The sequence below is a fragment of the Chenopodium album genome, chromosome 18 (assembly GCF_948465745.1).
Source record: "Chenopodium album chromosome 18, dcCheAlbu1.1, whole genome shotgun sequence".
NCBI lineage: Eukaryota > Viridiplantae > Streptophyta > Magnoliopsida > Caryophyllales > Amaranthaceae > Chenopodium > Chenopodium album.
The window spans coordinates 18,643,346-18,715,434 of NC_137851.1; the positions used below are offsets into that span (position 1 = coordinate 18,643,346).

The 72,089-nt window shown below is 35.1% G+C and overlaps 4 protein-coding genes and 1 pseudogene across 5 annotated transcripts; 2 read left to right on the top strand and 3 right to left on the bottom strand.

The window, feature by feature from the left end:
- The first annotated feature begins 9,985 nt into the window (after nt 1-9,985).
- LOC145591600 (ABC transporter B family member 6-like) lies at nt 9,986-26,952 on the top strand. Its single transcript, XM_081648107.1, has 11 exons — nt 9,986-10,377; nt 14,515-14,569; nt 14,669-14,844; nt 14,941-15,141; nt 21,046-21,305; nt 21,394-21,704; nt 21,818-22,038; nt 22,192-22,532; nt 22,733-23,532; nt 23,647-23,888; nt 25,169-26,952. The coding sequence occupies exons 1-11, from the start codon at nt 9,994-9,996 to the stop codon at nt 26,396-26,398; spliced, it is 4,221 nt and encodes a 1,406-aa protein (XP_081504233.1). The 5' UTR covers nt 9,986-9,993; the 3' UTR covers nt 26,399-26,952.
- Nucleotides 26,953-27,090: 138 nt separating this feature from the next.
- On the bottom strand, nt 27,091-30,965 carry LOC145591601 (photosynthetic NDH subunit of lumenal location 1, chloroplastic-like). Its single transcript, XM_081648108.1, has 8 exons — nt 30,788-30,965; nt 30,540-30,630; nt 28,398-28,481; nt 28,217-28,290; nt 27,981-28,103; nt 27,817-27,888; nt 27,643-27,739; nt 27,091-27,412 (listed from the first exon to the last, which is right to left on the bottom strand). The coding sequence occupies exons 1-8, from the start codon at nt 30,839-30,841 to the stop codon at nt 27,309-27,311; spliced, it is 699 nt and encodes a 232-aa protein (XP_081504234.1). The 5' UTR covers nt 30,842-30,965; the 3' UTR covers nt 27,091-27,308.
- Nucleotides 30,966-46,009: 15,044 nt separating this feature from the next.
- On the bottom strand, nt 46,010-48,544 carry LOC145591956 (uncharacterized). Its single transcript, XM_081648434.1, has 4 exons — nt 48,390-48,544; nt 47,768-48,137; nt 46,722-47,719; nt 46,010-46,457 (listed from the first exon to the last, which is right to left on the bottom strand). The coding sequence occupies exons 1-4, from the start codon at nt 48,542-48,544 to the stop codon at nt 46,010-46,012; spliced, it is 1,971 nt and encodes a 656-aa protein (XP_081504560.1).
- Nucleotides 48,545-49,939: 1,395 nt separating this feature from the next.
- LOC145591958 (aquaporin TIP1-3 pseudogene) lies at nt 49,940-52,123 on the top strand (annotated as a pseudogene). The gene is made up of 2 exons (XR_014102354.1): nt 49,940-50,227; nt 51,631-52,123. The product of XR_014102354.1 is annotated as an aquaporin TIP1-3 pseudogene (transcript).
- Nucleotides 52,124-53,029: 906 nt separating this feature from the next.
- On the bottom strand, nt 53,030-55,406 carry LOC145591959 (uncharacterized). The gene is made up of 3 exons (XM_081648435.1): nt 54,149-55,406; nt 53,228-53,542; nt 53,030-53,127 (listed from the first exon to the last, which is right to left on the bottom strand). The coding sequence occupies exons 1-3, from the start codon at nt 55,404-55,406 to the stop codon at nt 53,030-53,032; spliced, it is 1,671 nt and encodes a 556-aa protein (XP_081504561.1).
- Nucleotides 55,407-72,089: the final 16,683 nt, after the last annotated feature.

Genomic DNA, 72,089 nt, shown 5'->3' on the forward strand with positions numbered 1-72,089 from the left:
CAAACCGGGCCCAGTTTAGTATTTTGGCCATAACTTCCTCATTATTCATCGGAATTGGGCTTATAATATATCGTTGGAAAGCTCTTTTCGAGCCCAATCCAACTACACCATTATTGGACCCTTGCCATGGACCAAACTAAACTGGATTGGTTGTTTTCATAAAATAGGTTTTCTAAAATAGAGAGAAAGAAAAGAAATAAAAAACTAACTGCAACACTAGACTTTCCACACTTTCACTTCATTCGATTATGATTCGACGTGAAAGGTATTCATCACTGGGTTTGGTTTTGGGGAGACATTTTTGGGTGTCTACACTTAGAAATCAAGAGAGAGAAAGAATAAGCTTCTAGCTTAAAGAGAGAGAAAGAATAGATGATGGTTGATGATTGAAAACGGGGAAATAATGCCCCTATTTATAGAGAAAAACATTTGGAATGATATAAAAGTGTCAAAATTCGACTCGGAGTAAAACTGCTCCTATCGCGATGCGACAAAGCTATCACGACGTGATAGACTCCTCGCAACGCGATGACGCGACTTTGATAAAAAAAAGTTGTACAGAGTCATTTCCCTAATATAATTAGACGATTAGACTCCGTAATTATCAGTTTTTCTTATTTTAAAACACTTGTTTAAATTCATTATCTTTTCTAAATAAAATAAAAGTATAATTACTAATCCTAATTCCACTAGAACTTAAAAGAACCTTCTAGATTATTCTAGAAGATTAAATTCAATCCTAATGACTTTAGGAATGATAATTAATGGGCTCTCCACTTGATCATTGGGCCATATATAAAATCATTTTGGGCCCAGTTTAGTATTTTGGCCATAACTTCCTCATTATTCATCAAAATTGGGCTCATAATAGATCGTTGGAAAGCTCTTTTCGAGCCCCATTCAACTACACTATTATTAGACCCATATCATGGACCAAACTAAACTGGACTGGACATTTTCATAAATAGGGTATGAAAAAGAAATATTTTGGATAACAGAAAGAAGTATTTTTATTTAAAACAAGTGCATCACGAGACTCTTTCACATTTCACCTCGTTCGATAATTAATGACGCGAAAGATATTCATCACTGGGTTTGGTTTTTGGGGAGACACAATCAGGTGTCTACAAGTACAAAGAACGATTATTCATTGCTTGAAGAGTTAAGTGATGGTTAATGCATTTTGTATGAAAAACCTTGAAGAGAATGATGAGTACATTTAGGATTCAAGATCTATAGAGATAGGTCTCAAAGGATGTTTGAGCTTAGTTAAGAAGCTTATATTGATAGATTCTTATAAGGTTCAACATTATATTGAAAGGAGTTTCAATCTAATATAACATGACACATTGCTTAAAGATTCAATGCTTTGATAAAGGTCGATGAAATTAAGGTTTTGAGTGATGATCCTTATGTAGTTTGCAAAGGATGCATCTTGTATGTCATGGATTATACTCGTCTATTTGATTGACGTGTTTTTAAGAGCAAGTAATGATATATTTCTATCGAAATCCAATGTAACATTGGAATACAAATTAGAAATTCCTAAGTTCCTTGCGAAAGGACGAAGGAAAGTTCTTAGTGTATGGAGATGAATATTATTATTAAAATTTAGAAGTTGGAAAATAAATATTTATGAGAATGTCTCATGAATTATACTTACTAAACCCCTTCCATAACCAAGGTATGAGAGTCATACTAAGGGTCTGTTCTAATTTACTAAACTAAGATGAACTAAACTGAACTGAACTGAATTGATTAGAGCTGAATTGAACTGAACTAAACTAAACTGAATAGAACTGAACTTAACTGAATAGAGCTTAAATGAATTGTTTATAAGAGAAGGAAATTAAGAGTTGAACTGAACTAAACTGAACTGAACTAAATAGAGTTGAAATAAATTGTTTATGAGAGAAGGAAATTAAGAGTTGAACTGAAATGAACTGATTGGAGCGGAACTGAACTAAACTGAACTGAATTGAAATTAAGCTGAACTGATTAGGGCATGTTCTCATTTACTGAACTGAACTGAACTGAACTGATTAGAGCTGAACTGAATTAAACTGATTCGAACTGAATATTTTATGAGAGAAGGAAATTAGGAACTGAACTGAACTAAACTAAACTAAACTAATTGGAGCTGAATTGAACTAAACTGAAAATAAGTTGAAGAGAACATGCCCTAAGGTTCTTGGATTAAAGCAATTTATGTAATTTAACTTTTATATGTTTTGAGAAAACATATTACATAAGTGATACATCAACTTGTAGAATTATGTTTATCAACTGAAACAAAGTTTCAATCTTATTTAATATGGTTTTTTTATTTTAAATAAAATGTCCAAAATAATTATGAATTGATGGGTTCATCAAATTGATGACTTGGTGAATGAAACCCCACAGGTGAACTAAATTCATACATTATTAAAGTTCCTAGTTCGAAATCATTTAATTGGACACAATTGATTTCAATAAATGGACTACCATTTAAGATTGATTGGATAGCGCAGTTTCATAGGTTATAGAGGCTAGTGATGCTCGGTCAATCACATGGATATGCATGAATGATGCATGATCGAACTATTGACCTACTTTGAAATTCAAGTATAGAGCTTCTGGATATATTAGTGGATACCTTTGACATGAGTGGAACATTGATTTCACTTAATGATTGATTCAACTGTGGTATATTCAAACGGCATGCCATAATCACTTGTTTTGTAATTCTAACTAAGATTTCAAGAAATGATTTGTAAATTAATATGATCTCGACAAGTGATGCAATCATATTATCAAATCGACACACATTGACTTAAGGAATTTGAATATTGCGCACTTGTCTCACGCAAGTGGGAGATTGAAGAATTTATGTCTTCTCCAAGTGCAATTACTAGATATATAATGGATCAAATTATGGAGATATTAAGTTCGTTCTTTTGGGTTGTCGTTATCTATTACTAGACGTGATCAATGATGTTTGGGCTAGTCAAATAGTCTAAAGCACAATAGAATGGATCCTATAAGGTCACACAAAAGGGTGATGGATTGAACAAAAGAAAGAAGCCCATTATTGGGCCTCATGGAGTGGCCACCCATATGGGATTGAAGAGTGAATAGCTTAGGCTTGGTTTGGACTCTAATTATACATATGATGTATAAATAGAGGCCTTGCCTAAGGTTTGATAGACAACATAATTAGCAGTCAATTGTGAATTGACAAGCTAGCAACCAAACCCTAAAGCCTTACGCACTTGCTCTCTCCTCTTCCATCACATCCGCACACGCAGGTGGCGCGTGTGGTGCATGGTGGTGGTCGTGGTTGTTCTTGGCTCGGTTTTCTCCTCCCCTCTCCATAGAAAGTGGTTCGAAGTGTTCGTGCCCAACTACCTAGTAGTAGTGGAGGTTCAATCCTATCCTGTGGACTAAGTAGATGAACAATGCTTGGGGCTCTATTATCTTCCTAATTGACAGTCAATCGCTTATGGAAATCACGCGTCAAAGGTATGTATTATGTGATTCTTTATGTGTTATGCTTGTAGATTCTGTTTAGGTGCGAACGAATATGATTCGTAAAAGTCTGCATTATAGTACCTAAAACCCTACATTAATTACTATGGTATACTTGTAGACATGGATTTACATGTTGTAAGAAGGAAAATTCAGAAAAGGCGTAGAGAAGATAGTGAGTTGTGGGATTTGATTACTTGTGCATTGGGTTATATGTGTACTTATTATGTTAAATATATACAAAAAGTACCATGCATGACTTCACTTCAAACCGGATAAAAATGGATTAAAGAATTGTTATATGGTCATGAAAAGCGATGTTAATTATAACATGCTTAGAATGACGCCACCAACTTTCAAACAATTATGCATGGAATTGGAAAAAAAGTATGGTTTAATGCCATAGGTAGAATGTCAACTTTGGAGAAGCTGGGTATTTTTGTGTATATTTTTAATAAGGGCGCATCAAATTGAGACGCACAAGAAAGATTCCAACATTTAGGTGAAACCATAAGTAGAGTTTTTAAGGAAGTTTTAAATGTAATTGATGGCTTGATAAGAGATATTTTGCGACCAAGGGATCTAGAGTTCAAAGAGATTCTTCCAAAAATTCCTCCACAAATTGCCACACTTTAAGGTAAATGTGTAAAGTTTAACATTTATACTAATTTTAGTTATTAATTTAAGTACTTGTCATGTGAATATTAGGATTGCATAGGAGCTATTGATGGTATCACATATCACTACTAGTTCTCGAAGAGGATCAATTGAGATATAAAGGACGAAAAGGAAACACTACTACTAACGTTCTTGCAGCTTGTGATTTTCACTTTTTGTTTACATATGTCCTAATTGGTTGGGAGGGATCAACTCATGATTAATGTATTTTTCTAGACACCATTGGTAACCCAAATCTAAAATTTCCAAAACCTCCTCAAGGTAGAACTTTAGTCTTTCTATACTATGTAATTGCATATTAAAAATTATAGGCCATTGAATGTCATTTTGGTTAATGGTTATTTTTTTTATGCTTAGACAAATACTATTTGGCTGATAAAGGATTTCCCGAAAGAAAAGGATACTTAACACCTTACCCAAAGACAAAGTATCATCCATTTGAATTTCGTGGAGCAAATCCAAGAGAATGTTGGGAAATATTTAATCCCGTTCATTCATCGCTAAGAAATTGTATTGAGAGGTCATTTGGCGTTTTAAAAGGACGATGGAAGATATTAGACAAAATGCCAAAATATTTATTACAAGATCAAAATGGAATTATTTGTGCAGTATTTGCATTGCATAACTACATCAGGTTAAGCAAAATTCCCAACCCAGCATTCAAGATTGTAGATGAAGATCCTGATTTTATTTCTCATGAATTATATTATGATGTAGAAGGAAACATTAGACAAGAAGAAAGTGAGGAAGTGGGAACAGGAGAGATGACAAGTGTTCGTAATGATATCATTACTAGTTTGATGGCGGATAGACGACGCCGAAGACGACAATTTTGTTAGCTATAGGCCTTGTTGAATTGGTTTAAAAATAATTGCTTTCTTAGTTTATGTATAATTATAGTAAGCAAGTGTTTTTTTTAATTTTTTTTTAATTTCTCAATTATGGAACCATAGAAAATTGCTTTGTAAAAACGTAACTTTTATTTTTAGATAAATATATGGTATTATAGTTTGCAATGGTATTATTATTTACAAGTAAAAAAAAAACGGATTTTTCAACAAATGTCCCTGAGTTATTTTTTTATTCACCATATACCCATGAAAATTTTCAAATTCACCATATACTCATGACTTTCATAAAAATATCATCAAATACCCAAATGGCTAACAGTCGTCATCTCCGTTAGTCATTAAGGCTAATTATGCCATATGACATATTCTAATTGGTTCATTATTATTATTATTTTATTTAACAAAAAATTAAAAATTAAAAAAAAAAACCCAAACCCCCAACTACTTTCCCCACCGCACCACCACCCCCATGGTAGCCCAGCCCTTTGCCCCCACCCCCATCGACGACCAATGCCCTCTAGGAGCCGGTGGCCGCACTATCTTCCCTTATCCCATGCAGTCGCCGCCCTTCTTCTTCCTAGATTTACCTTTCCCCCATGTAACACCCCAATAATTCTCCTTTTTTCAAACCACTTAACTTAAATAAAATAGAGGAGAACCATTGGCATGTTACCGCCACGTGTTAAAACGTTAAGGCTTTATCAAAGTATCGCAGCGGAAATCCAACTTAAATCTTAATATAATATAATTTAGAAAACCAATAAGTCAAATCTTACAAATTGGAACCATAAAGGCCCTTATTAGTACCAAATCAATATTCAAAATCCCAAAACATAAGTTAAATAGTAAAACATAAATAAGTTCAACACAAAGAACGAATACTCTCAATCACACCAATCCTTTGACAATGCGTTTGTCAAATCCCCGAACTTCACATCATCAAGCTAACCTGTACAATATTGCTCCCCAATAATACAAGTGTAATAATTGGATCATCACAGGGTCATTGAAAGGCCAAGGCCATGACCAAAAGAAAACACACAAAAGCACGCAATCAGCAACACTGAGTACATACAAGCTACAACGTACCAAACCTAGCATGCTCAATTAATTAAAGTAAATAAACATACAACACGAATTCATTAATCAAGACTCCACACTTGAACAATTCAATTGACTCAACATACTTACTAACCAATTCCAAACACTTTTTAATTTAATTAATTAAATTAATTTAATTTGGAGTAAGCAATAGACGAGGTTGTCCAATCCACCAAATCATTTTGGTCCCAAATGACCATTTAAAATAAAAGTTTAACGCGATGCAAGAATGGGCACGACTCAATTCTCACAAAGTTAGTCTAGGATCCTATCTAACTTTCATTATAAAAACAAAAATGTAAATTCCAAAAGAAAAGAAGACATGTTGATCAAACAAGCCTCGGAAAGCCACGGACTACTACCGTGTACCCCAACCCATAATTGTCAATACTCTAGAAGTGCACCCTTTCTAGAGTTTTATTGCTCATCCATGTTTCACAGCCGACTCATTCAAGTAGACCATACATAATAACCATACATATAATTCACTTTTAATCTTATTTAGGACAACGATGAACACATCACAAATTGACCTTTAATTCCTTTTAAATTCCAAAGTAACCAAAATTGTTGAACATAGTCAACCCACCTAGCCATTTTGGCTTAATCCACTTTTACTCAACATACTAACAAGTCATGCTTGAGTAATAAACAAAATAATAATAACCTTGTGGAATAATTAATAAATTCATTCCACTTAAACCATTCAATTCCAATCTTTCAATAATCCAAATATGGTTATCAAACCAAACCAATAAAAATATGCCTGTATCAACATTCCATACAAACAATTAATCTAATACAACATGCTTGCATCCATAATTCCATACAAAAATAATCAATTCCACCAAAACATGTCTCATAAACATAAGCACATAAATTAATTAAATGTATAACCAAACAATTTCCATCAAAGTGTTCTCTAAGCATGAAACTAAGTTCTTTCCTTTTGGTACCTAAACATGATACTACTTACAGCGAAGTAGACATGTACATACCTCGTATAAACAATATTTTGTGTCACTTTTAATCACTTAAAAGTCTCCTAGGGAATAATCACTTCCTAGAAACACAACCAACAATCATAAATTAATACTTAACCAAATTTCCAGCAATATAAATTAGATTAAACTCCTTTAAAACTTCCTTTAAAACATGTTTTTATGCTTAATTAATCAATAAAAATACATTAGGTACAAAAGCCTCAAATTAATTGATTATTAGAACCCTAAAATCCCAATTTAATTAAATTAAAACCCTAGGTTTATAATTTATAAAATCTGAAAAATTAACAACAATTATAAATCTGAAATTATAATTTTTATAGTATCAAAATATAATTTTTCATACTAATTTAATCAATTTCAAACAATTAAAACCAAAACTCAAAATTAATTACATAACAATAAGCAAATAAAAATGAAAACAAGGGAAAGAAAAGGGGGTAGGTGGTCGTCGGTGGTCAGGGGGCGGCATAAAGGGCGGCAGCAGTGAGTAACAACTCACGTAGGAAGAAGGAAAGGAAAGGAAAGAAAGGAAAAAAAAAAGAAAAAGGAAAAAGAAAAGAAAAGAAAAAATAAAGGAAAAATAAATAAAATGTGGGGAAAAATTTTGGGGATGTATGGGGTATTTATAGGAGAGAGAGTTATAGGGTAAGTAAGAAGATTGGACTTCATAAAATAATGAGCCAATTAGGTAAATGAAATGGAATAGGCTTTGTTTGTTTGGACATAAATTGTAGAATGAAAGCTCATAAAATAATTTGTACTCAAATAATTTTCGACCCAAATTAATAATTTGAAACTTTTGAAATTAAATTACGGAAAAATATTAATAAATATTATAAATAAAATAAAATTTCATTTATAAATTATTTAAATTACGGTGGATTACACCCCACCTTCAAACCTTTCCCTCCACTCGAAAAACATCTCTCTCCCCACCCCGTCGCCGCCCAGCCGACGCCCAAACCCATCCCTTGCGTCGGCGAAGCTATTTCGTCCCTCCCCCTACTATCTCCACCCAATTCTCCTCTTAAACCACCATCCCAAAACCTTAAAACCCCAAAATTGAAAATTCTAGGGTTTGAATTTTCGATTTTGGGGTTAAGGGATGGCGGTTTAAGGGGAAGGGGGAGAGGACAATGGTCCGGGGGAGGACGTGCGACACCAACTATGGGGGAGGGAGCAAGTAGGGACAACGTACGACATCGACGCCGGAGTAGAGGAAGCGGAGGTGCTCGTGCCAAAGGAGTGAGAAAGTATGTACGGGTTTTGGCAGTGTCGATGATGGGTAGGGACGTTCATATGGGGTCGCCGGTGGGGGGAGGACTGACGCTAGTGACGATAGAGCACTCGCCGATCGTCGGTGAGGGGCTGGCTGTTGGTGGCAGTAGGAAAGGGGAAGCTGATTGGTGGTTTTTTTTTCTTTTTTTTTATTTGAAAAATCATTAATTTACTAATTTAATAAACATCAATCATATGCTGCCACGTGGAATAATTAGCCTTAATGACTAACAAAGTTAATTGCCGTTAGTCATTAAGGGCATTTGGTGACAATTTTGTGAAACTCAAGTGTATACGGTGAATTTGAAAATTTTTATGGGTATATGGTGAATAAAAAAAATAACTCAGGGGTATTTGGTGAAAAATCCGAAAAAAAATGCCACTGTCCTAAATTGTCATTTCACGTGTTCAACTAGCAAACAGTTACAACTAATAAGCTAATTTTACCAACATTTTACCAAACAAGTCTACGTAATAAGTTTTTACCAATTAGCTAGTCAAAACAGCTAATGCAACCAGTTAATGCAAATCAGCTAATGTAACCAGTTCTTATCAATCAGCTAACCGCTAATTACCAAAAAGGGCCATACGCTAATAGTTCTCCACTACTACCAATTTTTAAATATTTTAATTTTTTTTTTCCATGTATTAGCTAGAATACAATCTAATTTAAATAACTTAAAAATCCAACTCAAAAGCAAGTCAAACCACCTCCTTCATTACATTTTGTGTGCTAATTAAATAGAAAGATAATTTCTTAAGCCATTACATTTTTTAATCTAAAAACCATTTAAAATAAATAAATAAAAGAAAATAAAAACAGATGAAATTCATTGGCATCACTACAAAAAGTATCCACCACCATTTATAATCATGTCACCCCTCTCCCATTGCCCTTTTCATTTCCAAACCATAAAGTAAATTAACATTTAAAAAAAAAAAAAAACAAACAAATTTAGCCAGTCAAATAATAAATAAATCAATAAAATTTAAATATATATTTTTTAAAAATTTTTAGACCCATTAGTGATAATTCCAAAAATACCCTTGGTAAACATCCGTTGAAGAAAGCGCCTTCTTTTCCACAAATCTCCAAACAAATTTTGAAAAACGTCGTCGTCGCCGTTAACCTACCTCTTCCTTTCTCCCTTTTCTCTCTCCTCTCCTTTTTTTCTTTCCCTCTCTAAAACTAAACATTTCCTTCTTTTCTTTTCTTTTTTATTTAATTTTTTTTTAAGTTTTAGAGAGAGAAAGAAGGTTCAACGACGACGAGTCAAACCCACTCCCGCCTACTTTGACTCACTCACCTACTCAACTCACCTCAACTCGCCCGAGTTTTACTACTGTAACAGCAGGAGAGAGAAAACTTCGAACATCAAACTTCAACAACAAAGATCTGCTCAATTTCCTCACTAGTTTTCTCAGTTTCAACTTCCGAACCATTTTCGAAAAATCAAGCTGAAATCGGGAATAATTTGAAGAAAAAAAAAAGTTGAGTAGGAGTGATTTCCGATCAAAGCATATTTTCGAAAGCGCGAGAATCTAGGTGAATTTTGAAGAGGGATAATCTAATGAATATATCACGGGGGTTGTTTGGGTGGTCCCCACCACACATACAGCCGTTAACGCCGGTATCGGAAGTATCAGAACCACCGGAGTCGCCGTCTCCGTACATGGATATGAATCCGGAAGGTACGGGGACGGCGGCGGAGATGGAGGATGAAATGGAGGATGATAATGAGGATGAGATCGAGCCGCCACCGGCTGCGGTTCCGTTTTCGAGGCTTTTTGCTTGTGCTGACCGACTTGATTGGTTTCTTATGGCGGTTGGATCGCTTGCTGCTGCTGTTCATGGGACGGCGTTGGTTGTTTATTTGCATTATTTTGCTCAGATTATTCAGCTTCTTTCGTTGAAGTCTGTTACTGAGGAGGACTTGCATAGTAGGTTTATTGAGGTATGCTTGCTTCTTTTGCTCAAACCCTAGGTTTTTGTTATTTTACTTAATGTAAATTTTATTTTATGAAATTTTGTTTATGTATGTTTTTTGAGTGTACAATTGATGAATGAGATTGAGATTTAGAGTAGTTTTGTGTGAAAGAATCACATTTATGCTTCGAATTTGAAGGATTTTTTAAGATAATAGTGAAAGTAGAGAGCTTACTTTCCTTAGATATCGACTTTAATAAATAGATAATAGAGAAAGTAGAGAGCTTACTTTCCTTAGACATCGACTTAGAGGAAATTCTCAATTGCCACTTGATGAAATGACCCTTAGACATCGACTTTAAGATAGGTGACATTGTTTTTAAGAACAGCCTGTAATTATTCGTGGGGCATTTGTTAGACTGTCATTTAGGCTGGAGTTACATGAGGATAGATGATGGATTTGTCTCTTTATTCACTAAGATGAATGTGCAAGCATTACAGTTTTGGGAAGAAAAGGAGTGTGGCCGTAGCTTTGAATAATCTGTTTGTGCATTTACAGAAAACTATAATAACAAAACTAAGCCTATTGGTTCCACCATTTTGCGAAGTGCAGAAATGAAAAGCTCACTTTCTTACCTAATGCCAAGTGTTTGTTGCAATTTTTTTTTTTTTTTTTTTTTTTTTTTTTTTTTTTGTGGGTTTCCATTTCTGTGCATACTTTCCCTTCCTCAAGGAATAATTTTTATCCCTGCCTCCGCTTAATATTTCAAATTCCATGAAATGCATAACCAAGCCAATATAAGTACTACCCCCCCCCCCCCCCCTTCTTAAGGTGTCGAGTTCCATTACGTGCAGTTGATGCAAATCCAAGCCAGTGTCATCACCACCTCCCTATTAGAGGCACCTATACCACCATGGCATCAGCATGTTCACCAATTATAATCCAGCTTAACATTGCACCACTTCTCATCTTCCCCTTTAATCTTCTTTCGTTTCTCTCCACTTTCTCATGATAAATCAGGACTAGGGAGGAAGGAGAGGATAGAGATTGTAACATACCATTTTGACGGTTGTGCTTGTCAAAAATTCACAATATATGAACCCTATTGACCAAGAAAAACTTCAATTCAAAAAATCACTAGGTCAATTCTGACTATGTTAGTGTAGAAATCAAATCCATGGTTGTTGACACTACAATTATGATGGAGGAGGGAAGAGAGGGTTGGTGGCTTGTGACTTGTTAGGTGGGAGAAGATAAGCGATGATGGAGGATTGGAGGGTTTATATATCACGAAAATCTGATTTTATAGATTACTAAGTGTCTTGGATGCTTTAACAATTTGTTCCTATATATAAAAGAGTAGGTGACATGTGTTAGCATAACTTTCAATTAGGTAGAATTTTTGTTCACGGAGCAACAGAGTAGCACTCAAAAAGAAGTGCTCATCTTATCTGGGAATTTTATGAGTTAATGCTCTCTATTTTGCTTCAGATTTTAATTTAATTCCCCTTCCATGCACATTTACATTGCAACTGTCTAAAGTGTTTTGTGGGCTTGTTTTCATGCTGCCAAGTTTGTGAAGAATCCTTTTGTGGTGTTATCTATCAACAGCTTGGGAGGGCCGCTTATGTGGATAATGGTTATGATTCTTTCCTAATGCTGTCCCCTTTATTTGATCCAAAACTTACTCTTTGTTCTCTTACTCACTCCTCTTGACCTCTCCACTCTACATGATGCCATTCGTGTACTCAAAGAACCAGTTCATGGTCACATTCAATGACAATCTCTAGGAGAAACCACTGAAGGCCAATGTCATAATATTTTTTTTTTCCAGTATAGTAGACTTAGCCTCACTGGTTGTAAAGGAAGGAAGGATCCGGGGGAGGGGGTTGGTTAGGTCTTAAATTTAGGAGAGGATAGTGGCACTGATTCACTGTGATAGGTAAATGCAGCACAGTGCTGGGGGCCAGGCTATGAAGTTAAGAGAAAAGTTAGGATATCAATATGAATGTCTAAGCTTCTGGTAGGTTTTGTAGTTAAGGGTTTTGGGATTTAGTTTGTTTGATCAGGTTTCACTCACTGGATTCAAGTACTTGCATGTTTTCCCACTCTAACACAAGTCTTTGGTTTCATTTCCACTCATGAATTCGAAGAGAGTATAACAAGGCGCAAAGAAATTTTAAATGTTTCATTAATTTACAAATCTAAATGATTCATTTATGAGGGGTCTAATGTGTATGCGTAGCATGATTTTTGTCCAAAACTCACAAGCATGAACTCTAACGCTGTTAAAACACTTAATCCTAATCAATGTATAAAAAAGCTCAAGGCACAATGAGGCGATAAAGGTCCTACTGCGCCTAGGCACACCTTGGACATGCTTAGTGTGCCTCTTTGAAGTGAGGCGTGGACCTCTTTGAAGTGAGGCACACAATATAAAACAATTAAAGAAATTTTCTTATGTGCTCCTCATATTCGCCTCAAGTGTGCCTATGGTGCGCCTCATGCCCCTCAAGTGCGCCTCATTGAATGCACCTTGCCTAGAGCAAAAAAAAGGCTCTAGCGCCTTAGTGTTTTTATACACTGCGCCTAATCTCAACCAGCTTAAATTAAAATGTCCCCTTGTTGGAAGGATAACGAAATTTCAGCTCATTAAACAGATAAATAAAATGCAAAATAGTCAGCCTAAAATTAGAATACTATATCAAAAAATCCTTTATTACAGTTTTTGCTAAAGCCTTCCAAGTCATATTTTTTGTGTTTACTTGGAATATATGCCATATTAGAACTATGTCTACATGGAAATTCAGGTTTATGCTTGTTGGGCCAGTTCTATGTATATTAGAACCAGCTAACTGCCCATGTGAATGGAGTATACAATTATTGCATTATAAAGCACTTAAATCTGGCTTGCCAATAAGAATGGCATCTGTATAGAAAGTTCAATTAGACACTTAATATGAGTGTGCCACATCTCTCAAATCATGGTGCTGTTCCCCCTTCTCTCTCTTGTGTTTTTTTTTTTGGCTGATTCTTACGAAGTCATGTTTGAAATTTCCTTCAACTTTATAAACACATGCCTGACATATAAGTTTTATGAGGTGATGGATTCCATAGGTGGAGAACTGATTTCCTATAGGGTGTTATATATTCTAATGGTTAAGGATGTTTTTAAGTTTCCCTCCAAAAAAAAGGAGGATGTTTTAAAGTTTTTTAACTTGATGTTCTGGATTGAATTTTGAATATTTATTCCCAAACCATACATATGTGATTAAAATCGGTGAATCTATATGTAGGTGGCATTCAGTGAGTAGATTTCCGTTTGGTTAGATTGGCAGTTTGGAATGAGGTATATCAATTAAGGGGATAGCAGAATAAAAACAAAGAGATTGTGAATGGTTTGTGGTTGTTGGTATTTGGTATTTGGTAGAAAGGAGACGACAAATAGATTACCTCTTAATCCAGATAATAGTTACCTATTCCTCTAGGGCTAAACATGAAGGATAACAGCTCTTAATATAGCCTTTTCCTTGAATCACCAATTCACCACCACCTTCAACTTTCTATTACCTCAATCAAACTTTCCTTGTTCCTAGCATGGTCTTTAAGGTATTTGCCCTTAGATTTATTTCATAGTGTATTTTTTGGTGGAGTTTGTTCTTTCTTTTCCTTCCATTTTCTTAGTAAAACAGTATTAGTATCTAATGGACCACTTGATATCACTGCCAGAATTCAGTTTTTGGTTTTATGATTTTGAAAGTCATGATTTAGATTGAACAATGAACTTAAAATTAGTCCTATCTATAATAATCATGTTGATTTTGAAAGCTGTCAGCAAACAACCAGAAACCTACTTATTGTGGTTTCATGATTTGGTTTTTAGCTTTATAAGAACAAAATGAGCATTCCCTAATATTATGTATGATGATAGTTTACTTGTGATGCTGAACAATTAATTGGCCAGCTAGTTGGTTAGTGTTAGTTCTCCCTACCTCGCTTATGAGCTACAAGAAGGATGAACAAAGTAATAAAGTGATTGGTTTTAAGCAAGTTCTCAATATAAGCCTACTCAAAGATAAATTTGGGTTTAGATTGAATATAGAAGATAGTTTAACTTTATTGATTGGAGAACATACTAATTATTCTTTCTGTTTCATGCTGCAGCTCACTCTAAGAATTGTCTATATAGCTGCTGGCGTGTTTGCTGCTGGGTGGATTGGTAAGTTTAAGCCTGGATCATTTTTTTGTGAATCTTATACATCAGGCCAGATCATTTTAATGTGCTCAAGTCATCCAAGCTAACATATTTCATTTATAGAGGTCACCTGTTGGATTCTTACCGGCGAGCGACAAACTGCTGTAATCAGGTCCAAGTATGTACAAGTGTTATTAAATCAAGATATGAGTTTCTTTGATACATATGGAAACAATGGAGACATAGTTAGCCAAGTCTTGAGCGATGTGCTGCTTATTCAATCAGCATTAAGTGAAAAGGTACCCTCCTTTATTGCTTACGTGATCATAATGGATTTAAGTGATTTGATTTATCTTCTTCATTTATTTTCTAAATAATGTGTTTTTGTGCATCAGGTTGGTAATTATATACACAATATGGCAACATTTTTCAGCGGTCTTGTTGTTGGATTTATCAACTGTTGGCAGATTGCCCTGATAACTTTAGCAACTGGGCCATTCATTGTTGCTGCTGGAGGAATCTCAAATATATTTCTTCACAGGCTTGCGGAGAATATCCAGGATGCGTATGCAGAAGCAGCGAGCATTGCTGAACAGGTTTTACATTTTCTTCATGTTGTGGTTTGTACTTTGCTGTAGACAATATGGACATGCTATTTCTTTTCTTCCCGCAATTTGATTAATATCCTTGTATGCTTCGACATGTGTTATTTGGAAGTCTAGTCATTCATCTTTAGAAGGTAGTTTTGTAGAAGAAAAAGGAGGTGTAAACCTTGTGAATGTGGTTGAAGGTAAGAATTGCTTTTTGCATGATCATAAGTAGCTACACAAAAGAGGGTGATGAAAAGAGTTAAAATAAAGAAATTGAGTGGAAAATTTTGTGTGGCCTTACAATGCACTACCTTTATTACCAAGAGTTCTGAACATTTGTTGTTTGCAACACAAATTAGAGAGAGAGAGAGAGAGAGAGAGAGAGAGAGAGATGGTAACTGAAAAATTAAGTTTGATTTTTTTTACTATCACTTCATTTTGTTCTTTCTAATAAATTTTAAACTAAAAATTGATTAGGGTAAAGGCATCTCATATTCCCACGCGAATTGCACATAATATTTTTTTTTTTTTTTTTTTTTTTTTTCTTTTTTTTAAAATTGTAGTATGACATTATGTGCTAATTTTTCAACTCTCACCCAGATATACAAATTTTCCCCCTTTTATTTAAAGAAAAAATTGCCACCATTAATTCCAATTTTGCTCCGGCCGCTGTTATTAATCCCTTCTTTCGTTTATTTTCTATCACTCCCACCTTTATACCCTATTAATTTTATCACCCCCAACCGGTCATCCAACTTGTAACAAAAAGTGACCAGACATGTGTCAACACATGATAGATCCAAAAAAATTAAAAATAAAAAAAATTAAAATAAAAAAAAAATTAAAATCCTAACCTCTACCCTACCCAGCAGGTGGCAGCCCCTGCCACCGGCCTCCTCCAGCCCCTGCCTCCTCCAGCCCCCTTCCCTTCCCCTTCCCCTTCCCCTGTCCATTGTTGGCCACCACTCCCCACTCCTTCTGCTGTCGCTAGTGGTAACCCATCCCCTTTCCCCAGCCACGAATACCGTAACCCATCCCCAATCATGAACAGTGTAACCCAAAATGACATCATTTTCCATAAAACGGCCACAAACAGCCGAAATCGGCCGATTTAGGGTTGAAATCAACCATTCAGCCCCACATCCAGTCAATTTCGGCTGTTTGTGGCCAATTTTGGTGGTCGTTTGAGGCGGTTGTTTTTTGGTGGGAGAATGGTCGTTTAGGGTTGGGGTAGGTTTTCCAAGTAGTCGTGGGGTAGGGAGAGGGTGTTGCTGTGTGCGTCGGAGGTGGGCAAGGGTTGGCTGCACTGCCGGTGGTGGTGGTGTGGTAGCTGGGTTAGTTTTAGGATTTTTAATTATTTTTTTACATTTTTATTTTTTTTTTATCTTTTTTTATTTTTGTTACTTTTTAACCAATCAGGTTGCGACATGTGTATAAGTAGTCCCAAGTCAGCAAGGTTTACCTCTTCAACCAGTTTCAAGTCACTTGGGGGTGATAAAATTAATAGGGTATAAAGTTGGGAGTGATAGAAAATAAACGAAAGTTGGGATTAATTACAGTGGAAGGAGCAAAGTTGGGATTAATGGTGGCAATTTTTCCTTATTTAAATGCCCAAAGTTCTTGACTACTCAACTCCAATATTTGGTATTTTTAATTAAGACTTATAAATTCTTATCTGTTGTATCCTTTACCCATGAAGTCGGTGTCCCCAATCAAAATTCTTTAGAAATGATGTACTGGATACTCGAATATATAGAATACTTTTACCCGTGTTCTTGTAACGTAGAATGTTGGTAAATGAATAAAAGAAAATAAATAGAGGTGGGAGAGTTGCAAACTATTTTTCATCCTTATTGTCAAACAATGAAACATGGGGGTAGGGGCATCTAATCTCTTGTAGCAAGGGTACCAAATGTCTCTATCATTGCATGTTGATCTTTACTTGGAACCAGTGGTGTTCCTGCAAAACAAAGAGCTGTTAGTAGTATAGGAATCTCTAAAGCACCGACTTTATCCTTATCTTGGAGAAGAAATTGTTAATGGGAAGGAAGTTGCAGGCCGAACCTCCGTTGATTGAATAATGGTTGGGGTGAACTGGAGGATGGAAGGGATCACTTGAAGCCTTGAAGGAGTTGCAAAAAAATTATCGCGAGAAATCTCTTGATAAGCCATACTCATGGCTACAAACTGCACCCTGGCCATGAGTATGGTTATCCTTACCTTCACTACAATCTTTCAGTGGACCAAACAATTGCATACTAATTATGTTTGGATTCCACTCCTGATGATTTTGACTTAAAACCACAAAATGTCCATGTAGCTGTGTCTTTGATCTTGATTAAGAGGTTTGCCTACAACTTTCTCCTTAACTTTTGTTGGTATGGTGTGTTGCTCTTGTTCACGAGGCCTGGTTGCACCAAATTTATAATTTATTACTTTGGGAGCCTCTTCTTGCGATTTGCTGATCCTCTTTTTTCTTCAAACTCCTCATAACCTTCAAAAGATTTCAACGTCGGGAGCCATTTTTCCCTCCTTTCGTTGAACCTCCTATTTTCTCCTAAAATTCAGTTAATTGCAAGTAGTTCATAAGTTCCTCTTCCTTTTCTATTACCTCAATAGTGGCAACAACAAAATCCTTGGTCCATTCTAGACTTGATTTTACATTATTTGCTGGAATTCTAGCATGAGAATGAGGTATTTGATTGTAAGGGATTGAGGAGGTTGATTCAAGTAGTAGTTCACAAGTTCCTCTTCCTTTTCTATTACCTCAATAGTGGCAAAAACAAAATCCTTGGTCTGTTCTAGACTTGATTTTACTTTATTTGCTGGAATTCTAGCATGAGAATGAGGTATTTGATTGTAAGAGATTGAGGAGGTTGATTTTTGTGGATGACTATACTGAATATTCACTTTTGGTTCATGTAGCCAACCCCACTTATAGGATTAAGACTTTGATTGATTGATTGATTGCTGGAATTCTCTAACATTGGAAAAGCTTAGGCAAGGTTACCAAAGGCTAATTCCTTGTTTGAGTCTCAATGCTGCCATTGCTCGTCTAAAAAAAGCCTAAACATATCCTCATTTAAGAAGTTTCCCTTGAGGTTGCGTTTGGATACTCTTATTTCATTTCAAATAGTGAAATTCAATTCCAGAATTTCAATTGCTAGAATTCAATTCCAAGTCATTTGTTTGGGAAATTATGAATTTGGAATTTGGAATTTGGAATTTCAAATGCTAATAAGATGTTTGGTAATACAATGTATTTCAAATCCAGAATTTCAAACAAAGGCAAATTCTGCTAATAAAATCACCACAAAAATACAACATACTTACATCAAAGTTGTAATTCAAGTTCACTCACACTTAAACAAATCTACTAATCATCATCAATTCATCATTACATATAAAATTTAGACTAACTCTGCTAATTCGATACATCTTTTAATCATATTGAACTCATCGAATCTATTGTTTTACAAACCTATTCACAACACTTTGTCTTGTCCTTTGGAATTTAGACTCCTTGGAAATTACACTATTAGCTTACTAGCAGCAACATGTCTAGAACAAAATTGCTCCTTTCTTTGCAGTAAACAATTGATTTCAACAATTAATTAAGGATTTTAGGGTTTAAAGATAATCTTACACAAATTTAGAAACTATCAAGAATGAAATAAACCTACCAAATCATCATTAGATAAAAAATTTACAGATCAATCAAAGCATGCATATAACTTCGAAATCAATTTTTTTTTTTTTTTTTTTTTTTTTTTTTTTTTTTTTTTTTTGAAACAAACTTCGAAATCAATTGGAAAAAAATATATTATAGAAAGAAAATTGGGCCAATTTGGAGGAAAGTTAGGCCAATTCAAAGGAAAAAAATAAAATCTGAAGGAAAATCAGAGAATTACCAAGAAGATCCAACACAATTAAACCTAAGATTATAGAAAATAAAACCTAAATTTCTCAGAAATTAACCAATAACACAACAAATTCAAGCTAAACAAATTGAACAACCCTTGTAGAGAGATGTGGTTTCGCACAAATTCCTAGCAAACGAGCAATGAGAGCGAACGAGAAGAGAGAGAAAGCTCATGAGAAGAGAGAGAAAGCACGGGGAGAGAGAAAGATGCATTGTCGTTACTTTTTTGGATTTCAAATGACAGACTTTTTTGATGGATTTCAAATTATGAAAAATAAACTTAAGTTTAAGTGGGTTGGAATTGGGCCAATTCCAATTCTAAATTTTTTGGATTACCCAAACAAGGTGTTTGATCCAATTCCAGCATTTCAAATGAAATGCTCCATACCAAACAGGCCATGAGAGAATTTGCTGCTGAATTTGAGTTGATGGAAATAGCTAGATCCAGAATACCTTTTGTTTTCTCCTCATGACTACTAGTACTAATCTAGGCAAATAACACCTTGGTAGTAAAAAGTATGCATGTGAATAACTAAACTGAATGAATTTTGCTTGTAGAGGTTATTACTGTATTCTTTCAAACCTATAAAAACCCACTTATACCTTAATAAATTTCTGATTAAAAATAAATTTGAACAAAGAAAATCATTTACTTCAATTGTGAGATTACTTCAAATGACAGAAGCACAAGTTCCCCCCTTAAGCTCCTCATAACTACCCATGATTATGCTAGGATTTGATTGTCATTAAATTTTTATACTGTACTTTTTGGCGTCAGTTTGAAATTTTTGACCAAATATTGCCATTCATACAATTATCAAAATATTACCATGTGGGTCTTGGTTAGTATTTTTATAATTTTTACTAGGATGTAATTAGAGATAACAATGGTCAAAGTTATGAATTGTAGGTTGTGAAAAAGCGAGTGCAACCATTTCAAGAAATGAATATAGCATAGATAAAACTTGTGAAATTACAACCACCTCTGAACACAAGTAACCAACTGTAGAGAAATTTATCACTTAAAAATGGGAGACTGCTGAAGTTGGTGTAGATGCTAAATACAAATTAGCTTTTGTTGTTTGGTGTATATGCTTGACCCCATTCTTTGGCATCACTATCTTATTGTTCAATTGGAGTAGCCACTAGAGATCCAATGTTGTCAAAGGCATTACAACACCCTAGATCCAGTCTCATCGTTTGCAATTGGAATTAAGTTCCAAAGGACTATTTTTGTCTTTAGAAAAGGCTTGGAGATGTAGGGTAACTATTGCTTGCCAGTGACTGTTGGTTTTTGAAATGAGCAGCCAATGAAATTTGCCTCTACTTTGGGCTGACAGGAATGAATTTGGTAGAAAGAAGACATGGACGAGATTCCATTTGCACTATAGAAACTTCTTTTCTTCTAAAAAAATTTGTAAAAATATAGCCATAATATTTGAATCTTGTGGGTACTCTGTAATTGTTATTTCCAAAGACAATCCTTTTTCTAGTATGGGCCGAATTATGAACTTACTCAGGCAAGATAAGCCATTATTACTTGGCATATATTTTACTCATGAAATAGACATGTCTGACCAAATATGTTTAAATTGCACTAAAAATCTGTGTGGATTTATCTTGATATTTACATGCCACAACTATGATGGAAGTCTGCTTACATTATGATGTGCTTTTCAATGCAATAAATATCACTTATCATAAGACTTTGAATGCTAAGGCTGATGCATGTACGTGTGATATAAATTTGCGCAGTGCACGTTTGTTTCTTGTCTGGTATATTATTGTGGTCTGTTGAAAACAACTCAGCTTGGCTATTTTTATGTGACATTTTCTTAAGATGTTTGTTTTTCTTAAATGTAGTGATGATGATTTAAGTGCTTTTGCATGCTGTCTTACGTTAGAACATTATATGCATTCGCAAATGAGACATTTTGATGCTAATTTTTTTTAAAAATGTGTTGGTGATGATCTCAATGCTTTTGCAGGCTGTGTCTTACATTAGAACACTATATGCATTCACAAACGAGACGTTGGCTAAGTATTCTTATGCAACATCGCTTCAAGCAACCCTCAGATATGGTATATTAATTAGTCTTGTGCAAGGGCTGGGGCTTGGCTTTACATATGGACTGGCCATTTGTTCTTGTGCACTGCAGCTTTGGGTAGGAAGATTTTTGGTGACTCATGGAAAAGCTCATGGCGGGGAAATAATTGCAGCACTCTTTGCAGTGATTCTGAGTGGCCTGTAAGAATCTTTGTTTTATTGATATCCTTTAACTTGCTGATCATAAACTTGTTATTATTGAGTTATTTACCTTTTTTCCTTGTTTCAGCGGGTTGAATCAAGCAGCAACAAACTTCTATTCTTTTGAGCAAGGACGGATTGCTGCTTATAGACTATTTGAAATGATAAGCCGTTCATCCTCTACTACAAATCATGATGGGAACACATTGGCTTCTGTTCAGGGTAACATTGAGTTTCGAAATGTGTATTTCAGCTATCTGTCTCGTCCTGAGATACCTATCCTAAGTGGGTTTTACCTCACTGTTCCTGCTAAAAAGGCTGTTGCACTTGTTGGGAGAAATGGCTCTGGAAAGAGCAGTATCATTCCTCTCATGGAGCGTTTTTATGATCCTACATTAGGTAACATGACTTCTTTTCTTTAGTGTGTCAAAAATATTGTTCTTGTTATCTGACTGTAGCCAGCTGTGATCCTATGCAGTACAATATTTATGATGTTTTTTCTTCTATTGCAGGGGAAGTCCTCCTTGATGGAGAGAATATAAAAAATCTCCAACTGGAATGGCTAAGAAGTCAAATCGGTCTAGTTACGCAGGAACCGGCTTTACTAAGCTTGAGTATCAAAGACAATATTGCTTATGGGCGGTCTGTTTCTTCAGATCAAATTGAAGAAGCTGCTAAAATAGCGCATGCGCATACATTTATTAGCTCACTTGAGAAAGGATATGATACGCAGGTAGAACTTCTGATATACATATTTGTATTGATTTGGAGCATGTGGTTGTTTGCCTCTGTAATGCATGTTTATTTTTTTGGATCCCTTGTGTTTGGTGTTACCCACACCCCACGTGCTTTTCCATCACAATTCACAATTAATTGTTTGTTCCAGGTGGGCCGAGCTGGTTTGGCATTGACAGAAGAGCAGAAGATCAAGCTCTCAATCGCAAGGGCAGTGCTCTCTAATCCGTCTATTCTTCTCCTTGATGAGGTCACTGGAGGACTTGATTTTGAAGCTGAAAAAGCTGTTCAAGAAGCATTGGATCTTCTTATGTTAGGGCGTTCCACAATAATAATTGCCAGGCGTCTTAGTTTAGTTAAAAATGCTGATTACATAGCTGTCATGGAAGAGGGTCAACTTGTTGAAATGGGCACACATGATGAATTACTGAACTTGGATGGTCTCTATGCTGAACTTCTTAAATGTGAAGAGGCAGCCAAACTTCCTAGGAGGTAGGGCATGCACTTGAACTGTTTCTACATTCTTTCATGTGGTGAATCTTTTGCTGATGGTGGTCTTGTTGATAATTTTAACCTATGTGCATTTCTAAGTCTTGTTCATAGATGACTATTAAAGTTATGTTGCTTGTGTCTAGGAACTTAAGGATATTGTAAAGTTCTTCATTATTTACTTCCAAAATTTCCTTTTACAGGATGCCAGTAAGGAAATACAAAGACGGAGCAACTTTCCAGGTTGACGGTGACTTGTCTGCAAGCCACAACTTCCAAGAATCATCATCTCCTAAAATGGCGAAATCACCATCGCTTCAGAGAGTTTCTGGTGGCCATGCTTTTCGGATGTCAGATGCTGCTTTTAGCTCTCTAGAGTCACCAAATGTTCGAAGTCCGCCTTCTGAGCAGTTAAGGGAAAATGGTAATGGCAATTTACTAGATGAAGCAGAGAAGGAACCATCTATGACCAGGCAGGACAGTTTTGAAATGAGACTGCCAGAGTTACCAAAAATTGATGTTCAAGCTGCACGACGGCAAACCTCTAATGCATCAGATCCCGAATCCCCTGTTTCACCACTTTTAACATCTGATCCCAAAAATGAACGTTCCCATTCACAAACCTTTAGTCGCCCTAATAGTGAAATTGATGACATGCCAATAACAGTTAAAGAAAAGAAGGATTCACAAAATCGTAAGCCACCTTCATTTTGGAGGCTAGTCGAGCTTAGCCTTGCAGAATGGCTGTATGCAGTTTTAGGAAGCATCGGTGCAGCTATATTTGGTTCCTTTAATCCTCTTCTTGCTTATGTTATTGCATTAATAGTAACCACTTACTACAGATTTAGTGAAGGTCACCATCTACGGCATGAGGTTGACAAATGGTGCTTGATCATTGCATGCATGGGTATTGTGACAGTGGTTGCCAACTTCTTGCAGCATTTTTACTTTGGTATTATGGGAGAGAAAATGACTGAAAGAGTCAGGAGGATGATGTTTTCAGGTACTTGATTCTACATTTAAGCTATGTTTTCAATATCTTAATTTCAAATGGTTCTCATTGTGCAAACCACATGCATGTTGTTTATGTAATACTTTTGGTCCATTGGCTTTACAGCTATGCTACGAAATGAAGTTGGATGGTTTGATGATGAGGAAAATAGTGCCGACACTTTATCCATGCGATTGGCAAATGATGCAACATTTGTACGTGCTGCCTTTAGTAATCGTCTTTCTATCTTTATACAAGATAGTGCTGCGGTAATAGTGGCTGTTCTCATTGGAATGTTGTTACAATGGCGATTAGCCCTGGTGGCTCTAGCAACACTTCCAGTCCTCACCATCTCTGCTGTTGCGCAGGTTTGACTTGCTCCCTTCCAGTTGGCATTTGATTGATTAGTAGATGTTCTTATCTAGGATTAGGAGTGGTTTTGTTAGAATTCAGAAAGACAATTTTGGCTTTTTGGTGGTTTAGAGTTAGAGTTCCATAGTAGTATTACTCATCCGAATTTCCAATATTTTGTCATAAGGAAATTATTCACATCCTTGTTTCTCAAATTTCTATGTGTGGCGCTGTAGCCACTAGCCACTAGCCACTAGCCACGCGAACCTTGGGTTTTACTGCAATTTCTTTATTAATAAGTTTACACAATGCTAATAGCTTACGGCGGATATCTGACTATTGGTAAGTTTGTAGAACTACTAAAGCCTACTATAAGTGTGCTGAATGGCTTTCTCTTTTAACAGGCCCTTGATAACACGTCAAGAATGTCGTTTTCCCTTTATTGTGTTGGTTGTTATTAAGGTCATTTAGTCTCATAAAGTAGTTTTCATCTTAAAGAGGCTGATAGTTCATATTGGCAGTTAGCAGATCACCTATATATCTGGTCATTTCCCAGTTCCCACAATTTTGCATTGGTAATAACTTTTATTCATATGAAGTTCCTAAATCATCCTTTTAGTTAAGGATACTTGTTGTCTTAGTCATACAATCACTGCCTTAGGAGTTTGTTACAAACTATGATATTTTACTAAAGAAAAAGGGAGATCCCTTACTGCCTTTTGTTTTTCCTGGCTACCTACTAATTATAATAATAGAAAACAAATCCCACAAACATATTAAGTTCACTAACTTCAATAAAATTAAAATAAAAAAAAAGAACTACCATCATACTATCAACTTTTACACAATTAAATACCATGTCAAGTAATATAATTGAATCTCCACCTAAAACTATGTAGTGGTTAATATGTGTCAAGCTCAAGTATTTTGGGACAAAGGGAGTTAGTTGAGAAGAATTGTGTGTAGCTTTTGCCTGTTTCATGAACACAGTTTTGTGCTAATAGCATGACCATATTTCAAGGAAATTCTTTATTTGCGGGTTTATGTTGCACAATTACATCTTTGTTCCCAATTTTGGTAAGCTTAAAATTACAACAATAGCAACATGTATCCCAGTTCCTCTAAAATTTAAACAACCCTACCTGTGATAACAGAAAGGTTCTTTCCACTAGACTTCCACATCAAAGTTTGAAGATTTTACGGATTTTACTTACCCTGCAGTATTAATATAGCAGACATCAGTTTTTTTTATTGATGCGTTTTCAGAGTCTGATCAGTTCCTAAATTTGTTCTGCAGAAATTATGGCTTGCTGGATTTTCTAGGGGAATTCAAGAAATGCACAGAAAAGCATCTTTAGTCCTTGAAGATGCAGTCAGAAATATCTATACTGTTGTGTCTTTTTGTGCGGGAAACAAGGTGATGGAGCTCTACAGAATGCAGTTGAAGAAAATTCTCAGGAAGAGCTTTCTTCATGGGATGGCAATTGGTTTTGGTTTTGGCTTTTCTCAGTTTCTTCTATTTGCCTGTAATGCTCTTCTTCTGTGGTACACGGGGATATCTGTCAGGAACAAGTACATGGATCTTTCTACAGCTCTCAAAGAATACATGGTATTTTCCTTTGCCACCTTTGCTCTGGTAGAGCCATTTGGTTTAGCTCCCTACATTCTTAAACGCCGGAAATCTCTCATCTCTGTATTTGAAATCATTGATCGCGTGCCTAAGATTGAACCAGATGATGCCTCTGCCCTCAAACCGCCTAATGTTTATGGAAGCATAGAATTTAAGAATGTTGATTTTTGTTATCCAACACGTCCAGAAGTCCTAGTGCTGAGCAATTTCAATCTCAAAGTTGGGGGTGGTCAAACTGTTGCTGTAGTTGGAGTATCAGGTTCTGGGAAGAGCACTATAATCTCTCTGATAGAGAGATTTTATGATCCTGTTGCTGGTCAGGTTTTCCTAGATGGGAGAGATCTGAAGCAGTTCAACTTGAGATGGTTACGGAGCCATCTAGGTGTAGTTCAGCAGGAACCAGTAATTTTCTCGACTACGGTAAGGGAAAATATCATCTATGCAAGGCATAATGCTAGTGAAGCTGAAGTAAAAGAAGCAGCTAGGATTGCAAATGCTCATCATTTCATTAGTAGTTTGCCTCATGGCTATGACACCCATGTCGGTATGAGGGGTGTAGATTTGACTCCTGGGCAGAAACAGCGAATAGCTATTGCTAGGGTGGTATTGAAAAATGCACCCATCTTGCTATTAGACGAGGCAAGTTCTGCTATTGAGTCAGAATCTAGTAGAGTAGTGCAGGAAGCCCTGGATACACTAATTATGGGAAATAAAACAACCATCCTCATCGCCCACAGAGCTGCAATGATGAGACATGTGGACAATATTGTTGTACTTAATGGTGGTCGGATAGTTGAGGAAGGGGCACATGATGCTTTGGTAGCAAAGAATGGGTTGTATGTTCGTTTAATGCAGCCTCATTTTGTAAAAGGACGTCGCCACAATCGACTAGTTTAGATTGGACTACGGTATTGATCTTTGTTTTTGGATCAGTCGAGGTGATCTCAGTCAGCCCTAGTATATATTGTTGACTCTTTAAGGAAATGTTAATTATTAATTTAGTCACGATTGGGAGTGGAAAGAGTTGGAGGCTTCATGGTTTGGCTATGGTAACGGTAATAGGTCTTTACACTTGGTGAATATAGGATCTAATTAGGCTGTGTGGAGTTCTATTAGCCTCTGGAACGGGCTGTCGGAGGTCCGTGCATTTTTTGGGAGGCAGCTTGTGAGTAGCCCTTGGGTTGCTTCGACCGGATGAATCTTCATTTATTAATATTTATCAATTCTATTGGGGGAAAGTGTATTATTTTTGGGTGGTGTTTTTCTTATCAATTTTTTTCTTAATTTTTGTTGCTGTGCTAGGTTTCTTTTCACCTATTGTATTGATTTAAAGAATTTATTTACTGGTGTAAAATTTTTAACATAGAACCCTTGAGTAGTGAGGAGTGAAGAATTAGTTGTAATTTTCTGTAAATATATGAAGTATATACAGGATACTGCGTTTTGAATCATTTTTGAAGGTTGAGCTTTGGAGTGTCATTTATGTCTCAATTCTACATTTATCTGCGTAACCTTTCATTCTGACTGCACTCTATCATCCTTGTGTATTTTTGCGTTGATCGTATCATTTCTGATTGTTTGATGCAGCATTGTTTTTGAATCAAAATTTCATGTTCATTTTCAGTACTATATATACCAGTGGTACAGAAGTACCGTAATAGCAAATGGCATAGTATGGCTGTATAGGCAACTGCTTTTGCTGCCGGTTATGCATGTACAACTGATTTAATGTCTATAATCTGTTCTTGATGGGATTTCAAGGGTTTCTGAATTATCGTCTCTACAGTAGTATGATATGAATATACTACTAGATTTCAAACACCTTAAAGGAGTCAGCCACGACTTTAAGCTTGTTTCGGACTCTTCTCCATCTTCGCTCGTTAGCACTAACTGTTAATGTGTAGTACCTCCCTGAGTACAAAGCAAAATTCAAGTAAATTACAGTGAAGGTATATTAGGCTTGTAAAATCATGATGTGACTCCAGAAAGATGCATTGCATGCCGTTCTATTATTGTCTGAATAAAAAAAATTCGTAGTCCTTTTGCCAAAAGTTAGAAGTTATTAGCTGCTACTGGTAAACTAATTGTTAGCATGATTAGTTCGAGTAAAAGTTGAATTGCTGATTATTAACATAGCTTACCGTTTGCAATGGCAATAGTTGTGAAATGGGTCACAGAGAAATTTGGAGATGTTAGCTGGTACTCAAAAGTCCAGTAGTTCTTTCCATCCACTGAACGCTGCATTCAGCAATCAAAACCATTCAGCAATCAAAAGTTTTACTGATATTTGAGGTTCATATGCTGGTGTTACTTACCTCCTGAATTTCTTTTATGAAAGTCAATTGGTTTGGAGCTGCAAGTATATTTGTCACCAAATTTTGAACAACCTGTTAACCAAAGGAGCAAGAAGAAAGAATTTTAAACTCCAGAAATATTGATTAACTTATAATAGAAGGCGTATATGAATGATGGAGTTTACATCTTGCATAGGACCCAAATCATGGACGTCATTCTTGTCAGTAGGTATGAAGCTCAACCTCACATTCTGAAGCTGTAAGTACCGGTCCTTGAACGCTGAATCATGCGCCCTGAAGTCAAATTCCTGTAGAACAAAAACAAAGTTCATCAAAAGATCCTTGTTTACATCAGTTAGAAATATGGTGATTCTGTTGAAGGAATTTAGCAAAGGACAACGCGTCAATAAGTGGTAGATACCCTCCAGTCAGATGGGTAAACATAAGAATAGCCGTCTTCTTTGTCAACAAATGGTGTATAATCTTCTGAGGTTTCTGTGAGACTAAAAAGTTTGAATCAGAAGAGTAGTTTATGGACTCCTTATCGATAAATGGTGGTGAAGCAAACATCTTTCAGCGGAAAATATAATTCATAGTGATACCTTTACTAAGAGCAGAACTTGGAGGGATAAAACTTAGAGCTAGCATGCCAGTTGCCATCAGTAGTGATCTTCTCTCATAGCAGCCTGATATGATCAGAACCAAGGGTTATGACTTGTTCTTGATAATGTTGCTTACATTCCATTAAAAAGGAGAACTATTTTCCACCCATTACAAACCAAAAACAATAGAAAAAACGGAAATTTCACCATATACCACTGAGTTAAAGCTTAATTCACCATATACCATCAAAAACTTTCTAATACACCAAATACCACTCAGTTACTGTACATTAACACAAAATGCCTTTTTTGGTAACTGCCGTCAGTTTGCCTTTTGGGGTACTTTTCTATTATATTTTGTGTTAATGTACAGTAACTGAGTGGTATTTTGTGTATTAGAAAGTTTTTGGTGGTATACGGTGAATTAAGCTTTAACTCAGTGGTATATGGTGAAATTTCCGTAGAAAAAATCATTTTCCTGGAAAACGTTTTCTGTTAAAACAAATGGAGCTTTGGTGTTTGTTGGGTAGGTTAGAAAAATCAATCGAACTTTGTAATTATTTTTTGGAAATTTTGCAAAAAATCACCTTTTATTGTTTTTTGCATATAACCACCTTTTAAAAAAAATGTTGCAAAAGACCACCAATTTTAAGAATTTTGTTGCAAATTACCACCAATTCAATGTAAAACAATTGATAAATTTGCCTTAAAAAGTGGTAATTTGCAACAAAATTTTTAAAATTGGTGGTCTTTTACAATATTTTTTTAAAAAGGTGGTTACATGCAAAAAAAAACAAGATTTAAAAGGTGTTTTTTTGCAAAATTTCCGTTTTTTTTTATATATACTAGGGGAGCCTACGCATGCGTTGCGCGCGACATATTCGATGTTTATGGTCGAGTTGTAATAGCTTGTCATGACACCCAAAACTTAGTGATTGGGCTTTTAAACGCATATACTAAGAAATAAATTGTTAACAATCATATCCTTGCATAGGTACGGAAATGTAACACTTGAAAATATATATACACTATTCACTTTTTAGTTGTAAGCTTTTAATGGTGCAATATGGCTTTTATTGTGAATTATAATATACACCATCCGTCACTTTTAGTTGCAACACTTGAAAATATATATATATTTCTCTTTTTTTTTTTTTTTTTTTTTTTTTTTTTTTTTTTTATAATTGAACTTTATTTTTATTGACTTTTTTGTTGGGCAAAAGAGTCATGTGGGATCTTATTAGATTCATCTCAATTTATATATATGTTTTAAATATTTAATCTTTAGATTTTTTACATGTCTATGATGTGAGATACAAGAGATTGAAATTATGTATTGACAAGCGTGAAAGTTAAAATATTGCAACTAAAAGTTAACGGAGAAAGTTTCAAAAGAAAAAAGTCTAATTAGGTGATGAGGTAATTGAATTCGTTGGAAAATATACATATATATATATATATATATACATGAAAATAATAACAAAGTGGATTATATCCGGCCTATTCCCCCACCCCTTGAAGAGGACTATTATCAATAAGTTTGGGCGATGGAAGTTGGAAGGGAAGGAAGACTAAAGAAGCTAAAAGAAATAAATACGGGAAGCATAAGAGTTAATACAACATAAATGGGTATATGGGTAAATAAACTTTTTTAGGGGTAAAAAAGTCATCACACTATACATAAGAGTTTTTTTGAACTTTTTATAAGGTAGGGAAATCTTTCTTATGGCAAGAAGCAGCTTACTTGTATGCTTGACTTCAGTTATTCATAATTAAGTTGTTTACATTACTTCAGTTATTCATAATTAAGTTGTTTACATTACTTCAGTTATTCATAATTAAGCTGTTACATTACTTCAGCAATTCATAATTAAGTTTCTTACATTACTTCAGTTAGTTAGTAATGTAATGGCTAAATTCTAGGCTTGTAATGAGTTGGGTAATGAGTAGAGATGTTCACAGGAAAAATTATACACTATAATATTATTTTCATCAAGAATGCTAAATCATATTGATAGTGTAATAGGAATTAGAAACATGACAAATAATTCCGGACAGGCTCACAATTATGTAGATAAATGAACATCCAAAGCAATTCATCACCAAATAAAATTGTGTAGAAATTTGAATTGGGGTACTTACTTTTGTCTAAAGAGGAGAAATCCTGTAAACTTGATCTTATGTTACAGTATGATGGTAACGAAGTAGTGGAATTTGCAGAAGTGCTCATAATCTGAGGCACATCAAAAAGCAACTGAACATAAGAAACATTATTCACAAAAAGATTAATGTTCCTTAGTCCGCATTTAGTTGTCACATTATTGTCTGTTTAAGTTAAATGATACGAGGGTAACTACTACTAATAATAATACGAGTAATATATCGGATACCTGCTTAGGGCGAATAGAAGGAGCCAAGCTCATTGAGATCGATGATGCTGCCATAGCTTTGCCTAATCTTTAAGGTATTAGAAGCAGTATTTGTTCTCATGTAAGAGTGTTCATATTTTTGCAATAATTACAAATTTTCTTGTGAGGGGCATTTTTCCTTCTCATATTTTTCTTTAGTTTTGTGTTAAAAATTGGATAATATGTCCTGATTTAAGACTGAAGACTGTCCAACAACAAAAGATAAGGTGGATAAAAGTCTGTAACATGTGAGACTCACGTGCCCAAGGTTTTTGTTGAGTAAAAGCTCAAATTTTTGCTTTAATTTTTTTTTTTTTTTTTTTTTTTTAATTTTTTGCTTGGTAAAAGCTTTTTCCATTAGTGTAGAAATGCTTGCTATATTTGTTAGTCAACACCTTTTATATATATTCGGGTACACATAAAGGTGAAGTGCATGTATCTAAAAGTAGATTTTTTTTGCTCATTTGATTTTTGTTTTCCTCATTTTAAGATTTCAAATTTAGCCTACCAGGTTACACCCCTTGCACCCACGTGTATATGAATTTCTTTATTTGTTGATGACAATAACCAACTTAATTGAAGATAGATTATTTGCTTTGAATTTTGATAAATGCAAAATTTTATTTGTATTGAGAGGCAAATCAAGTTATTAATCATCTAATATTGATCATTTTGTTATGAAATATAATATCCATTAAGCATACCATTGTAACCCCCTTATCATTATTGCTTCCCTAAGTAGCCCCTTGTAACACCCTTTACCTTATTACTTCCCGTTGTAACTTATGTATTATTATTGTGACTCTTCATTACTTTTGGAGAGTTATTATTCTTTTCATCTATTTTATAACACGTTGTCAGCATCAAACTCTAATTTGCCAATCAAGTTAAATCTATCAATTCACAATATGATATATCATGCTAAGTCAAGGTACGTATGATATTATTACTTTTAACATGGCTTGAAAGTATATTTTACAACTTGTTCATATTAGAACTTTTGTTGCATTTTAGTTTTATATCAATTTAAAATATTATAGTATATATATTATAATTCAATCGAACTTTGTTCATTGGATTGTGTATCTTATCGCTATTTTTGATTAGTAGTAAGAGTTGCATGTACCAAGTATTCTCTTTTATTAAATTATACTCATGAATTCATGATTGAATCATTTGGGATTATTTTAACATGAAAAATTAAAATAAACATTAATAAATTGGGTTGGTTTTGTTCATGTTTAACTGCTTAAGGGTGATTTTCATTTTTGTGGGTATATTATACAAATGCATTATATATGTGAACGAATTAGTGGAAAAGTGTTTATTATTAATTTATGCATACTGCATCCGTTGATTTAGTATTATGCAACTAGTCAACTTGAAATTGATGGTCTTAAATCATCTTACATCTAAAACATATATACATGTCACAATAATTTGTATGTTCACATGATGTTATTTTACTGTTGGGAGATGTAGCATTATAATCTATAACCATATTTTGTCAATATGAAGAAATTAGCATTTTGATCCGAGTTTGTAAGAAATTCTCATATTACTTTTGTGTTTAATTTATTCGGCCGTTTTGATATGTATGTATTCGATATATCTTGTGATTAATTAATTATGAAGAAAATCATTGTAAAAGGTAGTAATTGTTGTTGAAATCTAAATTGCTTGTCATCATAAAAATCCAACTATTTCCCCATTTTAATATGATTTACTACTTAATGTGTATTTTGATTTATAAAGGAATTTATTTATTGGATAAATATCCATGTGCTTGCGGTTAACTTATTTGATATGAAAGATATAAGTAGATTTGAAGATTTAACATTTATTTGGAACCATATTAATATTAGTGAAGGATATAATTGTGATATTATTGTTGCATTGGAATACATGATGATTGATTAAAATTAGAATATTTAGTTAAATTATTTAAATCATGTACTATATTTGGATTTATTAGAATGAGTGCATAATCATCATTAATAATTTATTAAAGCATATGCGTGATATAAGTTGTTCATATTAAAAAACTTTTGTTTTTGCTATGGAGTATTGTAAGCGTCGTTTGAAGTGCGCCTACGTTAAGCTAGCATGTGTGAATATGCTTGACACTCATCGAAAGTGGGAATTGACATATACGATTAGGGACAAAGAAAGTGGGAGCCGCCAACAAGTTTTTAAGAAACTTGTAAACCGTTCACGGATCATTTAAGGCAACCACGATAAAGGGACAACGAAAGGCAACACCGATTGACCCGTGAAGGTTACACCCCATTCATAATCCATGAGATTACTAACTCCTTATGGTTCGGAACCACGAAAAGAGAATCGGGGATGATGGTACGAAGTGAGTCATGGAGTCACATTCGCCCGTATTGGCCTCTACTCGATTCTTAAGTATTCCTGCGATCTCAAAGGCATACAATCAAAATATTCAATTCGCTCTAAACTATTATTATGCTAAATTGGTTAAACATTAATGCAACATATAATTCTAAAACATTGTGATCACTTTGATTAAACAACAAGATTAAAAAGGAACCTAAATCGGTCGTCCAAATTATCTTATTAGGCGTGATTTTCGATTACATATTCCCTTGAAACATGCAATATACTGATCAACAAATATAGTTAAAATCAACATTAATATTGGAAGCAATTCAACAATAATCCAACAATTAATATATGACAAACATAATAACAATCATTAGAAAAATAACAGAAATAAAAGGAACATGATTCCTTACTTTGACTTTGTTTGCTTGCAACTACAAAATAATAAGCGCGTTAGTAACTTCAAGGAAATTAATAAAACAATAATTGAAATTAAATTAAATAAAGTTGATTTGAGGCCAAACCCTCAAACAGTTCTACCTTTCACGCCTTGGTTTAAGGACAGAACCTCGAGTAAAGTACGGACTCCTTGGAATGCTTAAAGGAAGTATTGTGAAAGAATAAGGTAGGCTAGTGATCAGGCCAGAGCATAGAAGAGAGAATAGAGAATTATTTGATGTCCCAAACTGCAGAAATGAGGCTCGTATTTATAGAGGAAATGAGTAGAGGGAACACATGGAACCCTAAAAAGATAAAACCTAATTTTGGGGCACCGTGACATGGCATGTCTGCCGCGACACAGCAATCAGTGTCGTGTCACGGTACATATTACTGTTTCGCGGTGCAATAGTTTGCCCTAAATACACTTAGATGGATAAAGCGCGTGCAGGTGTATACGCGGAGAAAACATAAAAAATTCCCGTGTCGCGGTATGTGTGTCGTGACGCGGCAATGTCTACCGTGGCGCGGCACGTGGCGCCGTGTCACGGTGTACAGTTTTTCCAATTTTGTGTCCAAATTCACTTTTAACCTAATTATGCTCGGTATTTTTAAGTGTTGTTTCATAATTTCGGGCTATTTAAATTTATTATTTCACCAATTGGGCTCAACTAATAAATAATACGAAATGAATTAAAAGGGTTCGTGCCAAAATACAAATTGGACTATGCTTTGACCAAACATTAGGACTGATTCGTTGATTATTTTGTGAGTTGACTTTGATTGAACATGGACTTTAAGCACTCCCGGGATTAAATACTCAACCCGACCCATAGTGGTGGTGAAAGGTTGTTCATCATCGGGTTTGGCTTCAGGGAGACATTTTTAGGTGTCTACAAGTATATATGTTTTGTTACAAATTTAACCATAGGAGCCTCCCTTTGAGTAAATCAAGTGATTATACCATATATATACCTCTTTTGGTAGAAGAATGTTTCATTGTTTACTAGTCAAAGTATGTAGTGAAGTGCCAAATAATGCTATAGGAATATAATGTTGAATAGAGTCATAATTATATATGTAAAACTCATATATATATATAAACCTGAAGTTCCTCTAAATAACAAAGGAGAAATTATGTAATTTATGATGGAGTAGTAGAAGAAAGAAATGACTAAGAATATGATCTTGTAGACAATATGCTCTATTTTCATAAAATGAATTGCTATGATCTTGTAGACATCATATTAATGAAATAGTTTTAAGAAAGTTTATTTTGGATAACTGATATGTTATACATTGTTGAATGAACAAAATAGTGAAGTATGGGTAAAAAGAATGTTGATAATTACAACCAACTATATATACTCATTCCCAGAAGTGAATATGATATCATTCTATGGAAAGAATAACAAGCATAGTTGCATGATATTTCTTATTTACAATTCATGTGAAAGTCATGAGCAATTCAAATGTGATAAAGGTTATCTAATTGAGAAAGAAAGGCTTGCTTTATGATTTTTACAAACCGACTATGAGAGCCTATGATAGTCTATTAACTTAACTTGATTAATCTATTTGTCATATCCATGCTTATAAGGGATTCCAATTCAATGATTGATGTAATTGGCACGAGGAACTAGCTAGATTAAGAGTTCTACAAGAATTATTATATTTAAGCATATATTATTTGAATATGATTTATTATGTTTAAGTATTATATTATGTGCATTTAAACACTTTGCTTGATACATATAAGATTGCCAAAATAAAGAGTCCAAGGCTTGCATTTTAAAAAGGTTGTTAAATTTTCATTTCCTGTATGTAAGGTTTAAGGGGAGATTACCTTATTTTATGTAATCCTTGCACATGACCAATATTATTTTATATTTATGGTCGGTTTTGTATACACTAGCTTAAATGTCAAGGATCAGAATAAAATTATTAAATATTTACTAGACCATGACACCATCTTGAAGATGGATATGAACAAATATCATTGTCTATATTCATAAGGCATTATTGCTAAGAATTGTTATATCAAGTAATAATTGGTATATGCCAAGATTATATATAGGATGTTCTTGAAGAGTAAATATGTTTGATCAATAAATTTGACATGTATCAAGATTGTAATTAATATTTTAGAATAATTTATCATCAAATAAAGTATAATTAGTCAATTGTATGTCTTGCTGAAAAACGAATGTTGACATTCTTATATCACATCATATACATGGCCATACATGAGCAATTTGTATAAAGTGATCACTGATGTTGTTAGAATAATGTGAAGTTAGACTTGTAAAATTCATTGGATGTGATAAGCTAGGCCATCCGGGTTTAAAGTACCCATTATGAAAATTTAAACTTTGATTTGATATACAGAAATAATGTGCTGATTTTATTTCATGTCACATGTATAAATGAATTGAAAGGCAAGACATAACATAGGGATTGAAAAGTATTTGAATCATTTTTTTTAGTTGAATTTGAAATTTATGAAGGGATAAATATTAGAATGAACAACTTTGTATGCAAACAAGTAATATGTGACCAGAAGTTCACCACGATAGCTTATATGTAGACAAGAATTAGATGACTTAAACATCACCATAAATAGTGGTACATGTTGCATACAAGTAATTTTATTAGTAAAATTATCGCTTGATTGGGTTATCGTATGTCAGCACATAAGAAATAAAAATAAGAAAGAGACAACTGCACAATTCATGACTCCCCATAGATATTGATCTCCAGAAGAGAATACAATTGTGAAATATTTATCAAAATTAAATTTGAAAATTATATTATTCCCTAGAAGATCGAGATAAAAATTGTTAATTATGGTTTTCTAAAGAATGAAATTTGTTGCACATGAAATTATATTCTAAGTTGGTCAAGAATTTGACATATCTATATTTGAAATATTTTACCAACTTAGGGGGAAAAGAACTATAATATAAGTTGGCAAAATTTGAAAATATTACTTGATCCCCATAATTGGTAATTTGAAAAGTTTATATGCCAACTTTATTATTTATATATGTTATCAAGATATGTGGTGCGTAACTCTATGATCTGATTTGTAATCAGTTATGACCCATCTAGAGGCATAGAAGATATACATTATTGGTCATTGTGAAATTATATAAATACATTGAGATAAATCTTGCCAATATTTACTTGAATCTTTACATCTGAAGTGTAGATTTTATGATCGATTCCAATTAAAGACGTGATGCTTGGCAAGAAAGTGCAGTTGATACTTTTAAAGAGCATAATTATTGATAAATTAATATTGTATAGAATACTCCAAAAGTGAAAAAAATATCTGAATTATAATACGATGACCTATTATATGAGCAAAGTATGATGGTGGAAGATGCATTCAGATATCACTGTTCATTAGCATGCAAATGTTACATGCATAGTTTTTTTTTAATGATACCGGTATACAATGGAACCGATAGATTTGCATATGCAATAAGTAATATAATGGACGGGTGAAGAGGGGATCTGAATTATACGTCCATTTTGATGTCGACATATATAATTATGAGAATAAGCTCATGGACTTGGAGTCCAATAATATATGGATTTCAAAATCGACATTGTACAACGTTTTGCATTTTTGAGTCTTACATACATATGCATGTGTAGAAATTAGATAAATGCATCATTCGTCATTTTCATATTTATCATTATATAATTTTTCTTTATTTATATAGTTCCACATTTCATATGTCATTTAGAGATTATTTATTATTGTTTCTTAATTATGAATTTTGATATATAAATGAATATGTGCGCCAGTCATAATAATAATAATAATAATTTGCAAGATTTATAAAATTTTATAAAAGGAGATTCAAACTCCATTGGGATAATGATGTTCTAATAGCATGTTATGAACTATGCATCTGAGATTAAGAAGAGTTCCTGAAGAAATTATACATATTATATTTATATATATGGATATCTTTCAAATTTTACTTTTAAATATTGATGAGATATTATTAAAAAGAGAGAGAGAGAGAAACTTTTAAAGAATATTTATTTTTTCTACCAAATTAAATAGATGACATCTCAACTTGAAATTTGAGCATGACTAAGTTTGCGTGAAAAGTCCTATTATTTGAATTTGCAAAAGCAATTTCATATTTCAATATAAAATGCATACATAATTGCAATGACACACTTATTCGTATGAATGATTATATTCTGTCCCGAAGAACCAATGGCGATGCAATTAGATGCTTCATATTATCGATTCTGATTTCACAATAATATCGATATGATTTAAGAGTGTTTCATCAAATATTCATGAATATCAAATATTGATGAATTTTAACTATGAATGACCTCATAAAGAAGGTACTACGTACAAATCAAATATATATACATAGATAAGGATTGTAACATATCTTTTATATGAGGAAATGTGTTTACCAAAAATGAGGTTATTATCAAGATATATGTATTTGGCATTTTGAGAAAAATATTGGTACTTAAGAAAGAGACCTATAAATCATTACATTCAATGTGTATTATTCTCATAAGTTAGAAGACAAGAAGAAAACAATTCAAGTGAAGATTTGAAGACTCAAGTTAAATTTTGGAAAATCAATTATCAATGAAGGTTTTGCTAGCTACTACACAGAACAAGTTGCTTGGGTTAGTCTTCAACTTATTGCGTTGAAGATCTAAAGTGATGTTAAAATTAGGGGTAGAAAATACGCGCTACACTCTTTTTCCCTTAACCATGCTTTTGTCCCACTAGGTTTTCCTGGTAAGGTTTTTAATGAGGCAGTATTTTAAGCGTATAATGAAGAATGATGTACTCTTTTTCCTTCACTGGGTTTTTATCCCACGGGGTTTTTCTTAATAAGGTTTTAACGAGGCACAATCTTCAATAATGGACATCCAAGGGGGAGTGTTATGAAATATAATTATGTATGTCTATTAATCATACCATTGTAACCCCCTTATCATCATTGCTTCCCTAAGTAACCCCTTGTAACACCCTTTACCTTATTGCTTCCCGTTGTAACTTATGTATTATTATTGTGACTCTTCATTACTTTTGGAGAGTTACTATATTCCATTGTATATATAATAGACATTGCCTAATGAAAAACATAACGAAGATTACTTTCTATATTTTTCTTCTATTATTCTTTTCATCTATCTTATAACACATTTATTATTTTTTATGTGTAGTAGAGCTTGTAATTGGACTAATAACTCAAAAGATGATTGTATTTGTTAAGACAAGGTTTTGAATTGCATTAGGGTTTATTCGAGCTTGATTTGAGAGGCTAGCAGGCATTTTATCTTCATATTCAAATGAGAACATGTGAATTTTACTTTCAATTATAGGATATTTTTAATTAGGTAGACACGTTTTGATGTACGTGCAGTTGTACACAAGGGCGAAGCTACATGGGGGGCCGGTGGAGGCCTGGCCCCCATGGCCCAATTTCAAGGCCTATTATTTTAACTACTGCCCCTATAAATTTTTCTTGTTATAAATTAGATTGTACTTAATGCTTGTCACAGTGGTTTGAATCCCATTGTTTGGGGTTTTAGATCCTAGGATCAAGCCTCTTTAGTAACAAAGAGTAGTAATTTTTTTTTTTTGAAAACCATAATTACTGATGGGCGTTGACATTGTTGATTTGTTTCACTACTCAATCACTAATTTTATTATTTTTTTCTCAATTTTTATAATAATTTGTAAAATTCTTCTTTATAATTTTAATTGCTAAGGTTTAAAGATTAAATATTAGCATTAGTTTACTCATTACTAAAATTTTTTAGATGATCCATTTAATTTTTTTCCCCTTATTCACCTAAGCTGTTTTGTTTATCGTTTGCTATATATAAATAAGATAATATATAATAAAAAATGATCTTATTAGATTCATCTCAATTTATTAATAATTCGTATATAATTTTTTTTGGTAAGGTTTACAAAGACTTAATTAGATATACTAATGGTTAATAAAATATAATATGAAGCTTGTCTTAATAAAACTAGGCATATATGCAAGAAGAATAGAGGAAGTGTTTGTATATCATCAAAATTGATATGTATGTTATTATTTTAATAATTGTGATATGTAGTATATCTCATAGAAAATTTTCTAACAAATATATATTTTAGTAGAATGTATGGATTAAAAAAGATTCAATTTTTTTTTCTTCTTACAATTAAAGTATCAAACTATTTTCACATTAATTTTTATCAAAGTGTTAGTCGGCCCCTATAGCTTTAAAATCCTGGCTTCGGCTCTTGTTGTATACCATGCAAGGTATGTGGACCATAGGCCAAATCATCAAAGTTGGCTTGGCATAAATCGACATATTGAAAACCCAATTAGGTTAAAGTGACTTTAAAGTATTATAGGGAGTAATGGTATTAGGTTAATACAATCGGGGGTAATAAAAGTCAAATAAAAGAAAAAAAAAGATGAGGAATGGTGGTCACGTGGTTGCAAGGGGTTGGATCAATGGAAGTGTTATGAGAAAGGTAATATGGGATGGGTCACAAACTCTTATATGTAGCTAGCCACATGATGTTGCCACTTCACATATAAGACAATTAATTAAGTAATGGGAGTTACAGTGATGGAAAAAATGAATTTACTTTGCCGTATGTGAGTTACTTAAATGAGAAAAAAGGGTTAACCCTCTTAAACGAGATGAATAATTCTTTTAAATTTTAAAAAACAAAACATTAAGGGTTACTCGAATGAACAAATAGGTTTAGTTTTTTTTTAAAAAAATTACTTCATATTAGTCGTGTAATGAATTTTGGTACTTTTATGAACAAAATATGGTTACTCTTATGAATAAATGAGGTTACTCATACATATAAATGAAGATTACTCTTATAACTCAATATGAGCCCACCTTGTGACTAGCCACATACAAGACTTATTGGGGTTGGGTATATTTATAAAAGGTAATTTTTCCTCAATTTGTTCCTAATTAGCTACTCCATAGATGATATAAGTCTTATTTACCTTTTGTAAACGTTTGTGGAAAGTGAATAAAATAATTCTTATAAGATTTTGGAAGATCAAGCTACTTGCCTGTGACCGTTTAAAAAAAATGCTAGTGGAAGATCTAGCTACTAATGTTTAATGTTAAAAAGTACTTCGTGTTTCTGTCTGGATCTGATTTCCCCGAGAACTCGGACCTGAGATCCTGATACTCCTATCGGCAAGCTGAGAACCTACACAATGAGAAGAAGTTAGCTAACCCCGGGGTGGTCCGGGGATAACCACTCCGATGACAAGTCAGAAAGTATTTAAGAGAGAAGAAGATAAGTATGAGAGAGAAAGTAGAGAGAGAGAGAGATCCATGCCCCATAAATGAGGTCTTACCTACTATTTATAATGATCCACCTTGACAGGTGGCTCTCATCCATGCAAAGCCTCCTGCGCCAAGTGTCAAGCTTCTGTTGCCACGTGCCGAATTCCGACAAGCCGATATGTCTGCTTCCTGGTGCATATCGGCGTCTTTTCACAATTACTCAGAGTTTGGTCACGTGCTTTTACAAGATATCGGTCCTACCTAGATATCATCACATACAATTAGCCCCCCAAGTGAGGACGTATGATCACACATCATCGTTCTCAGTTAATGTAGTCGACAAACTTAACCTAACTAAACAAACTTTGGGTTCCACTTCTCATTCTTCAAATTTTATCATATTTTGGAATTTTCATATGACAACGTTTCTTGTACTCTGTCAAGCACTATGCATCAATGAAACTGTATTGCTATCCCTACTGTCGCTGCAGTTCGTTATATCCATTTTGCTTATATTCAAACACTGCAACGGATGAAGCTCAGAGATTATACCAATTTGACTGCCACTCAGATGTCACAGTGGATGAAGTTTGAGGACACCTCAGAGGCTTGCATCTTTTGCCGAGAAGATTTGCTCCTATATTCTTTTGCTGAGAAGATGTATTATTTTTTATATATTTTTTTTTGTAATTTTCAGGACGACTTTGGTATAGTGTTATAATCCCGTAGTATATTCATTTGCGTTATTTTTGGTGGTATCTCCCAATTTTATACTCCTCTATACCTCATCGACATATTATTATAATATATAAACTCCGTTTTCCCCCCCAAGTGACCTTGTGTGCCGATAGCAGACAAGGTCTACTTGTTACAAAATACGTGGGAGCGAAAAACTCCGTTTTCCCCCCCAAGTGACCTTGTGTGCCGATAGCAAACAAGGTCTACTTGTTACAAAATACTTGGGAAAGAAAAACTCCGTTTTTCCCCCCCAAGTGACCTTGTGCGCCGATAGCAGACAAGGTCTACTTGTTATGTTTTATAGTATGGGAGCGTAACCGTTTTTTTTAAGAGCGGGAAATTTAGTACACGTGTCATAGATCCTACCGCTGCTTTTTGAAATTGATTGTCGATTTAGGGCCGTTGGATCTCTGAACCGCCTTTCACTTCAACTGCCTTTTCAGTTTCTTTTTTAGATCAAAATTCCGCCATTTTTTTTTATTTTACTTCTCAATTTTCCAAAGTTTTCTTTCAGTGCCAATTGTTCCTCAATCAAAGCTTTACTCTTCTTGCTTTTCTCGATCTTGGTCCGCGCTTCTCAGCATATTCGGCGTGCTTTTCTTCTTCGTCACTTCTCGCTTTTTAAGTACACCGTATCAGCGACTTTCGTCGAAGGTATTGTCGTTCCCTAACCCCTGATTTTGCATGTTTATTTTTATTTTCTCATTTTTAAATTAAATGTCTGAAAGTGTTGAAGAGAACTTCCCTAACCTTAGTACTGCTAGGCGTCGTTTAATTAGGCAATCCCTAGGCAAAGAAACCGGTAGTAATCAGGGTAATTCATCTTCCCTTTCTGATAATATTGATTATCCATTTGAGACGTTATCTTCTGAAGAAGAAAAACGCGCTTTTATGCTACATAGGACTATTGCTCACCGCGAACGTGCTTATTATCCCACTAATCCTGATATCCCTGTCGATACTGAAATTCTTGACGTTGAGCCTGTTAGTGTTCGTTATCACTTACGCAACTTTGCTGGGAAACGCTATTTTAATCAATACGGCACTAACGTTGGCAATATAGGTATAAACACCATGCCAAGGGTAAAGAGTACCAGTTATCAGCCTCGAGCTGCTGCCCGTGAGGCTGCTGAGGCCGCCAAGGCAGCTGAAGCCGCTAAGGCAGCTGAGTCCAGCAAAAGACCTGGGCAAGGTCAGGTTGTAAGTTCTTCTGAAGAAGAACAAGAAGCTGGTATCCCTGTAAACCCCAGGAAGGTCCGTCATCTCCCGTTCATGATTCAGCCGTCAATTCGGTCTTAGGAGATGACGAGACTCAAGAAGGTAGTGTCAACAATGAGGGCAGGGAAGACATTGTTGACATGACGGCTGAGGTTATCCAGGAAGAGAACCTGGACGAGGACTATAACTCTGAAACAGACGAAGCTGAATTCCGACAACCTATTACTCTTGCCAGAGATGGGAAAGTGGCTAAGGAAAAAATAAATGACGATTTTAGGAAAACGGCAATTGAAAAAGATTACTGCCGTCGTGCTAAGAAGTTTTTCAACTTACCTGACGGGTATGAGCTGTCAGTTCCCCCTTCTGGAGCCTCAGTATTAGATTGTCCGGCAGGTTCCGTGGCCGTTTATATGAAGCATTTAGACTTCGGCCTCCGCTTTCCTTTACATCCCTTTGTTGCAAAAATCCTGAAGGCCTGGAACGTCTGTTTAGTTTAGATGACTCCTCCCACCATTCAGGCCGTTATTGCCACCATCTGGGTTATGCTGTATCGAAACTATCCCCTAACCCTTAACGTTTTTAGACGACTGATTACTCTGAAGAGAGATGGTCAATCAGATGGGTGGTGGTCTTTGTACACCCAACCCCACAAATATACCGTCCACCCTAAGCTGACAAGCTGCAAGGGTTGGCAAGTCAGGTTCATCTTCATGTCGGTTCCTGAGGACTTTCCTTTGAGAAGAACCTTTTTCCAGCCTCATCCTCGTTTTGACTCAATTCCCGAGAGAGATCTCGGTAAACATGAAGAGAGAGCCGTTACTCATTTTGACGTCTCAGAATTTGACGAGGGTGATGGCAAGGTCCGCATAGTTCCTAAGGTGTGGGTGCCGAATGTTAATTACATTCTGGGCAACGCGCCGTTATCTCGTGTCGGTCTCTGTTGGACTGACAATTATGGTACTGTTTATTTTATCGACCTTCTTCTTCTTTTTTTTTTCTTTTATAAAATTACTTACCCTTGGCTGATTGAACTTCTTTATTCTTTGCTCTCAGGTACTGATAAGTTGGACAACAGGCAACTTGGCTTATCTTCTGACGGGAAAAGAGTTCTCAGACGTTGCCCTAAAGCTTCAAGCCCCTACGATACTCTTGCTACCGTTTGCGGCCGCACTCCAGCTATCAGTGCCAAAAGAAGAGCTGAGATCATGGCCGATGACAATGCCAAAAAGAGAAAGACGACATCTCTGGCCAATCGGCGAGGTGGAATTGTGATCTCCAGCCCCAGACAATCTGAAGGGCGTGGTGGGAAGAAGAAGGACCAGTCGGAGTCCGAGAAGACTCCGCCCATCACCAAAACTAAGAGCTCTGAGGCCATTGAAGAAGGTTATTCAGGGGATTGAGATCGAAGATCTCACTTCTGCCGAGTCCCCTCGTCAGCTTCAGCCAACCGTCACAGTGGCCCCTACTACATTTGGCTCTGATTCAAGCATTCCGGCCCTGACTTATCGGTCCGATCAATGGATTGAACGAGTCTTTGGAAGGTTTCCAGACGAAATTCTGAAGGGTTTCGCCGTCCCTGCTGGTCATTCCGGAGACCGTTGGCAACCCAACATGGATGTCGGCCGGAATGAATCTATGATTACCGATGACCCAATGCAAGGTGGGAATCTCGGTTATCGGCTTTTGAGCAATCTTACTCTGTCGATGGACAGGCCTGCTGGTCCAATCGGCCCCCTTGCTGCTACTCACATGCATAACATGATGAAGGTACTCTAACTCTTCCTTTGCATATTTTTATGTTTGTGTATACAACATTACTATAGACTTATTCTGTTTATCTTATATTTTTTTTTAGGCCGTCTTGTCTGGTACAGAGCTTGTTGAGATGTACCGTTATTATCAGGAGAAGAATCATCAAGCCTCCTCCAGCCAAAGTGCCATGCAGGAAATCATCAATAATGCTGAAAGAGCCTTAGATGATTTGAAGAAAATAAAAGAGAGAGATGATAAGGAGATGTCGGAACTGAAGGTTAAGGCTGAAAAGGTTGCTGGTCTGGAATCGGAAGTGCAGAGTCTGAAGACTCGAGTTGCTGAAAAAGATAAGGCCATTGAGCGCCTTCCTTCAGTTGAAAAGGATCTCGGCAACGCCAGAGCTAAAATAAAAAACCTTGAGGAGAAGGTTAAACAAATGGAAGCTGATAAGCCTGGTATTCGTCAGAGAGCCGTGGGCCGTTATTTAGCTTCGAACGAGTTCTGCTCCAAGCTCCAAGATCGTTTCGATGGAGGTTGGACTGCTGCTCAGAGATGTGTTGCCCATGCTGCCGGCTGGAAGAAGGAAGATTGGGCCAAAGTTGAAAAAGCTTTCAACGAGGAAGCTTACAAGATCCCTTCCGGCTTCGAGATACAGCAATTCTCTGAAGAGGACTTGTACAATTTGGTGCCTAGTGCTGATGACGGCCCTAAAGATCCCAGCATTTTAAACTCTCCAGCGTCTGAGAACGCACAAGCTTGAAGGGGCGGGCAGTCATCACCGACATCTTCTTGTGGGTCTTGTATTATTGGGCCTTATCAGCTGTAACTCTCTTTTTATTGCCTTTTCTATGTCTTAACATTTATTTTGACAATGCTGTTTTATCGGCAAATACCCCTTTTTTGTGGTGATGCCTGTCGATTGTCAACTTTTCTGTCATGTAAACTTAACTCATTTTTATTTTCGTTGTTTATACTCCGTCTGATGATTTATCTGATATCCGACATCTATTATTCGTTAGAACTATGTATACTTGGCAATTATTATTCGTTGCTGGTCCAGATTATAACATTGGTCACCTACTGCTTTGTTGTTTTAGCCAGTTAGGTACCCTCTCGGCGATCACTTTCTGAGCTACGCCTCATATCGGCGTATACTCGAATTGATTTGGCCGGTATTATATTTTGAACCAGCAACCTCGTGAGTCAACGTATACAACTGATCAGGTTGTATATCTATTAACTTCACGGAAGTGGTTTTGAGCTGTCCGTCCCATTTAACGGTGTTCTGTTGAATGGAGGATGCCTATTCCAACACACGTTGTCTGAATACTTCTTCATTCATCACTGATACCCTTTTTGATATCAGCTTCATATGAAAATTGTACATTACACATAGTATTTCTTCAATACAGCCGAGTTCCATACATTCTTTAGGGGTGCCCCATCCAAAGTTTCCAGATAAAACGATCCTTGGATGACGACATCTCTAATCCGATAAGGTCCTTCCCAACTTGCAGTCAGCTTTCCATCTTCATTTCCCTTAGCGGTTGCCGCTGTTCTTCGCAGTACTAGATCTCCCACACTTAACGGCCGAAGAGATACTCTTCTGTTGTAGGCCCTTGACATTCTTTCCTTAAATGCAGCTGACTTAACTGCTGCTTTTTCTCTGAGCTCTGGCAAAAAGTCTAACTGTTGTCGTAGGAGTAAATCATTTTGGTCTTCACAGTAATGTTGAATCCTAAATGTCGGCAACCCAACTTCTGCTGGTATGACTGCTTCTGTTCCAAAAACTAAAGTATAAGGTGATTCACCTGTGGCCTCTCTAATTGTTGTCCTGTTTGCCCACAATATCTCTGGTATCAAATCTGCCCACAAACCCTTTGCATCTTCGATCTTCTTTTTAATTGCCGTTATTATTTGCTTATTTGCTGCTTCTGCCTGGCCGTTAGACTGTGGATGGCATACTGCTGCATAAGCAAATTTCACCTTGTACATCGTTAAGAGATCTTTGACTGGCTTACAATCAAATTGGGTTCCATGATCAAAAACCATCGCCATCGGCAACCCAAATCTTGTGAAGATACTTTTCCATATAAACTTCTTCACTTCTGATGTCGTTATTTTCACTACCGGTTCTGCCTCAATCCACTTTGTGAAATAGTCTATCCCCACTATCAGAAATTTCCTTCCACCCGTGGCCGATGGGAACGGGCCAACTATATCCATTCCCCTTTGGGCAAAAGGGATTGGATTTAATATCGGAGTCAGGTCATTAGGAGACAAGTTGATAACTGGGGCATACTTTTGACACTTCTCGCATCTTTTAACATAAGCTATTGCATCTGCATTCATCGTCGGCCAGTAGTATCCCCTTCTCATTGCTTCTCTGGACAAGGCTCTTGCTCCGAGATGGTTACCACAGCTTCCTTCATGCAATTCTTCTAACAACCTTGCTGACTCAAAATCCGTTATACACCTTTGCAATGGCAGTGAAAACCCCCTTTTGTATAACTGACCTTGGTACATGACAAACCACACGCTATCTTTCCTTAATCTTTTCAACTCCTCCTTATTCGTCGGCCTCGCACCATAGATGAGGTATGCCAGCATTTTATCATACCATTGGTCCCCAACATCAACACACAAAACTTCTGCCGACATCTCATCTATGCTTCTCTGCTTTAAAACCTCCACCATGACCGTCCTTTCCAAGTCGTTAAAACTTGAACTTGCCAACCTTGCTAGCGCATCTGCTTGAGCATTTTTCAATCTCGGAACCAGTTTTTTCTCAAAGTACTGCAACCGCGCTGCTAACTGTTTCATCTTCTCCAAATACTTCACCATTGCCGGCTCTCGAGTTTCATATTCTCCACTAAATTGACTTGATACCAGCTGAGAGTCAGTTGTTAAAACTAGCCGTTTTGCCTCTGCCGCTATTGACAACTGCATTCCAGCCACTGCAGCTTCATACTCGGCTTCATTATTTGTTGCCTTGAACTTAAACTTCATGGTATATTCAAACATTTTCCCGTCTGGAGCCGTTATCACAATTCCAGCCCCAGACCCCGTGGCAGTAGTTGATCCATCAACTGATACCTGCCATGTTCCCAATTCTTCCTCTTCATCGGTGTATGTGGTTTCAACAATGAAATCCGACAATGCTTGAGCCTTAATGGATGTTCTAGGCTTATAGCTTATTTCATACTCCGACAACTCAACTGCCCATGCCAGTAACCTACCAGACGTATCCATTTTATACAATGATTTCTCCAAAGGGTGATTGGTTAACACCTCTATTGGATGTGCATCAAAGTAAGGCCTCAACTTCCTAGCTGCCACTACTACTGCTAACGCCATCTTCTCTATCACTGGATATCTGCGTTCTGCCGCATTCAATACATGACTGACAAAGTATATCGGCTGCTGCTGCTTCTTCCTTTCTACTAACAGAACGGTTGCTACCGTTTTTGGCGATGCTGAAATATATAACTGCAACACTTCTCCCTTCTCGGGCCTAGCAATTGTGGGAAGAGATCATTACCATTCTCATGATTTTACTAACTAATCACATCCATACAAATGGTAGAACAACAATTAAATAGGGCCCTAGTCTTAAGCCATATTTTTTGCATTGTTCATGTAATGTTACTAGTTAAAAAGACTTGTGTTTTATTGTAATGTTATAACAAAAGAAGAGAAACAAAAACATTACTACAATAACTAGCAATTAATTGAAAGAAGAAAGGGGGAAAAAATGCCGATATACAGAATAGCAATAGGAAATCCAGGAGAGGCTAGCCATCCAGATGCAATTAGAGCAGCCCTTGCTGAATTCTTCTCTATGATTATTTTTGTCTTTGCCGGACAAGGTTCCGGCATGGCCTTCAGTAAGTAATAATGTAGCATTCTGCATTCGACCATGTACTATTGATTTACATCTATAGATGCCTAAAGTTGGTCTATTATAAATTTGGATGAAACATGCATTTCATCTGTGACGGGTGACAAATGGATTGTACATGTGCCACAGTGTTGGTACCTATATTACACTCATTTTGTCACACCACTAGAATTATCACCGTTTAGGTGGACTTTTCATTACGAAGAATTCCCATAAATTGTGACATGCATGGTTATGCACTTATACGCAATACTTGTGACTTATCACCTATGTTCCTACGTGTTTGATGTAGTCCAAATTTTCAAAATCATGCAAAAAATATGACAAAAACTAGAATTTCCGTGACAAAGTTTTCTATTGGCTATCATTGACGTATCGTAACCCTCCTTCTTTAGAATTAAAAAAAAATAAAAAATAAAAAAAATTAGGATTATTAGGCATGGGCCATCTATAAACATATCTCATTTAATTATTTAAACCCATGAGAGTGATAAAACTCATAAGCATGATATTAAGTACAAATTATATCATTACAAATTAACCGATATTAATCATCAAAGTTAAGGTGTTGGTATATATGATAATTAATCAGATGGTTGTAATGTTAAGCTAAGGAATTAAAGGAAGTAATTTTGAACTTTGAAAGCTTATTAACGTTACATTCATGGGATAGTTTTGCAATAACTATAATAAAATTGTAGTCATTATAACAATGAAATCTACACCCTTGATTGTTTTTACATAAATTAGTACCATTGATTAAGTTGACCAAAATAACTACCTTAAAATAAAAAATTTTAAAAAAAAAATAAAAAAAAACTTTTAACTGCTTTTTCCCAATAAATAAACTACTCCTACCGAAAGTTTTCATTGCTAATTCTCTGCAATTTGTGATCAATCATTCAACCCAGTTAACATGAAATTCATATTCGATCACCAATCAAATGAAAAAACACGAAGCGAATGATAATTTAATATGGCCAGCAAGAGCTATCAGAGTAATCATGTATTGTATATATTAAATTAGAGACATTTTTTTTAATAAACAGATATAGGTTGGAATGGATTTTTCCATTGATTTTCCATGGATGGTATAAGTTTTGAATCTTTTTATCTTGACGTTTAAAAAGAACATTATTTTTATACATTTAACGTTTAATTCTTGGGAAAAATGTGTTTCTTATTGTTTTTCAAAACTAATTTATATTTTTTTATTGACATAAATGAATGGTTAAGATCATTTCTTTAAAAAAAAGAGTTGAAATTTAATATTATTATAATGGCCACAATTTTATAGTAGCCATTGAATAGTCCTACATTCATGTGACTTTGTATTTACTCTTTGGCCAATATAATCAACTTTTCCTTTTCCTTGTTGATTGAAAACAAACAAAAAAAAATCATCATATATTCCTATGGTTTGCATTTGTAACAACAATGTTGTATTTTCAGGCAAACTGAACGACAACGGGACAACGCCGTCAACAGGCGTAATAGCAGCATCATTAGCGCATGCATTCGGACTGATAGTAGCAGTCGCAGTTGGTGCAAACATTTCAGGAGGACATGTTAATCCTGCTGTTACCTTTGGTGCCTTTATTGCTGGTCACATTACTTTGTTACGCGCCATTTTGTACTGTATTGGTCAATTGCTTGGCTCCGTTGTTGCTTGCTTCCTTATCCAATATGCCACCGGCGGCATGGTAATTCCTCCCTTAACATTTGATTTGTGTTTATACCATGAATTTACTTGTGAAATGGTCTTATAATAACATATTCATCAGAGACTTAAAGTAGTCCTTTTAAAGAGTTAGATAGTTTTTTTTTAAAGAGTTTTAATGTCTAACATATTAAATCACAATAAGTTAGTGCGAAAACATCTCATTAATTAGATACTTAAGTCTTTTATAAAAGTGTATACTCTGCAAGTCCGCAGTTTATATAATATGTGATCGGAATAAGTTGCCATTGGCATAAAAACAATGTACTGTATACTTTTTTGGGTGAGGACATGATCCGAGGGGCAGAGGGGGAAATTTAAATAAACCAATCCAAATTTTGTAAGGACACAACCCATTTTTATATAATTATATGAGGAGGGGGATATTAAATAAATCATTCTTAAAATGGGTTTGGTGAGATTCGACCCTAAACTTTAGGTTTGATAGTTGGAAAGCTAATCAATGGTTCAAACCTCCTATACCTGGACTGTCTTGGTAGTATGACTTAGAGCTGTCAATTTGGTTATTCAAGTCGGGTTCAGGTGGGGTCAAATCAGGTCTCGACTAAAATCAGGATAAAGTTATGTCGGGTCAATCTAGCTTCAGATCAGGTTCGGGTTCGGGTCGGGTCAATTTCAGTTCAAGTTATCCTAGGTCGTTCACCTTTTCGGGTATAGGTCGGTTCTCGATTCGAGTCAAATTCAGATCGGGTTCAATTTCAGGCTTGGGTTGTGTTAAGTCGGGTTTGAGTGGGTTACAAATATGGTACATTCGGGTTCGGGTTGGGGTTCGGGTTAGTGTTGAGTAGGGTTTTGGTTCAAGTTCAATTCTAATAAATATCGATGTGGTCAAGTTGAACCTATATAATTACGCCTTCCATATTTGATCAAGCATTATCAAGATTTTATTAAACCTGTATACGAGTAATAGAGAACAAAAGGTATATAAGCTGAATCGGATTGAGGGTTTACAGAATTGTACCAGTATATGTATATAAGCTGGAAAAAAGGTATATAAAATTTTATCAAACCTTCCATGACTCGGGTACAGGTTTTAATTGAGTCGGGTACTAGTCCGGGTTCGGATTATTGTCAGGACGGATTAAATCGATTGACGGTTACTATCGGATCGGGTGCAAGTTCGGGTTCAGGTCATAAAGTATTGGATCAAATCGGTTGTCGATTAAGATCAGGTCAGGTTCAGGCCGGGTTACAAGTCACTAGTTTCACCTCATTGTTTAGGTATAGGTTGGGTTCAGATCATTGTCGATTCAGGTTGGGTTCTCTGTCGGGTCAATTTTTGACAGCTCTAGTATGACTAGCATCTTATTATTTATTTCATTTGACCTCTTTAATAATCAAAGCATGTAATTTTTTGTGTTACAGGCAGTATCAGCATTTGCACTATCATCAGGGGTTTCTTCATGGAATGCACTAGTGTTCGAGATTGTGATGACATTTGGGCTGGTCTACACAGTCTATGCCACAGCTGTTGACCCAAAGAAAGGCAATTTGGGCATAATCGCCCCAATTGCAATTGGGCTGATCGTTGGGGCCAATATCTTGGCTGGTGGACCTTTTGATGGGGCATCAATGAACCCAGCAGTCACATTCGGACCAGCCGTTGTTAGCTGGACTTGGACTCACCATTGGGTCTACTGGCTCGGCCCATTTATTGGGGCAGCTCTTGCTGCTATTATCTATGACCACATTTTCATTGGTGATGATGAGTACTCACACCAGCCACTCCCTACTGATTATTAAGTGAAATTTAGGGCTCGTTCGGAATCACATTAAGGTTCTCGAACATGCATGCCCTCGAGCTAATGACCCTGGGAAGGCAAAGTCTTTTTTTAATTTTTGTTTTTTTGGATCTGTGTGGGTGTGAGATTTTATTGATTTAATTTGTAATGATTAGTATCAACAAGTCACAAGTGGGTGAATTTCATTGGTATCTACAGTCTTCTAATGTTTGTACTTAATTATTTAAAGTATTTCCATAACTATGGATTATGGTGATTTCAATAGAATTATTGTTAGTTCAAGCTATATGGATTAAGTTTTTGCAATTTAATCATGTTGCACTAGTTTAAAAGGACAACATTTATATGAAAGAAATGAATTTTCCCCTTCAATGTATACTAATATACTAAAGTAATCCCCAAAATAATTCTTTGATTACACGTGTCAACACCATATTAAAAATTTTCCCTCTTTTTTTTTTTTTTTTGCCATTTTTTTCATAAGAAAATAAATAATAATTTTATCAAGATTAAAGATAAGATAGAAAATTTAAATTTTAACATACATAATCATGTTTTCAATTTGATTGAATAAAAAAAAAGGGTCTGTTACGTATTGATAATTTCAGTTTCTGACGGCTAAAAGTAAATCATTTCATGTTATGCATAAATATAATCCAACCATGTATTAATTGAAAACCTGAGCATAGCTCGGGTATTAACTAGTATAGGAATTATAACAAACTCTATACTCAAAGAAACATGATTACCTCGTATTTAATAAAAAAACAAAAAAAAAAAAAAAACTATACTTCCAGTCAAACGATTTGACGCCCTGTTTTTTTTTACACAAACTGAAAGAACTTAAATTAATAGGCTAATGCCATAGATTTAATTACATCAAGCATCAAATAATTTATACAATGAAAATGGATGCTTACCAAAATAAAGCCTAAACTATAGGCTAAGACTAATAATACGTTGTACATATCCCCCATAATACCCTTAACCATACATTGCACTACCCCTAAAGCAAGAACCATCTACCCAAAAGCATATACATCCATATCTAAGAGAAACAGATAACTACATTGACATTGCACTGTGACCTCTGATGCAGCAGCAGCAAATTCATTTACAGCTGAAGTGACATGTACTAGATCAGCTTCATATATTGCACGCACACACTCAGGAACAAGGTAGTGTGTTTTGTAACCCACTGCCATCTCTTTGCCAAATACTGCCAGCTTGAGCCACAACGTTCTTCTCTCTTGAAACATGTGAAATTATGGCTACCTCAAAGCGACTAAGGACAGTAGCCACATCACATACATCAGCTGCTAGTTCATGATGTGGATTTGGACCCGTAGTAAGCAGCATGGTTCTCAAGGACTCAGCATCAGTTTCAACTTCAACCTTCTTAATCCTTAGATCATCGGCAATTGACAGCCCATCATTTAAAGCATATAATTCTGCAGCAAGAGGAGAGACAGCTGCATACTTACACGAGAATCCTACATACCAAGTCCCATCAGCACGCCTCAGAACACCCCTACCTGATGAAATTGCAGAATTCATCCATGCTCCATCAGTATTAATCTTTATGTATCCTTCCTTTGGAGCTTCCTAGTTGAAGCTTAAGAGCTTCCAACTTTGGCTTTGCCTTTGTATTTCTTATCCTCCACCTGCGAAATAGTATAAATGAACTGATAATCTAAGATAAACTTAGTGAACAAAGAGAATGAATTAACTGTCTTATTTTCAAAGACCATATCATTTCTTTGCAACCAAATATGCCATAAAGCTGTGACAAAAATCAGCTTCTATTTTTTATCCAAACCCAAATTATAATTCAACCAAACTTTCCAATTTTCATTCTTGAAAAGATAAAATCAAAATTTTGTGGTTGATATACTCTTGCAAAAATATCATTCCATAAAATTGAAGATGTAAAACAATCACGAAACAAATGGATATGTGTCTCATTATGCAAATTACATCTTAAGCAAATTGGAGAGATAAGAGGCATGTAAGATGAAATTGTTTCTGCCACGGGTAAAATAGAATGAGCACAATTCCAAGCTAACATTTTATATTTGAAGCTAAGGGAGCTTGTATTTTCCACAATGATTTCCAAGAATGTAAATTTTTTGATGGAGTACAAGAATCCTTTAACAAAAAATGATATGCTGATTTTATGGTGAAAATTCCAGTTTTGCTAAGATCCCAAGTAATAAAATCTTCCAAGTCATGTATTTTAGATAAGGGAGTAGCTTTAATTAATGGAACAATATAAGGTGGTAAAAGATGTTCAATATCACTCAAATGCCAACACCCATTTCTAATTATATGAGCAACACTCCAATATCCTTTAGAATTAGGTACTTCAACATTCATAATAGTATACAAGGGAGCTTTATCTACCCAATGGTGATACCAAAGTGAAGTTGTTTTCCCATTTCCAATACCCACCCTTAAACCCGAGGCCAATAATTCTCTTCCTTTGAAAATATCTTTGCATATTTGTGATTGAGAAGCATTAGCATTACAATCAAAAAGGGCACTGTGCTTTAAATATTTTTCATTTAAGATTCTAACCCAAAGTTTAGAAGGATTAGTTAATATAGTCCACCCTAGCTTAGCCATAAAAGCAATATTCCACAATTTTAGTCTCCTAATCCCAAGCCCCCCTATTTCCATAGGTTTAGTGACATGATTCCACCCTAGCCTTGAGGTATATTTTGTTCTATCAACTTTGTTCCATAGGAACTTCCTACAATGCCTTTCTATATCCTCACATATTGAAAGAGGTAACATACTAGTTTGCATCAAATACACTGGAAAAGAAGATAGAACAGATTTAACAAGAGTGCATCTTCCAGCTAAATTAAGTAATTTAGATTGCCATCCCTTTACTCTGTCAAAAGTTTTATCAAGAAGGCCAAAATAATCACTTTTTTTTAGCTTGTTAGGATTAATTTCCACACCAAGATATTTTCCAAAAGAAGTAGAAACCGAAAAATTAAATTCCTGTGTTAGATCTTTTCGAATATTGTAGCACATCTTCTTCGGAAAAATTACAGAAGACTTGCTCTGATTCACTCTTAGCCCTGAAATATTCCCAAAATCATTTAAAACATCCATGATGATTTTTATATTGGACTTAGAAGCATGCCCAAACATAAATACATCATCTGCATAAAAAATATAGGAGAGATGAATTGAATTTATTACCTTAATTGGTTTCCATATCTTTTGAATCACCTTTTCCTCAATCATTAAAGATAAATGCTCAAGACAAAGAACAAAAATGTAAGATGACATCGGATCACCTTGTCTTATACCTCTCGAAGGCCTAAATCCTGTGGTTATTTCCCCATTCCATAAAACTGAAATTTGAGGAGTAGTAATACAATACATGATGATCAAACTGAAATTTGATCACCTTGTCAATGATTTGACCCCTTGTTATTGTGACATAATGATGACAACTAGATGTCGTTGCTGGTGCCAATCCACCATTTTTTTTCTTCTTTTATTATTTCCTACCTTAGAATATAATAAAAGGAAGAAAAAAAAAAGAAGCCCAACTAGATCAATATAATATAGGAGGGAGCCCATGTTACTCAATTTAAGTAACAAATATTATTACTCAAATGACAATCTTGTAAATATTGGTCTTGAAATAGTTGGTAGTCATTTATTCTTCATCAGTCTCCACCTAGGTTAATCCATAGCTAACAGTCCTTTCTTCTTCATCTATCTCTGTCAGCATTCACCACCACCATAGCCACCACCATCAACAAATCCACAATCTCTCCGCTAAACACATCACAACAACCACCATCGACCTCCTCTTCTCCGATCTTTGTCAAGCCCATCGACCTCTGATCTTTCTCAAGCCTGTCGACCTCCCCTTTTTTCGTCCTTTCTTAAGTCCATCGACCTCCGTCCTTTCTCAAGTCCGTCGACCTCCGATCTTCTTCTTCCTCCGTTGACCTCTTCTTCTTCATCCTTTCTCAAGCCCACAATGGCGCTTTGCTGCGGAACAAAACGAAACCCTAGTAATAAAAAGTGTCAAGTAGGGTCATATAAATCCTTTAGGGGAAGTGTCTTGTTTGGAACAACAATTTTAACCACCTTAGGTGGTGGAAATAGAGGAGGTGTTGATAGAGGAAGATAGACTATGTATAGAGGATGAAGGAGGCAAAAATGGAGGAAATCTGGGATGGGGAAGATGAAGAAATCAATTAAATCATGGCCTCTATTTTGCCCTCTACTTAGGCAGGAGAAATGATGATTGTGTCCTTCGAGTAACATGGATTTCCTCTATAATATACTTCATAGCACATAACTAATAATAAGAGTGAATATTATAATTATTCCAAAATATAGTACCACAAAATATAATACAACTGTTTGATTCAAAATAGAAATTATTTACCACAAAATTAAAAAAAAAAGTAAATAAAACAACTTTTCTGGTAACTTCTTAGTCTTCTTCTTTCTTGCATTCTTTACTACTTTGGTAACTTGCTCCATTGACCTCTCCACTATTTGGTTTCATCACAACCCTTTGTCTTTTTTATAATAACTTTTTGTTTTTCCGTCGTCATTAATTTCTAGTAAAAGACCGCACCACCATTTCTGCCGCTAATAGCCACCCTACTGCTGCCCTAACGTTAGCCACCTCACCGCTGTCTTCCGCCACCTCATTGTTGCCATGACTTGCTACCAGCAAGGAGGATTCTCTCGGTCGTGATCAAGTGTAGTCGTACCATTGTTTTCCGTGATCAAGGTATGTATAGGTGGTTATAGGTCTTTGGATCAAGTTTTGAATGCATGTTTTGGTGAATGTTTTATTTTAATGATTGTTTGAATAAATGTTGCGCGTGAGAGATTTGAAATAATGAATTTCATGAAGAGTTAGGATATAATTTTACAATTTACAGGTTTGATCTTTAAAAATGTTAATTAATTTAATAAAAGTTGTTTATAAATCACTTGATTACAAGTTATTGAACTAGAGGAATTAATTTAAAATTTGTAGCTCTTTGTGGGCCTTAGTATTTAATTTTATCATCCTTCTTCTACTCGGGACTGGTTAAGTAGGACCATGAACTTTGTATGATCTGGTCTTTCCTTGAGTATAGTTTAACTTGCTTAGAGGATGTGCACATTTAGGTGAGGAAAATTGATTTTGGAAATTTGTCTAAAGTTGGAAAGTTAATAAATTTGGAAATATATTAACTTGGAAAGTTTCTATTGATGGACATTACTGTGTTTGGAAGGTTTAATTTTGGTAATTCTAAATTCGGAAAGTCTAATTTTGGAAAGTTATATTTGGTAGGATTACATTGAAGTAGTTATTTCGAAAGCATGTTTTCCTAATAAAAGTATTTACATGCCTTGCACTTATATGTACTTACCGTTTTTGCTAATCCGTTTTCCTTTTTGTTTTTGTTTGCCCTATTTTCCATTATTGGTAAGCAGTTTTGATTTCAGGTGTGGAGGTTGATCGTACGCATACTTGAGTCGGGATTGGGATCACCTAGCTAGGAATTTATTTATTCATGAGTCAGACAAGTTTTTATTTGGAGTATTTTCAAACAATATCTTATATATGGTTATTATAGCTATTAATAAAAGTCAGTTATTTTTCGTTACCATTTTTAGTAGTTAAGTAAGACTTACGTTTTCACGTGGCGGTAATACATCTAAGTCTATTTCTACGGTATTTTATACGTATATTTCCGTAGAAGGGGATTTGGGGTGTTATAATTTTTAAATTCATCATATCAATCCAATTACACTATATAAGAAAGTATTAAAAAGGTTCTTCATGGACAAAGCACACCCATCCAATGATTGATCATTCTCTAAACATCAAAGATGATGCATTTCGACCCTAAGAACGAAGAAGGTGAAGATGTACTTGGTAACCGGTGTCACACCTAAGTGCAATAGGTGCTTTGATGTACTTGGCCATTAACACTAAGCAGGCATTGCATTCTCGGTGAACTTGTTACCAAGGTACAGCTTTGAATTGAACCTACAAGCAGACACTAGAATGGAGTAAAACACCTACTCCGCTATATACATTCGCAGAACAATCTATTTAGGGATCTTCTATCCAAAAAATAGAAATCCTACTCTCGTGGGATATGCCACTACTAGAAAACAGCCCATTTCCGACGGAATGGTTTCGGTGGACACGTAAATCCGTCGGAAAAATCGAAAATTCCGACGGATTTTTATTCTGTTGGATATTTCCGACATAATCATTAATTCCGTCGAAAATCCATCGAAAATTTCCGACGAAATAAAAATCCATCGGAAATTATGTACTTTCTGACGGATTTTTCCCTCGAAAAGTACATTTTCCGACGGAATAAGAATCCTTCGGAACTTTCTGACGGAATTTTTTTTTTTTGAAAAAAAAAACTTTTAGAAAACCCTAAGAGGCTAAATTACCTCTCTTGTCCACCTCTTTTTTTCTCTTTCCCCTTCTTCTCTCTCCTTTTCAATCTACTCTTCGTTCTCCTTGTCACTCTAGAACGTTCTCCTTCTCTCTCCTGATCTTCTTCTTGTTCTCTTTCCTCTTCCTCTTCTCTTTCTTGCCTGTTTTTTTCTCTCTTCTTCTTTCCCCCTCTTTCTATCTACCACCGCCAACACCCACCATCATAAACGACAACACCAACATAACACCGCATGAACAACAACACAGACATCAACAAGTCATCAACGGCGCAATTAAAACGAAGGTTATATGGCCAAATTTGGCCTTATAACCCAATTTCAAGGTTTTGTTTGGTAAAATTAAGGTATGTATCTTTCTTTCTTTCTTAATTTTGATTTTATTTTTTGTTTTTTGGGATTTTTTTTTGAAAATTTATGGTGGTTGTAGTGGTTGTTGGATTTCGGATTTTGGGGGTGGGTTGGCGAGGTTGTGGTGAGTAGATCTGGGTTATGGTCGGATTTTTTTGACCTTTTTTTTTGGGTTGTGGTATCGTGGTGGTAAAGAACCGGTGTCGATTCAGTTAAGGTTGGGTGGGGTTTAAAATTGCAGGGTTTAAATAGGGACTGAAGGGAGGGAGGTTAGTGGTGGTTCTGGGTGGGTAGGGTTTAAATAGGGGCTGAAGGGAGGGAGGTTAAATTAGTTGGGGTTTAAATCGGGTTTGGTGGTGGTTTGGGGGTTTGGCGGTGGGGGCTGGTGGTGGTGGGGGATTAGGGTTAGGGTAACTTAGCGGCTAGTGGTGGTCTAATGTTGGGTTAAAGTTAGTTAGGGGTTGGAGGTGGTGATACGCCGTGCCGGTGGTGGTGCGACGTTTTTTTTTATTTTTTTATTTTGGTGGAAGTAGTTTCCAACGGAATTTCCTCGCAAAATTCCGACGGATTGTGTCTGTCGGAAGTTTTCGACGGATTTTGTCGGTGCCGGAAAACCTCTTCCGATGAATGAATTCCATCGGAAGGAACCGTTTTTCCTACCAAACCTTTTCCGACAACCAGTTGAAACGGAATTTCCGTCGAAAACGGGTTTTACGACGGATTTCAAGGTGTTTTCGACGGAATTTTTCCGTCGAAATGGGCTGTTTTCTACTAGTGTGCTAATGCATGTTACCTATCAGATTTAGTAAAACCAAAATCACAAACATGCAGGTTATCTTTTTAGTTATGGCAAATACATCAATCTCTTGGAATTCAACCAAGCAGACACTAACATCGATTTCACCAAACTAAGAGCAAGTTTATCCCCAAGTCTCTAAGACTTGGGGTGACATAATCATTTTGAGTCTTAAGACTTATGCTTAAGACTTTTCCCATTTTTCTTCAAAAATCTCAAGCGAATCTCAAGTCGAGTCTTGAAATTCCAAGACTCGACTTAAGACTTGAGATTGAGACCCACTTCACCCACCTCACTTTTATTTTTATTTTCCTTTTTTTTTTACACTTTTATACATATAATATGTCAAATATTTAAGTCTTAGGGCTAAAGTGATCAATTTGTGTAAGTCTTAGTGAGTCTTAACAAGAATTTGATGACATCATTTTTAATGGGGACTACCAAAAATGATGTCACATCCAAATCTTAAGACTTAGGGCTAAACTTGCTCTAATTAAGCTGAATTTATTGCCCTTTATGAAGCTAGTAGGGAATGCATATAGTTACAATCGTTAACCCTACATATACTTAAAGAGAGCGGCATCAAAATAATCAAAGAAATCCCAACTACAATTTTTAAAGGCAACACTGCTTGCATTATACAAATCAAAGGAGGCTATATTAAAGGACGAAACACATCGACCTCAAGTTATTTTCTATTCATGATTCTGAAAAGGAAGGAAAGATCAATGTCAAGCAGATTCAATCATGTACCAACTTAGTTGATCTGTTCACATAGACATTACCACCTAGCAAATTTCAAAAACTCGTGCATATTACCGGCATGTGCCGCCTTTGTGATCTGTGTTAAATTAAGGGGGAGCTCTACATCTGTTGTATTCTTTTTTTTCTTTGTCCCAGTTTTTATCCCACTGAGTTTTTCTTGGCAAGATTTTAATGAGACGGATAGACATATAGGTGAAATACTGCAATAGTGTTATAGTGGTAATATTAAAACCTAACGCAAATTTTTTAGGTAGGAGTCATCTTATAGAAATCCGTTCAAGGGGGGAGTGTTGTAATACGCATCGTATGCGTATAATATGAACGATTTGCAAATGAACATTTATTATTTAAAATAGTTTATTTATGATGATTATAGATGAAAATGCATAGAATTTATACCTTTGTACTTAATATTGAAAAAAAGCCAGGGTAGTGATAGATGATCATGGGAAAAAAATATATGGATTTTGTTCATTTTGAAAAAATAGATAAATTAAAACAAATATATATTAATCTCAAAGGGAATTAAATAAAAAATATATATAAGATTTTACTTTTCAATTTATCACACAATTACTTTGTGTAATTATAATCTCTTCCTTGCTAGCTAGAAGAATAAATCTTTGTTTCTTTTTTTTTTTCAATCCTCCTTTTTCGATGTAACTATTATTTGATCTTTATTTATGTATTTAAGTAAAAATGAACACCTATTAATACAAAAAAGAACATTTTTTATTAACGAATTGGGTGTTAGACATATTTTCCCAAAGATTTGATACAACTGAGGTTTATGATTTACGATAATTCATATACTTTATTAATAATTATAAAAAAAAATTAAGGCTGGAGAACGTTTCAAAAAGGTGTTCGTTTTATGTTATTGCTGATCATTTAATTATACGGTAATGAACATATAGTAAAAGAGATAGTAAAAGAAATGATTTAATTGTAAAATTTTGATGAACTAGTAATAATGTGATGATGAACATGTTCATTTTAATATAGTATGCACAAAAAAACCCTTTTTTTCTTTTAATAACAATTTTACAAAAATGATATCTAGCAAACAATATCTACTATTGTATAAAATATGACATTCAGTTGTTTAATTATCAAATATTATAATATAGTCGTTGAAGATTCAAAACTGACAAATGTTAATGCTCTATCACCAAATCAAGTTGTTATAAACATTTAGTTATTTATTTATGAACATTTTGCTTTCCTAATATAAACATTTTATATATACTAGCTGGATGTCTGATTTTAAGTATGTGAGTTATAGTAGTATTCAAGGAAAAAGAAAAAGTTCATTTCCTTCTTAACAAAATCAAAGTAAAATTATATATGACAAATATTGAAATATTGGATAGGAAAATATAGAACACAATTTCACACATTAAATCAAACACAATAAATAAACTTCTCGATCCAAATTCAAAAACTTCAAGCTCTTATTATTGGTTCATATAGCTTGCATGCCTTCTTGGTTTCCATCTTTTTGTCGTCTTTTTTTTTTTCCTTACTAGTGTGTGGTCTAACTCACTATATCCACGACTCTTTTTTTACCTAATAGACAAAACATGTAAATTATTGGATTTAAACAAGAATTAGTGTTGAAATAAACACATTTTCATATGTAAAATGAACACGGATGAGTATGATAATCGAGATGATGACTAAAGTAATTCAATATAGAAATGATCATCTACTAATATATAAATGAACATGTATTATTATGTAAATGACCATGAAAGATATTAATCGGTGAATATGATATATATATATACACGTAAATAAACTTTTAAATCTATCAATATGTATGTGATTTATCATATATCCATATGAGAAAAGACAAATATTGAAATTCAAAATTGAAATCAAAATTTATTTTTAATGTGAAAGTGAAATTCAATCGGAACATATATCAATATTAAAATAAACATTTTTCTAAATGAGAATGAATATTTATCTATAACTTACAATTAACATAACAAAATCTAGAAGATTTTAATAATATAAGAGCACACCACAAATTCGTATAACCCAACTGTAATTATAAGAATCACTTCCATGCATGAAAACTATAAGAAATCACAAACTCTTATTGAAATTCCTTATTATATTTGTAAAAAAATATTTGAAGAAGATATAAAAATATGTTTATCATATCAAAATTGTAATAAATGTATGTTAATATGTATATGACAATATACTATTATGTGATTGAACATCTACCAATATAAAAATGAACATTTATCAAAAGAATTTTCCACTTCAAAATATAAAAATGAACAAACATTAATGTGTGAATGATCATATACTAATATATAAATGAACATTTGTATGAATAAGCTATTAACATGTGAATAGCATCGTGCTAGTATATAAATGAACATTTATCAATTTGAAAATGAACATTCATAAAATAGAACTTTCCACTATGAACTAAATTTACTAATCGATATTCATACGAATAAGATTAATTATCCAGAAAATTACGACAATTAAAATCTGTATTAAATTATTTGTGTCCAACAATTTTATAAACTAATACCGCACTACAAATTTAGTTGTACAAATTAAAAATTAGTAATACTATATCATCATACTTTTATTTCCTTAAAAAAAAAAAAATCATCATACTTTCATTAATACATTTTCCAATCTTGATGTTTCCTTTTTTTTTCTGTTCTGAAACACAATTGCAAGAAATACTAGTAAAAAATTAGGGTTATACTTGTTTTTCATTACAAAAATTAACAAAAACACTTACAATTTCGATTTTCGACTTTATTTTGGTGATTTTTCCAGCAATTGGGCAAATTCTTCTCATATATTATACATTGTGCGTAGAGAATTTTAACTTTTTATAGGAATTAAATTGCAAATATGGAAGGTTTTGATGAGAGAGAAAATGGGGAAATATAATGAAAAGGATGAAGAGAGAGAATTTGAATGATGGTTCATTTTTTTCTAAATGTAGTATGTGAGGTGTGGATGGTTAGTGTAGCAAGTGGGTATATGGGTAGTGAGGAGTTATTGAGTTAGTAGAAAGCTGAACGGTACTATTTTGAGGGGGTTGTAAGTAGAAGACCCTATACTAGGGTGTAGGGCTCAACGATTACAAATCACGTGGGTCAAAGTGGATTGGACGGGTTGGGATGAATCACGTGGGTCAAAATGGCCTGGGTCGAAGTGGGCTGGACTAGAATTTTTGGACCCACGATACACCCATCTTTTCTGATGGGTTGTGCTGGTCAGATTTGGGCTGAATCCATTTGACCCACTGGTCGTGCGGGTCAAGGTATTCTGGGTCCAACCCGGCCTACTGGCCACCTCTACCGCCAAACATCACATCTAAGCTTCTCATACAAAAATAAATATTGTCACTCAGAAACCACATGCTCGATTAGACATTTCACTATATGTTTAATATATCGAGTAAATACTCTTCATACAGGGGTATATAATAAATCTCCGCATAATATGAGAAAAAATCTACATAACAATTATCTGAGTATCTAAAGTTTTTTTTAATCTCTTTAAAATCCTTTGTTGCAAAACACGTAGTATATTTTAGGAATTTTCCACAATTGGACCTAAAGCTCCAAAAAAAAAAAAAAAAAAATCATTCTATCTCCTGTCCTCTATATTGGGTTAACATCTTGTTGTTCCTCAACAATCAGAAAACTACTCACAATAAAGCAAATCGAAGAAGCCATATGAACAGTCACATACAGACAACTACAACAACACAACCCTTTTATTCCTCTTCTTTCTTGTCCATTTCTATCTAAAATACCCCAACTTTCCCCCAATTTTACAATTTCAGGATCAAACTTTTTTCCCAGAAATCGAATTCAAAGACTCGCACGCTCTCTCTTAGGTAAATCACTGCTTTTTCTCAATTTCTTTCAATTTTCAACATTTTTAGGCTTACCGAATTCCTTTTTATACTTTAATTTAGTATTATTGCTCTTTTCCTGACCATTAATTTTTTTTTGGTTTGTTTTATTTTAATTGTTATGATTTTAATTTTCATGAACACTGTTTTGCTACCTCTGCTAATTGGCAGCAATGGCAGGTGTAATTGTCATTTGGGTTACTGCTATTGCTTTGATTGTTGTCTATGAATATTGTATACAAGTGCTATAATTTTTAGGTCAGTGTTCTTTTTTCTGCTAAATTTTTTAATTTTTAAGCTGCTGAATTACTCATTAAAATCAGATTATTAACATTCCACCTTATTAATTTTTCCCATTTGTTAGTTTGGAGTGTGGGATATAAGAAATAGTTAATAAATTGACTTAAAAGATGAATACATGCCTTGAATTATAGCTTATTTTCAAAAATTGCTTCTTTTCTATCAATAATTCAATACCTTGTAATTTAGTATTATAGCACATTAGGACTGAGTACATGCCTTGAATTAGTTACGTGCTACCTCCGAACATACAACATACCCATTAGGCACGTAGTTTAAGGAAGAGATTAGAGAAGGTAGACGGTCAATTTAATTAAAGTAACTTAAAACATTGATGACTCAAACCTTGCATCTTATCGGTGTTTAACTTATTTTGATTGGTTTATCCGTGTATCTTCTATAATTTCTTTATTCAACAATGTGCCAATGGAGTATGTTGTAATTTAATTAAAAAAAAAAAAGGGGAAGAATATTGCTTTTCATGTTAAGTAGAATGGGAGGTGATGGAAAAAACAAAAAGAGTTTATGTGCCAATGGGGGTATGTTGCAAGTGAAGAAAAAATTCGGAAGAGTTTTTCTTTTCATGTTAAGTAGAATGGGAGAGTGATGTAGAATGAAAAGATTTATGGGGCTGGTTGCAATATCAGGTCAATTGTAAAGAAAAAGATTTAAAGTAATTCAGATGTTTGTAGAGCTGTTTTTTTTTTTTTTTTCCTCTCTTCAGGTCATCATTAGCTATATTTACATTGTATGGCATAGCTGTCAGGCCTGTAACCATACCTTCTTGCTGTTTGGAATGTGTTAATTAGACAAAGACGAAAATGTTGCTACTGAATGGCGGAGATGAGCTGGTTCTGGTTATAAAAAAGGGGTTGGGGAAGCCATTTTTTGTTTAATAGCTATTCTTGTGTTGGTGTGTGATGTTTTCAATTAAATGCATACTTGATAACAATGGATGTGGTTGGTGAAGCTTAAGTGGGTATAATAATTGTAATGCTAGTTGACGATGATATCTTCCTTCGTTCTTTATTTGTTTCTGCAATATGGTCTGACTCATTTTTTTTAGCCGAAGATATAGGCACAGTTTTTAATAGTGACATTATTTATAAATGAGTTGGAGGGCATATGGCATTCTTAGGGAAAAAAATTGCTATTTGAGACTTGGGCACATAAAGGCATTCTGGGATATGGATTGGCATTTTTAAACCTGAAAATGGAATGTGGAAAACAATTTGAGATATCCACTTTTAAGTGTGAAATACATAAACAAAGGGAACATTAATATTAATATTGAATTTGATAAATGACACCAGCACTCTTGCAATTTAAGTAAAATGTTAGTCTATTCAATTGGTTGAATCATAGTTTTTACATACATTAAATGCCAGAGGCCTATTTAGATTGGTATTTATGGGGGCATTGAAGCTTTAGGTGTCTTGTTTCCGATAACTAGATTATTGGGGACATTTAATGTCTCTTTTCAGCCCTTTGTTTGCTACATTTTGTTGTAGCTGAGAAGAGATCAAGCATTTCATTTAGGTCACTCAAAATCTTTTCTTTTCTAGCATTGCTTTCTCGATCCTAATGTTTGTTTTGTTGTACTTTTTTTTTTTTTTTTTTTTAAAATTATAATTTCAATTAATCTGTATTTTGGCAACTCTGGAGGAGTTAGCTCATTGGTTTAATTATAATTTCAGTCACTCTATTTTTTGGCAACTCTGGAGGAGTTAGCTTATTGGCTTGTATATCGCCCTTCCACTTAATATTGTTCTCTCATGCATTCTAATAAAGGAAGCCCTTTCAAAAGAGTTATACAATTTGTCCAAAAAAAAAAAAAAATTTGCTTCGTAATCGTTGACCATGAAATTATGAATCATATATACTTCCTCCGTTTCTATTTAGATGACTAACATTCCTAAAAAGGAAATGTCATATTAGATGACCCATACTATATTGGGTAAGGTTATAACTATTAAAATTACTTAACTACCCCCATTTAATTTCTGATTCCCTTTAGTTAATTTCCCACCCACAATACTAATTTGTTTACCTTCTTATAATTATCCCTCCATTATTATTTACTATCCTTTCTCATTTAGTTGACTGTAGTCAACTCAACTCATTTTAGATCTAGTTTTTTCTGGGTTCTTCATCTTTCTTCTCACAATTCATCAAGAACATCATCCTTTTATTATGAACCCTAAAAAAATCGACTCTCTCTCTTTCTCAACTGATGAAATTCTCAAGATTTCTTCTCTAGCATCAATTAAATTGTTGTTTCATTACTCATACCATGGGTTTTATAGATTGTTGAGCGTTTTCTGCACAAATCTCACACAAACCCTTAAAGTTGATCTCCATCTATCTTCTTCAAAATTAAAAAATTTGTGGCTTATAAGTTTAATGAGTCCCTTGATACTAAGGATTTCGTTGAAAGGGTGAAAAAATTGAACGAATTGGGGCCGAATCTATGTATGAATCGCTTACAAATCGCTCGTAAACGACGCAAATTAGGGCCGGATCTATGGTTGGTTATTGCTTTATTGTGATGTACGAAGTATTATTGGTAGGTGATTGTTTGATAAGCTGGTTTGTAATGGTTTAATAATTTTTAGTTGGGATTTTTTATGGTATAATGATAGGCCTAGTCTTGACGGAGGAGGTGGTGGTGGTTTAGTTGAGGGCTACAATTGTATTTTAGATGACGAAGACGATGACGGTGGTGGTGGTGGTTTAGATGGCGACGACGATGATAGTGGTGGTTTAGATGGCAGCTGTGGTGGCGGTAGTTTGGATGGGCAGGAGGTTTGCGAGGAGATGGGAATGTCGTCGGTGCCTCAGTTGTGATGAACAGCTAGATGCATTTTTAATTAATTAATTTAAGCATCTAATTATTGTACTTTACAAATAAACCAAGGTTTAAAATGTAACCCCATACACTCTCTCTCCTCTTTCTTAAAAACTGTGCCAAGAGCTGTAGGTCATCTAAATAGAAACAGAGGAAGTACATTTTTACACTCACACTTCAGTCTTCAGCTGATGGTTTCCCTTTGGCCTCAGTTTCTGACTTTATTTGTCTCATGTAGATGGACCTTTATGCTTTCAATCCTGGACCACTAGATGATTCTGTGCTGTATGATCAAGAGAAGCATGTCTCATCTGCTGTTTGGGAAGGGCAGGTAAAACATTGGCAATGCTTTTGCAAATACAGATTATCCTTCAATCTCAGGCTTGCTTACCGAATTTTCAAAATGGATATTTTCAGGAGCGTGGTGCACTTAGATGTCATGAACACACATCAAAGCTCAATCAGTGGGTACTAACACCAAAGCAGATTGAGTTAATTGATATGGCGGGATTCGGGTATTTGAAATTCATTCCTGCAATTAGCATAGACAATCCACTAATATCTGCCTTAGTTGAAAGATGGCGTAGGGAAACAAATACATTTCACCTGACAGTTGGGGAAATGACTGTAACCCTTGAAGATGTTGCCTATTTACTTGGACTTGCAATTGATGGAGAACCTGTTATAGGGGTCACATATACTTCATGTGATGCTGTATGTGAAAGATATTTGGGAAAGGCACCAGATTCTGGATACACTAGTGGTGGCATGGTGAAGCTCAGTTGGCTGAAAGAATGCTTCTCTCGTTGTCCTGAAAATGCATCAACTGAAGATATAAAACGCCATACCCGGGCTTATCTTCTTTACCTTGTTGGAAGTACAATTTTTTCCACTACTACTGGTAATAAGGTTCCAGTGATGTACCTTCCTCTGTTTGAGGATTTTGACCACAGTGCGAGATATGCATGGGGTGCTGCTGCATTGGCTTTTTTATATAGAGCACTAGGTAATGCATCACTGAGATCTCAGAGCACTGTTAGTGGCGGCTTAACACTATTACAGGTACTTAATTCTGCTTGTTTTTTTAACTTATATTGTAGATGCCTTTAGATTTCTTTTTGTATGTGATGACCTTAACTTTTTTTTTTTTTCCCCAGTGTTGGAGTTACTTCCACCTGAATATTGGCAGACCAAAACTTCCCCAAGATTCATACTATGATAACTTTCCTCTAGTTCTTCGGTGGAAAGGAAAACAAAATGGTCCTACTACAAATCGAGACATAACCTTCTATCGTAAGGCGTTGGACTCGTTAAAGCCGGCTGATGTACGCGTACCTGATCAGTCTCTCTATATGTAAGTTTTGGATAATTTTCAGATGACAATGGGTTTTCATTCTGTTCCATTGCAGGTAGACTGGTTTCCCTATCAGAATGTTGACCCCATGGTAATACCTGATAATATAGCAAGCAGCTTAATTTTGGGGAGGTCTAAAACGATGCTGATATGCTTCGATAAGGCAGAGAGGCACCTACCAGATCGTTGTATGAGGCAGTATGGCATGCCTAATCAACCGATCCCAGAATCAGTAGACCGATGGGAAAGGAAGAGCCGTGGAGTAGATGGTGGGGTGGACTTGTCTGGAAAAATGGAGTTGGAGCTCAAAGAATGGTCAGAGCGGCATATCCATATCATGCATAGTGGAGAAGATGTTGATGATAGCAAATATATGCACTGGTATTTGAGAATTACTCGTAGATTTGTGGGAAGACCAATTCCTCTTGCATCCGAGTTTCAAAGAATGGTAATCTTTTTATTTTCCTCTCTTTTCTCCGCTTTGAATGTTGGATTAAATAGAAATTTATTAAAAGCCACACTTTACTCTTAATGTTTTTTACAAAACCTCTGTTTTGAACTTCTTTGTTATGTTCTTTGATTGCATACCACTGACTAGTACTTTCTTTCATCAAATAGTACTGTACATCTATCTAAAGACAAGGAGTAATTGACAAGAATAATCCCAACTATTGGTGGTTTGCTTTTTATAATTTCAACCATGAACTTTTAAAAATTATCTCAACAATAGAAGTTGTCTTCTTAGATTATTGATTCCATGTGATTCTTAACCGGAAAATCAGGTAATTTATTTATTTTCTTCGTCCTCTTCTTCCTCCCTGCCGGTAAGTCCTCCAAGCGCCAATTCCCTTGGACCCTTGCTCAGCCAAGTCAAGTTACTCCCTTGATTTCCAAGCCCAATCTCAGGCATATATTAGCTTCTTCCCCTAAAAGAACAGCCACCTTGGATCTGTCCTGAGTCCTGCCCAATAGCCTTCGCCATCATCGCCCCATTCTCTTTGCCTACTTCATTCAATTACCATTACCCCTACCTTCTCAACCCCAACCAAGCCACCTGGACTGCCTCTGCTATGCCCCTTCTGTTTCCATTCTCAACCATCCCTCCCCCTTCTCTATCTAAATCCAAAAACAAAAGGCATCCACCATTGCCATCACACCTTTTCTTTTCTCATTCTTTAATGTTTTCTCTGCTATCTTTTAATCATGAAAACAAGTTTGCTGATGCCCTTTCTGGAAACCACAGGGGATAACCACACTCACTACCTGCGCTTGACATTACCGTCAGATATTCCCACCATGTAAATCAATGACTCCTTACTTGCCACAAAATTTTATTTTCTGAAATCAAAGTCAGAGCAGTACAATTCAGCAATAAAAAAAAGTTATTCTCGAAGTTCTAGCCATCCTCATTGTCAAATCTTATTTGCCGAAAAGTGTCCCCACCACTGTAATTGCTTACCTTGCAACCAAACACTACCTGAGCTCTCTTTTAATCTTTTGGTTGTGCCCAAAAAGGGTAAAGGAGATGAAGTAGGGGAATTGCTGAAAAAGGGGAATGGAGTGGGGGAGGAAAGTTGTTGGAAGATAGGATGGGATCTCGGGGGGGGGGGGGGGGGGGCGGAGGGGGGAAATGGGGTGGAGAGATGGTGGTAACAGGAGAATTGTAACCTAATAAACCATTTTCTTCAGGTCACTGGACAGTTTTGGATCGGCATCCACATAGTTAGGGTTATTTTGGAATAATTCATAGTTGAAATTATAACAAGTGGCTGTCAATAGCTGGAATTATTAATTTCAATTTCTCCTTGAATTTTTTTGTTTTTGTTTTTGTTTTTTAAGTGAACTATGCTTTAAAAAATGTTTGGTTTTGGTTAATCTCTTTCTTTTTATTCCTTTTTTCCATGTCTTCATTTTCTACTTTTCAAATAAATTGTAGAATGCAACCCTACGTGAAGTCGCACACATTTCTGATGCAATGTCCCTACAAGGATTGGATAATGAGCAAATACACTCAATAACCAGGATCAGATATATCATTCATGAGTGTTTACGTGACCAAGCAGGAAGTGTTGTTACAGTAGCATCACCATCTCCAGAAAATGAGAATTGCAACAAGAGAGGTAGGGGTAAGGAGAAGATCAGAAGAAAAGGAATGGGAAAACGAAGGCGGAAAGATGAGTTGGAGCAATGTGAAGAGGATAACACATGTAGAGACGACCAATTAATACCAAATTATGCTTTAACTGATATTGAATATGTACAGCAGATGCATCACCCAGTTCGTTTGGTCAATCATCATCACCCCCCCTGTCATCCAGACATTGCAAGCGTAAATGAAGAAGATATGGATGAATCTCAGCTTTGTATTTCTGTGAATGAAGTAGGTGATGCACAGATCTGCTTGCATGAGAGTGGGGTAGTAACTGCCATGCCTTCTTGTGACGATGTTGATGGATCACAACCGTCAGACTTCATTGATCATCAAGACGGGCATTGCCCTCCATCTGATGAGGACACCAAACTTGATGATCATGAAAATGGAATGGTTCCAGGTTTTGCTAATGAAGAGGAGCCCAGCGACTTATCTGATGAAGACACTAAGGTTGATGAACATGGAGCTAATTTGATTCAGAGAGAAGACCATATTTCCTCTCCTCTTGATGATAGCACACAGTCTCCTGAGATGCCAATGAAGGTACTTCCTCATTCATCTCATGAAATTGAAGAAGACATTTCTCGGCAATCTAATAATGGTATCAAATCAACATGAACAGTCCAATTCATTCATACATTGTTTCTACGAAAATTGCATTTTCTCTGTAGCCTACTAGCGAATTTGGATTACTGATCTTTGTTTTTACATCAGTAGAATCCAAACCCTCATCACCAGATAACTTTGTTGAACAACTGTTTCCAAAGTTGAGATGAAACAACGAAGTCATCATGTCACATCATTGATTCTGTATAGAGAGCTTCTATGTTTATCAACTAGATATGGAATTAGACTATGTTCTCAATTTTGACTGTAAATATTTATTAAAACTTATTAATTGATTTATTGTTATGCTCAAGGATAAAATGTACTTTATATATATATGTACTCGTAGTTTCTTGGAGGAGGCAAAGGAGTTTCATGCTCACTCATAACTATAAAATTATAGTAAAGGCTGGCAACTAATGACCTCAAAATAAAAACTTAAAATGTTTAAAAATGTTTTGAAGTTTCACAAATATTGCAACATAAAAGTTTTGCGGATTTTAAGATGAAGAGAGAGGGGGAGAAAGCATATGCAAATAGGAAACGT

Excerpts from the sequence above, each read along its gene's own strand:
- LOC145591600 (XM_081648107.1), top strand. The coding sequence starts at position 9,994 with ATGAATATATCACGGGGGTTGTTTGGGTGGTCCCCACCACACATACAG. Across the intron at positions 14,845-14,940 it reads AATCAGCATTAAGTGAAAAG|GTTGGTAATTATATACACAA; the intron begins GTACCCTCCTTT and ends TTTGTGCATCAG. Across the intron at positions 23,533-23,646 it reads CAGGAGGATGATGTTTTCAG|CTATGCTACGAAATGAAGTT; the intron begins GTACTTGATTCT and ends TTGGCTTTACAG.
- LOC145591956 (XM_081648434.1), bottom strand. The coding sequence starts at position 48,544 with ATGGTCGAATGCAGAATGCTACATTATTACTTACTGAAGGCCATGCCG. Across the intron at positions 48,138-48,389 it reads GGATTTCCTATTGCTATTCT|GCCCGAGAAGGGAGAAGTGT; the intron begins GTATATCGGCAT and ends CACAATTGCTAG. Across the intron at positions 47,720-47,767 it reads AAGCATTGTCGGATTTCATT|GTATCAGTTGATGGATCAAC; the intron begins GTTGAAACCACA and ends GGAACATGGCAG.
- LOC145591601 (XM_081648108.1), bottom strand. The coding sequence starts at position 30,841 with ATGGCAGCATCATCGATCTCAATGAGCTTGGCTCCTTCTATTCGCCCT. Across the intron at positions 28,291-28,397 it reads AAGTTCTGCTCTTAGTAAAG|AAACCTCAGAAGATTATACA; the intron begins GTATCACTATGA and ends TTAGTCTCACAG. Across the intron at positions 27,889-27,980 it reads ATTTGGGTCCTATGCAAGAT|GTTGTTCAAAATTTGGTGAC; the intron begins GTAAACTCCATC and ends TTTGGTTAACAG.
- LOC145591959 (XM_081648435.1), bottom strand. The coding sequence starts at position 55,406 with ATGTATTGTATTACTACTCCTCAAATTTCAGTTTTATGGAATGGGGAA. Across the intron at positions 53,543-54,148 it reads TTTTTTGTTAAAGGATTCTT|GTAGGGGTGTTCTGAGGCGT; the intron begins GTACTCCATCAA and ends CAATTTCATCAG. Across the intron at positions 53,128-53,227 it reads CGTTGTGGCTCAAGCTGGCA|CTGTAAATGAATTTGCTGCT; the intron begins GTATTTGGCAAA and ends ATGTCACTTCAG.